The sequence below is a fragment of the Rutidosis leptorrhynchoides genome, chromosome 3, assembly GCF_046630445.1.
Source record: "Rutidosis leptorrhynchoides isolate AG116_Rl617_1_P2 chromosome 3, CSIRO_AGI_Rlap_v1, whole genome shotgun sequence".
Classification (NCBI taxonomy): domain Eukaryota; kingdom Viridiplantae; phylum Streptophyta; class Magnoliopsida; order Asterales; family Asteraceae; genus Rutidosis; species Rutidosis leptorrhynchoides.
The window spans coordinates 19,781,500-19,853,588 of NC_092335.1; the positions used below are offsets into that span (position 1 = coordinate 19,781,500).

General features: G+C 34.8%; 2 protein-coding genes and 3 long non-coding RNA genes across 12 annotated transcripts; 2 read left to right on the top strand and 3 right to left on the bottom strand.

Moving 5' to 3' along the window:
• Positions 1-15,048: 15,048 nt before the first annotated feature.
• On the top strand, positions 15,049-17,846 carry LOC139895801 (uncharacterized). 4 transcript variants are annotated; one of them, XR_011776025.1, is made up of 3 exons: positions 15,049-16,855; positions 17,141-17,215; positions 17,552-17,846. It is a non-coding gene; the product is annotated as an uncharacterized lncRNA (long non-coding RNA). The 4 variants fall into 4 exon arrangements; XR_011776024.1 differs by having other exon boundaries at positions 15,049-16,645; positions 16,737-16,855; positions 17,141-17,846; XR_011776022.1 differs by having other exon boundaries at positions 15,049-15,719; positions 15,962-16,855; positions 17,141-17,846.
• Positions 17,847-19,801: 1,955 nt separating this feature from the next.
• LOC139895802 (uncharacterized) lies at positions 19,802-23,722 on the bottom strand. Of its 3 annotated transcripts, none has more exons than XR_011776028.1 (6): positions 23,475-23,722; positions 22,861-22,988; positions 22,126-22,221; positions 21,833-22,007; positions 21,202-21,401; positions 19,802-20,116 (listed from the first exon to the last, which is right to left on the bottom strand). It is a non-coding gene; the product is annotated as an uncharacterized lncRNA (long non-coding RNA). The 3 variants fall into 3 exon arrangements; XR_011776027.1 differs by having other exon boundaries at positions 22,096-22,221; XR_011776026.1 differs by having other exon boundaries at positions 21,833-22,221.
• Positions 23,723-26,278: 2,556 nt separating this feature from the next.
• Positions 26,279-27,125, top strand: LOC139895803 (small ribosomal subunit protein bTHXc-like). The gene is made up of 3 exons (XM_071878347.1): positions 26,279-26,501; positions 26,613-26,677; positions 26,813-27,125. The coding sequence occupies exons 1-3, from the start codon at positions 26,348-26,350 to the stop codon at positions 26,945-26,947; spliced, it is 354 nt and encodes a 117-aa protein (XP_071734448.1). The 5' UTR covers positions 26,279-26,347; the 3' UTR covers positions 26,948-27,125.
• A 6,659-nt stretch (positions 27,126-33,784) lies between these two features.
• On the bottom strand, positions 33,785-36,144 carry LOC139895804 (uncharacterized). Of its 3 annotated transcripts, none has more exons than XR_011776031.1 (5): positions 35,876-36,144; positions 35,628-35,729; positions 35,133-35,251; positions 34,791-34,838; positions 33,785-33,983 (listed from the first exon to the last, which is right to left on the bottom strand). It is a non-coding gene; the product is annotated as an uncharacterized lncRNA (long non-coding RNA). The 3 variants fall into 3 exon arrangements; XR_011776030.1 differs by having other exon boundaries at positions 35,628-35,751; XR_011776029.1 differs by having other exon boundaries at positions 35,628-35,782.
• A 12,151-nt stretch (positions 36,145-48,295) lies between these two features.
• Positions 48,296-51,892, bottom strand: LOC139895805 (putative receptor-like protein kinase At3g47110). The gene is made up of 3 exons (XM_071878348.1): positions 49,125-51,892; positions 48,684-49,037; positions 48,296-48,589 (listed from the first exon to the last, which is right to left on the bottom strand). The coding sequence occupies exons 1-3, from the start codon at positions 51,820-51,822 to the stop codon at positions 48,537-48,539; spliced, it is 3,105 nt and encodes a 1,034-aa protein (XP_071734449.1). The 5' UTR covers positions 51,823-51,892; the 3' UTR covers positions 48,296-48,536.
• Between the last annotated feature and the right edge of the window lie 20,197 nt (positions 51,893-72,089).

Here is a 72,089-nt window from a genome sequence, read left to right on the forward strand (position 1 = left end):
ATCATTATTACGCTGCTATAGTTTCCTTCTATTTTTGATCGAGAAACACCACCATCGAAAAATAACCACCAAACCATCATTAGTATTAATTCTTTTCTCGCTGTTATGATTATCGAAGAACCCACCTAAAACCGCTAATCCATCATCATCGAGTCACTTGGAGTTTCTTTTGTTGATTGTGTGTTTATATTTATCATCAAACACACTCGACAACTTCTAGTGCCTGTCGACATCATCATATACATATTCACAAGCTTAAAGTTGTCCATTTGATTATTTATAGTATTATAATATGGGACACTAATTGGGACTTGTTGGTTGACACAATGGCCACATATATGACGTGGTGATATTAGAATAAATAATACATGAAGATTGTGATATCTAGTTAATACACATATATTTATTCGGTTGCTTTATTCCTGGACGTTTTCCACAGACACTTCTTTATTTTTGTTGGATTAAGATTAAGAGTTGGGCTTGTATTTTATTTACTTGGGCCGAAAATACATTTTCAGTTGGGCCATATCATTATCAGTTGGGCCTGCTGTGTTCTGGGTGGACGAAAACTACTTAAAAAAAATGATGAGAGCATTTATCACAAAAACAGAAAGGGTTCAGTGGTGTGGGGTGTTAGTGTGTGAGTGGGAGGTTGTGGGTTCGAGTCCCATTTCGGATATTTATTTTTAGAAGCTAATTTTAAGGTATTTTCTATTATCAATATTATTATTATTATTAATATCATTATTATCATTACTAGTATTAATTTTATTATTATTATTACCAAAATTATTATTATCATTATCATTATTAGAAGAATTATTATTTTTTTTAAAAAGAAACATTATCATTTAAATTATCATTTTTATCAAAATTATTATTAAAAATATTATTATTATTAAAATTATCATTTACTATTAAAATTGGTATTATTTTTATATTACAAATAAATGTTATATACTTAAATTAATATTACATAAAATTTTTATTAAACATATTAACATTAATTAAGTAAATATTACATATAACAAAGTAATGATTTTTGATATAATACCAATTACGAACATATATAGATATAACTATATATATATTAATTATTTTACAAAATAAATATATATAGTATTAACTGAAGATAAATTATATAAATAAAGTATATATATATTTTAATTGGAATTTAGTTACATAACTATAACATTTAATATATCAATATTATATAATTAATAAATGGAATTATGTGATTAAGTGTTTTATATATATAAATGATAGGTTCGTGAATCCGAGGCCAACCTTATACTTGATCAATGATGTTATATGTATTTTTACTACAAAATACATTAGGTGAGTATATAGTCCCACTTTTAAACTCTAAATATTTCGGGATGAGAATACATGTATTTTATGTTTTACGTTATGGACACAAGTAACTGAAAAATATATTCTACGTTGAGTTGTACCACTGGCATACTTCCCTGTAGCTTGGTAACTAATATTTACAGCGGTATTGTAAACGCGAATCCTATTGATAGATCTATCGGGCTTGACAACCCCAACCGGACTGGACGACCAGTATTCAACGGTTGCACAGTACTTCGTTTCGTGACTACACTTGGTACAGTGTAGTAAGATTTCATATTAAAGGGAATATGCGACGTGATTAATTGTTAAGTATGGTTACCAAGTGCTCAACCACTTAGAATATTTTTATTAAACTGTTTATATACGAAATCTTGTGGTCTATATATATATTGCTGCCGGCATCAAACCTATATATCTCACCAACTCTATGTTGACATTTTAAAGCATGTTATTCTCAGGTACGAATTAAGTCTTCCGCTGTGCATTTGCTCATGATAAGGACCTTACTTGGAGTCGATCATCGCGATGGAACCAAATGTTGAAGATTTCGTCCAGGGGGATAAGGACGGGTCCTCACAGGTGGTATCAGAGCGTTGGTCTTAGTGAACCAAGCCTTGCATTAGTGTGTCTAACTAGTAGTTGTTAGGATACAGTAGTGAGTCTGGACTTCGACCGTGTCTGCCTGTCAAAAAGTTTTGCTTATCATTCTAGTCGGAAATCATCTGCTTATCATCACTAGGGAATTTTTTTGCTTATCATTCATAAGTCTAGACACGTCTTACTGCATTTACTGCATTGATAGTGTATAGACAAAATTCATATCTTAGCGTATCTGTTACTATAGAATTGCCTGACTCATGTTGTAAATTCCCCCGTAGTCTGCAAAATCTTTAGTACTATATACGTAGATATTCTATGAAGTTAGAATATCATCCTATATTCGAAAATCATTTCACATCGAAGATCCTTTTCATTCACCAAATTGCTCTCTTAACGATGAACCTGAAGCATATACCGGCGAACCTGTTCGAAACACCATTTTCTCTTTCATTCTAGATTATCTTGTTACGAATATATACCATTCCATATTTCGAATCTTATTCATCCGTTTGCTCCAACCGTCAATCAATCCGATGTACTAACAGAAGTTAACGAACTACGCGCTCGTGTGACGATTTTGGAGAACCTGGTGCGAAGGTTACGAACACCAGCAGCAGCACCAGCAGCATAATCAGTACCACCATCATCGACGTCGATAGTACCCTTATCATCTCTAAACCATAACCGCGTCGTAACTCTCAATATCACAATCTGTACCTCGAATATCAACATTACACGCCTCAATATCACCATCTGTACTTCGAGTATGAACTTCGTTCTACACATCGATCTACATCGGCTATCTTCGCTTTACGTATCATTCTACCTCATTTTTCCTCGTTCGACATGGTGAATATGTAATTTCTAAAGTTTTAGAGATTATGTAATCTAGTATTAACGGTAAATCAGATGAGTTTTTGACTCATTAAATCCATGATTACATCCGATGAAAATATATATGCAAGTATATTTTCATAAAGATTGTAATTAAAAATTCTTTTGTACAAACTGTTAATGATGAAAATATTTTAACGGGTGGGTAGTACCCGAGGAATATTTAGAATTCACATTAATAAGTTACACTGTACATTCTTCGAATCGGATTCAACGATCATTTACTATCCTACTTACAACTACCGATATACGTATCCGTTCACCACAGAATAACCATTTCTATTCAAATTTCATATTTGGATTTTGACCTATCAGAATCCAACAAGTGGCATAACGAAGAAAACATTGGACAAAAATAAAAAGTGCTAGAAACAAACGAATTAATTAATTGGAATTGTGATAGGATTTCACGCTAACTGTTCCGGCTAACTGTTCCCAGCTAACTGATTAACATTTAATTTATCGCAATTTACATTCTCGCAATTTTATTTATCGTCATTTAATTTCTGTTATTTATTTTTACGCACTTTAAATGACGGGACACGTATGCAAGGTTTCGACTTATCATATCGACCCATCTATATATATATTTAGGAACAACCGTAGACACTCTATATGTGAAGGTGGGAGTTGGCTATACAGGGTCGGAGTTGATTCCAAAATATATATATACTTTGAGTTGTGATCGACACCGAGACCGGTACACGGGTCACGATACGTATTATTTAATTCGAATATTATATATTAAATTATATATATCATTGAACCATCGGATTATTGGACTGCTAACTTTGGACAATTAAAATGAATTAAATTAAAATATTGATTATAATATATGAAACTAAATAATTCTTCAAGTTTGCCACTTGATTTCATCCTAAACCTCATTTGTATCTTGACAATTCGCGTTCAAATCTTTCATGATTCTTAAAAACACTTTGATCGAGAAGTTGAACTAGCCGCACCTCGTCTACGGAAGAAAGATTTATGCATACAATTATGCACCTGAAAAACTTTCAAAATCGAAGTTATAGTTAAAACATATCCGCGTCAAATTCTTTATCATTCATTAGCAAAAAACAACCATACGATTCCTTTTCAAGAAGCTAATTTTGTCACAGCTCCACTTCGACTCCCCAGAAAGACTACTCTTATTATAATCTCGATATTTATACCTTGTCCCTTCGCCGTTATTACCGGAGAACCTTTTATATTCCACGACATCATCGGCAGGTGTATCAGCAGATCGTCATTCCTTTGACGGAACCCGTGATCAGTATTTTGAAAATCTCGCAGAACTTCTACAGTTATACCTAAAACGTTTATCCCTAAGAATTTCATACTTCGAATGTGAAGTTCCTGAAAAACACCCTGAACTGTGAAGTAGTTCTTGAAATGCTAATGAAGCAGCAAAAATTATAAACGATTTTAACAGTCAAAAGTTTGACGATAAAGTACAGTATATTGGAAAAGCTCAGAAAAATATAAAGGGTTGGAATTGAAAAATGGACGGAGCAAAGTATGAAAGAGGTTGTGAATAAATCACAAAGAATGGAACCTGCCTTTAAAAGATCCAAATGATTCAGTGTCTACCGAGATCGTCAATACACACCTTACTTCTTATTCTAAACCTTCACAGAAAAATCTTCTTCATTCATTGATGATAGAAAATCTAAGATATCATCGTTCCATTTCATTTTAAATATCCTCAATATTTTTGAAGATATTTTCACAATTATTCTTATCTGAGATCATTTATCACTCCGTAACATCTGCATTACAACATAAAAAAAAAAAAAAAAAAACTATGTTAGTTTCTAAATTCTAAAACCTTCGAGTTTAAAATATGAATGTTATGAAGTAGTGTTGGAAACTGATGCATGAATTAGTATAATATAATGAAACTTGATCAACTTCATTATATTACAGTAAGTCATGTTGAGTTTCTAATGGAATGTGATGATTCACAGTACCATCATCATGTGCCATGTTACACGACTCTTTCATTCTACTTAATTTCTACGCATATCACGGAAATATTTCCTTGATATTTCCGTTCTTCCGTAACTCCGATAATCTGCTAATAAATCGTGCGATTATATTTTCTTTCTAATTAGAAGATTTCTATAAATCCCTTAAATTCCGAAAATCAATAGTAACTACGCCATTGGTTAAGACAAATATATTTTCATTCATCTCACTCTTTTGTGATAGCTTCACTCGTACGCTTCAAATAACTCAATTACTTTAGCAATATTACACGATGTTGATAAAACTCTATTTTGTCATCTCGTATTCGTCATAAAAACAATTTTATTGTTAGCCCTGACGACCTCACTCAAATTTCGGGGACGAAATTTCTTTAACGGGTGGGTAATGTAACGACCCGGAAAATTCCGACCAAATTTAAACCTTAATCTCTATATGTTTCCGACACGATAAGCAAAATCTTTAATGTTGAGTCTAGAAAATTTGAAATCTGTATTCGAATAATCAGTTACCCTTTGACCAAGCCTGGCGATTCACGAATAAGTATTTCAAATATATACATATATATATATATATATATATATATATATATATATATATATATATATATATATATATATATATATATATATATATATATATATATATATATATATATATATATATAATTACATATACATTACATATTACAGATAAGATAAGTTATGTCTTTTTTTTAACTGTATCTAATTTTTATTCTTGCCTCCTAAATTGACAAACATACAAATTGATTGTACAATCAAATTGATTTAGTAAATTGTCTGTATATTGAATTTCTTGATCGAGTATCTGCGGTGGAGCCAATTAAGTTAGCAAACAAAACTTACTGTTTCTGTTTTCTTTATCTAACTAACATCTTTGCATTCTATATAAACTTATACATATTTGATAAATGAGAAAAATCACACACACCCACTATACAACTTGATCATCTTCTCCGTCAATAATCACAACCCGACATCAACCACTAAGTAAAATCATCCAACACCGGCAACCATATCACCACACACCCTCTTCAACCATTGAAACCCACTTTATTCTTTCTTGACATCTTCTTCGTGAAACTGTGTTACAATCACCAAAGTTACTCTCACTAAAATTGATCGAAACCCAATCACACCTATGTCTGTTTCTGTCATAGTTCAAAATGAACACCACTTCCAACGCTTTGAACCATCACAACAAACAAGTAACCGATGCATATATCCACTTCTGATTCTTTCTTCTTGTTTCATTCTTCGTGAACTTCAAAACCACCATCGACTACCCCATCATACATATCTCCTCCTTGTTGCTACAACCCGTCACCCGCCACCTCCTTTCATCACCACCCTACAATCACCTCAGCTCGACCTTGTTGCTGCTATATTCGTGTTTTTCTTTTCTCTCTTCCTTTCTTTCTATCTTAAACTTGTACAAGGGAACCAATCGCCACCTTTGCAACCATACTCTCACTTTTCCCATTTCTTCAACTCACCCTACTTGTCTCTTTAATACTGCCAACGAAGCCAAAAGGGTACGAGCCAGTGTGAATGTATTACTAGATACTATCTGTATCTGTCCGAGACCCATATTATCTACTACTACTGCTACGAATGTGTTTCAGTATAAAAAAAAAACTGTTGCAACGGCTACTCATTTCTGTCTTTCGGTTTAACCATAATACACCACACGCAGCATGTTTTTCCTGTCTTCTGTTGCGTTGTAAACCCAGAACCAACAATCATTATTACGCTGCTATAGTTTCCTTCTATTTTTGATCGAGAAACACCACCATCGAAAAATAACCACCAAACCATCATTAGTATTAATTCTTTTCTCGCTGTTATGATTATCGAAGAACCCACCTAAAACCGCTAATCCATCATCATCGAGTCACTTGGAGTTTCTTTTGTTGATTGTGTGTTTATATTTATCATCAAACACACTCGACAACTTCTAGTGCCTGTCGACATCATCATATACATATTCACAAGCTTAAAGTTGTCCATTTGATTATTTATAGTATTATAATATGGGACACTAATTGGGACTTGTTGGTTGACACAATGGCCACATATATGACGTGGTGATATTAGAATAAATAATACATGAATATTGTGATATCTAGTTAATACACATATATTTATTCGGTTGCTTTATTCCTGGACATTTTCCACAGACACTTCTTTATTTTTGTTGGATTAAGATTAAGAGTTGGGCTTGTATTTTATTTACTTGGGCCGAAAATACATTTTCAGTTGGGCCATATCATTATCAGTTGGGCCTGCTGTGTTCTGGGTGGACGAAAACTACTTAAAAAAAAATGATGAGAGCATTTATCACAAAAACAGAAAGGGTTCAGTGGTGTGGGGTGTTAGTGTGTGAGCGGGAGGTTGTGGGTTCGAGTCTCATTTCGGATATTTATTTTTAGAAGCTAATTTTAAGGTATTTTCTATTATCAATATTATTATTATTATTAATATCATTATTATCATTACTAGTATTAATTTTATTATTATTATTACCAAAATTATTATTATCATTATCATTATTAGAAGAATTATTATTTTTTTTAAAAAGAAACATTATCATTTAAATTATCATTTTTATCAAAATTATTATTAAAAATATTATTATTATTAAAATTATCATTTACTATTAAAATTGGTATTATTTTTATATTACAAATAAATGTTATATACTTAAATTAATATTACATAAAATTTTTATTAAACATATTAACATTAATTAAGTAAATATTACATATAACAAAGTAATGATTTTTGATATAATACCAATTACGAACATATATAGATATAACTATATATATATATTAATTATTTTACAAAATAAATATATATAGTATTAACTGAAGATAAATTATATAAATAAAGTATATATATATTTTAATTGGAATTTAGTTACATAACTATAACATTTAATATATCAATATTATATAATTAATAAATGGAATTATGTGATTAAGTGTTTTATATATATAAATGATAGGTTCGTGAATCCGAGGCCAACCTTATACTTGATCAATGATGTTATATGTATTTTTACTACAAAATACATTAGGTGAGTATATAGTCCCACTTTTAAACTCTAAATATTTCGGGATGAGAATACATGTATTTTATGTTTTACGTTATGGACACAAGTAACTGAAAAATATATTCTACGTTGAGTTGTACCACTGGCATACTTCCCTGTAGCTTGGTAACTAATATTTACAGCGGTATTGTAAACGCGAATCCTGTTGATAGATCTATCGGGCTTGACAACCCCAACCGGACTGGACGACCAGTATTCAACGGTTGCACAGTACTTCGTTTCGTGACTACACTTGGTACAGTGTAGTAAGATTTCATATTAAAGGGAATATGCGACGTGATTAATTGTTAAGTATGGTTACCAAGTGCTCAACCACTTAGAATATTTTTATTAAACTGTTTATATACGAAATCTTGTGGTCTATATATATATTGCTGCCGGCATCAAACCTATATATCTCACCAACTCTATGTTGACATTTTAAAGCATGTTATTCTCAGGTACGAATTAAGTCTTCCGCTGTGCATTTGCTCATGATAAGGACCTTACTTGGAGTCGATCATCGCGATGGAACCAAATGTTGAAGATTTCATCCAGGGGGATAAGGACGGGTCCTCACAAATATGCCCCTTTTTATTAAGTCTGGTAATCTAAGAATTAGGGAACAGACACCCTAATTGACGCGAACTCTAAAGATAGATCTATCGGGCCCAACAAGCCCCATCCAAAGTACCGGATGCTTTAGTGCTTCAAAATTTATATCATATCCGAAGGGTGTCCCGGAATGATGGGGATATTCTTATATATGCATCTTGTTAATGTCGGTTACCAGGTGTTCACCATATGAATGATTTTTATCTCTATGTATTGGATGTGTATTGAAATATGAAATCTTGTGGTCTATTGTTACGATTTGATATATATAGGTTAAACCTATAACTCACCAACATTTTTGTTGACGTTTAAAGCATGTTTATTCTCAGGTGAGTACTAAGAACTTCCGCTGTTGCATACTAAAATAAGGACAAGATTTGGAGTCCATGTTTGTATGATATTGTGTAAAAACTGCATTCAAGAAACTGATTTCGATGTAACATATTTGTATTGTAAACCATTATGTAATGGTCGTGTGTAAACAGGATATTTTAGATTATCATTATTTGATAATCTACGTAAAGTTTTTTAAACCTTTATTTATGAAATAAAGGCAATGGTTTGTTTTAAAAATTAATGCAGTCGTTGAAAAACGTCTCATATAGAGGTCAAAAATCTCGCAACGAAATCAATTAATATGGAACGTTTTTAATCAATAAGAACGGCACATTTCAGATCAAGCTCTTTAGCTTTTTGATCTTGTTATATCTTGTAGATTCAAACTTGGATTTGAATCCTTCAAGAACATGGAAGATTCAAGCTTTATAGCTTTAAATCTTTACTTATTTTGTTAGATCTAAATCTTTTAGCTTATAATCTCTTTATTTTGTTGTAAAGATCAAAACTTGTGTTTATGGTCTTCATAAAACTTGAAGATCTAGCTTTATGCTTTCAAGATCTTCAAGAGCATAAAAGATTCAAGCTTTCTAGCTTTGTAATCTCACAACTTTTGTGAAAAGGATCCAAGCTCTCTAGCTTAGAGTTCCATTACTTTGTTTGATCAAATTTATGTCTTGTTTGTTTGATTGAATGAAAGTTTGTAGCTTTTGTTGTAGATAGAATTTGTGTTTGTGTTAAGACTAAGAATATGATGTAACCTTGGTTGATCATCCTTCTAAAACTCTTAAGTGAGTTGAATTCTTACTTAGTCTTGACATTTTGTGTGTTGATGGTTGAATCTTGGTCAAAGTGATGCTAACACATCAATGAGTTGTACACTTGAAGCTACAAGCATCAAGGATGAGAACCGTGATGAGCATCAAGCACCAAGAATCTCACTGGAGCACTTGTTTACTGTTTTTTGGGGTCTGATCAGACTCTTTGGGCTTCTGGAAAATTTATTTTCATATAGTTCATTTCGAGTAGATGACTTTTCGTTTAAGACTCACCTAAATCCGATATACGGGTTAGGATTTATAGCCTTTAGAAAATCATTACGTCTTTGTAACGTCGTGCTGAAAATTCTGACTTACTCTCACTTAAACCATTGCCACGGTCAAACGAAGATGAGTTAGGTTCTGAAAATTGGTCAGCGGTTAAAGGACTCACATACAGAGCCTTGGCCACTGACTACGCGTCTTTTCGATTTGTATAGAGGTCGTAACAGCTGTCCGAAGTCAGCCTATTGTTTCAATCTCTATTCTTGTTAAACTTATTTTAGCTATGATGAATGATGATGATGACGATGATGCACTTTTAAACTTTTGGGGACAACATACTGACTTAGTGACCTTTGACTTAGGTTGACGACCTTTCGGACCGACTTACTACTTGCATACTTTTCGTATCGACTTTTACTGCTTATTCACTGTGAGTTATAGCATCCCTTACTACTTTTACTATTTTTGAGACTGAGAATACATGCGCTTCTTACGTTTTACATACTAGACACGAGTACTTAAACTTTACATATGTGTGGGTAACATAACGGCACAAAGATTCCCCTTAGCTCGGTAACGTTTAATCATTGGTTTCCTAACCGTGAACGCGAATCTTAGATATGGATCCACAGGGTTTGACATCCCCACTCGGGCTAGTCGCGCTAGCATTCAACGGGTGTTTAATACTTTGAGGACAAACGCACTCGCCAAGTGCACTTTTAGGGGGTGATATACTACTTGTCAAGTTTAGTTACCGGGTGCCCACGGTTAAGCATATACTTTTCATACTGATTTAAACTACTGGTTGAAGCACTGAAATCTCGTGGTCTACATTACTTTACTGATTACAAACAAACTATAGCTCACCAACATTCGTGTTGACTTTTTAAGCGTGTATTTCTCAGGTGCTTAGACGTTGTTGCTTCCGCTGTTAGACTTGTTGTCTTGGTGTTATAGACTTGCTGTTACGGACCTGCTATGTTAGATTTTCGCTGCATTACTTAGAGATGTCTCAATCATGGAACTTTTATTTTGCGTTCGTAACTTATATTATTTTCAAACAATGGCTTTGTAACGACCTTTGGGTCACACACTTATGTTAATGCTTTTATTTATAGGAAGCAAATTATCTTTTGTAAAACGCTATCTTTTCATGAATGCAAAACTGGTTTTTAAACAACATATAGTGTTTGACCTTGTAATGATCATGTTGTTGATGATCCGTACATGTTGATTTTGTACGGGGTGTCACATGTGGGCTATGTTGTTCCTTCGATAGTATGTGCTACCGTTCGTTGATGGAATGCTTCGTCTCTATAGTACTGTTATTTTTTTTTGTCTTCATAATTGTGTTGCTGATTATAATGGTGAGAGGCGCGAGAAAAAGAAAAAAAAAAAGATGACACAACAGATGCACCCAATGATGTGGTCTCTGTACACCAAACAGCAAAGGGGGTGTCTCTGCGCAGGTGTAATTTTGAAGCATCGTCATCAACAACTTACAATCATACGTTAGGTATGCTTAACGTATGATTGCAAGTCTTATAAATTTTTTGTCTCTTTTTTCCTGTGGCTGTTAGTTGTTTTTAGATCTTATTTGTGAATTTGTAAATTCCTTTTTGACCAGGCGTCGTTAATTCCGGTCCTGCACTCCAGTTGCTTGCTCCATTACTTCAACATGGAGTTACATCCGTATATAGTTTGTCTGCAGCTTTCGATTCTTCAGGTGATGTATTTCCCTCATTGCACTCATTGGCAATTTTTTTGAGTTTCTTTAGAGGTTCTCTAGCAAGTACTTTTATGCATACTTTGGCAGTGTTGTCGTATATTTGTTATTCTTGCCCTGTTTTTTCCTCTTTTTTGTGTATTTTTAAGCCGTTTTACGACCCTTGGATTTGTTGTCTTAATTGTTTTTTCCTTTTTCAGCTATCAAGTTACAGTTTGAGTATGTTAAGATTATTTTTATTTAAATTCATGTATTGTTACATGCATATTTATCATATAAATTTTGGTAATTGCAAGTTTTTTTAGTGTGCTATGTATCTAACATTTATTTCTTTAAATGCATAATTTAATCAACAGAATATGGCTCAAAATAGTCCCGATACTGACAGCACGCCTAACCCAAGCACATACGAATTTGGATCCTCTTCACAAATGGATGCTTTAAATCAAACAAGAGTGGTTGAAGATGATAACCAATCCGATGATAGTTCAGAGGTGATGATCATCACAGAGTAAGAGTTTAGGGCTGCTGTAGGGGAAGATCAACCGTGGATCAGCAATGAAGTCTATGCTTTCATGACAGTGATGAAAGCTAGGGTCTGGGTAAGTCCCTTTTGTAAGTAACTAGAGGGGGGTGAATAGTTACTTAGTCGATTTTTAAAAAATTTCTTTGGCGTTTTGTTGAACTTGAACTTGATATAGTGTGATTTGAAATGTTTGTTCTCTAACAATGCTAGCAATACAAATATATGTTAAATTTTAAATAAAAGATAAGGGAAGAGAGAACAAACACAACAATTTATAGTGGTTCAGAAAGATGTTAACTAATCTTCCTTAATCCACTCCTCAATTCTACTAATTGAGATTTTTCTTCACTATGATACTCCAAACTCGGTGGAGTGTCCGGATACAAGACTAGTACTTCGATAAGCCGCACCTTGTGAACTCTTACGTCCCTTTGAAGACTTCACAAACACCTATAGCTCTTACCACAAGATCCCAATGAACTTATCCTAGTGAAAACACAACTATCCTCTAGATCCCTTTAAGAAGATAGTTTACAAGTAAACTTACAACTTTAAGCTTACAAGTACTCTTGCTAGAATCACTCTAAAAGATTACAAATTAAGTATAAGAATGATATCAGTAAGTATGAGAAAATATGAGTGCAAGAGGTGAGTCTTCAAATGCTTCAAGGCTTGGCTTTTATAGGAAAGAGAAATCTGCCTGAAAGTCATACGGCTCACTGTACGGTCGACCGTGGTTCGACCGTGTACCTCTGACATCTGATTCTTATGGCCGTTTTTGTCCTTTGAAAATTGTCATTTTCCCTTGTTGAATAGCTGCAACTAAAGGCCAATTACTTCTGAAATTATCCTCATTACCTTTTATGTTTTGGACATAAGCTTGGAAGTTGACATGTCCATTAAAGAAGAAAGTTTTTAATCTTTGACCATTTGTCATTGATTACCAAAAGAGGTAATTGCAGATTTTTTTCTCTCAACAAACCATTATCTTCCAAAATCTTCATCAACCTTTCTTAATCACTTGTCATTTCGCTTATGAGAGTTTCTTGTCTTTTAGAACATTGTTACAACTTAAATGAACTAGTTTGAGTCTAGTTTGAACATAATGATTCTTGTTACATCTTGACTAGACTTGAGCTAATTACATTTTCATACAAATAATGATACATAAAATCAATGGGAGAGCAACTTTTTAATTGGGACTTTAATGACCATTATTAGTATGTTTAAATGACACTATGATAAAGAGATATGACACTTGAGTGTTTTAGCCTAAATCAAACTTAAAGTGTCATTAAGATGTCATTAGGTGTGATTAGTAAAAATTAACATCTTTTGGTTCAAAACTCTTTTGAGATCAAAAAGGGCAACTATTATAAGTATGTTAAAAAAGGTTTTGTAAATTATAGATGCCGGGAACTAGTCAAACTTTATCTGGTCAAGATTGGTAACAGAGAAAACTGAGGTCGGGCTGCGGTCGTCCGTGAGGTCAGCCGTGGGTTTGCAGTTTTAGAAAAGCTTGAACTCGTTGGTGCAGGTCACACACGTTTGATGTCACGGTCGACCGTGGTGCAGCCGTGTAGCATTTTTCCTAAGATGATTTCTTAAGTATTGGTCTTTTGCTAGAGATAGTTTAGGCTCATGAACTCATGTCGTCCTACATATGATTTAACTACTTAGTTCTTGTGTGTCGTCATCAAAACAAAGTGATTAACTTTTGAATATTATGCTTTGAATCTTAACCAACACCTTTTATTTTCAAACAATGTTTATTTGAATCAGTGTAATTTAATCATTCTTAAATTCCATACATGAGTGCACTAGACAATGTTGCGTATATTTTACATGCTATTCACAACTATTGATGCATTGCGTAACAATTATAATATAATGTGATGCAGCATCTACCACAAGAGTTTGTGACACTGCCAGAGCTGAGGAGCGGTCAGACGTACGAATGCGTTGACATTGAGGACATAATTTATAAATGGAAGTTGTTGGAGGAAACATCAAAAAAAAAAAAAAAACAAAACAAAAAAAAACCTAAACCTATCGGTTTCATCTAGGTGGCTCAAGTTTGTGAACGACAATGGGTATGTTCCTGGAGACAAAGTGTGGATTGTGTTTAACCGTGAGAGGCGCAGGTTTGAAGTCGCATGGGATGATTACCAGATTGTATAGGAAGAATGTTGTAAGGTATTTTGGATTTGACTCTTTTGTTGTAATTATGGATGCGTTTGGATCGTTTTTTGAAGATTCGTCATGGCGTAAATGGAAGCTTGTAATGGTTAGCTACTGTAAATGGAAGCATGTAATGGTTAGCTAACCTTTTGTGATGTAACTTAACTCTTAACTTTAATACATGTAGTTAAAATTTCGGATATGTACGTCAATGAATGACTAGCGTTTGCGTAGGTTATAATTGTTTTTCATTGTAGTTTGTATGCCCCAAAAATAGCAGGTCAAATGTGTCGTGTGAATTGCTAGATAGCGTTAAAATCGCATAAACCTTAGAGCAGCAATGCGCGAACCCTCAATTCTTGTTTACTATCAAAATGCACCATAAAGTTATCACATTCTAACTTCTTGAGGTTTTAAAATCACATATTTTTTTTCATCTTGATTGTCTACTACTGTATGAAAGTTTGTGAGTGTCATTTATAAATCAACTACTTAAAGACCTGCGATTTCGCGAATTTTATAAAATGATAGAATTTAATAGAGTATTTGTTAAATTGATTAAAAAAAAAACAATATCAAATAAACCACAAACGGTTTTGATCTATTTTATCCTTATATACTAAAACACCTCCAAGTTTTTTATGGTTTCCTTTATTGAAAAAAACCAAAACGGCATCTAACCTATTTATTACCGTCTTCTATCTCCCACCATCCTTCCCCAGATTTTACCCTACATTAAAAACCCTCCCTCTCTTCCAAACAAATCCCGTCCTACCCACCAGCAACAACGATGGCCACCACCTCCGCTCCCACCAACACCGGCCACCGCTACCGCCACCGCCACCAACGCCTCCATCGCCACCACCTCCACCGACGCCATCACCTCCGCTACCACACCTCCGCTGCCACGCTGCCACAAAGCCCATTGCAACCCCAAATCACCGGAATCAATTTCGTTTTCCATAATTGTCGGAATCAATTAGGTTCTACGTCAATTGTCGGCTCCATCCATTGCTTTTGCTGGTCGGAATTCAGGTAATTGCATCATTCGTTTTGGATTTTCAGATTATCTTGGGGAAAAAAACGAAGTTTGATAAAAATTAGGCTTTAGTCCTATAAAATCAAACTGTGGTCATTACCATGGTGCTTGCTATGAACTCCGTTGTAGCTATCTCCATCGTGCTTAAATTTTCAAGGGTTGTTTTCCCATTTTTTTTTGCTAATGGTGGTGAGGAACTTTTCCCCTTCCTTATATACTAATAAACACCCAAAGTGTGTCATTTTTGGGCGATGAAAACCAAATTGTAGCCATCATCATGGTAGCTGTCATTTGCTGGTATTATCTCTGTACTTTTTAAAACCTATTACATTATTAGATCAATTTTACACAATTGCATGTTTGATTATTTTATTTCTTACATTGCTTGAAATAGTCTTCTTTTTATTCACAGTAAAAATGTCTTTAGTTGATATTTTTTGTTGTTTGCTTTTCACAGTCACTTTACATTATAGTAAGATATTTATAGAATCTGTATTTTGTATCTTTATTAATTTTCATACGTGTTTCGCATTACGCAGGTGTATTGCATGATTGCACTTGTGTGTGCAATCACTATAGTGCGGTTGCAATTTTAGTTAGGGTGTATTTGGACGAAAGTAGCTGTAGCTGGAGTTTATAGCTGGAGCTGGAGCTTATGAGTAGGAGCTGGAGCTGGAGCTTATTTTTGAAGCAGGTAGCTGGAGCTTATTATTTTTTATAAATGTTTGGTAAACTAGCTGGAGCTTATTTTTCAGTTCATAAGCTCTACTTTTTTTCATAAGCTACTACAAGTAGCTTATTTTTTCAGAGCTTATGATTTTCATAAGCTCTACTTTTTTTGTCTTCCAAACAAAGCTTATGATTTTGAGCTTATTAAAATCATAAGCTCAAGCTCCCATAAGCTTCAATAAGCTCCAATAAGCTACGCGCCAAACACACCCTTAGAGTTGTGCTTTATGCTACGTTGTGAAATTGTAAAACATACCCTTCTGTTTCACGGTAATGTATAGATTCGTAACTTTTGTCTATTGACATTTGATTAAAATATATATGTGTACTGAATCTATTGAACCCGGTTATTAGAATTAGATGATTGATTGATTGTTTGATATTTTCATATTGTACGGATGTCATACGGTCACCATTTTCTTTGTTTAGTATTTTGATATTGTAGGCTGAGGAGGGTGAAGTAGATGATGAATTCGACAACCTTTTCACACTAGGTAAGAAGAACACTATGGAAAATTATGCAACCTTAAAGTTGATACTTTCGGTAGTTAATGATTCTACTTATATTTTTGTTCTCATTTTCAGTTAAAATTTGTTCTGTCTCAATTGTCACTAAAGCAACAATAGTTGCTTTACAATGGAAATGATATGAGGAATACTCAAACACTGAATGCCTGAATGGTCTTGGTGTTAGCAATAGATAGGTAGATATGTAAAAGGACACATCTGAATATTTGTACTCCAGTTGTGAAACCAACACATTAGTTGTGGAACATTTACTTTTTTTACATTTAAATGTATACGTTTATGTATACATTGCAGAATTCATGGTCAGTTTAAACTTTAAAGATTATTAGATATTTATTTTTTCAATATGTAGCCATTGCTTAGTGATATGCTTTGTATGGCAATGTTGACCCATCTATAATCTATTTATTTATTTGTTCTTAGAAATGTTGCAATAACCTGTGTTTTTTCTGATTTAGCAGAATAATAAGTCTCTTTTTTTGTGGATGGTGTTCAAAGAAACGATGAAAGGGATTTCGGTTATAGTCTCGGGTTTGGTGAGTTTTTTTCCCCATCGCAAAAATTTTAATGATTTGCAGTTATTTTTTATTATTGCCTTTATTGGATGTTGATAATTGTAGTTTGTTTTCTCGCTAACTTGGACTTTTAATTGTGGTTTATGCATATTCAAGCCGCTTTCAAGACATATTAGATTCTTATGTATACGTATACGTATAATTATCGCAAATCAAACAGTTTATTTCAAAAGAAAGGCACAACAAAAACCACCACCCCCACCACCACCAAAAACTCCAACATCGCCAAGTCAGTTAATAACACTTTAACATAACAACATAAGAAAAAACTGTTTCATACCCACTTTATTTTTGCAGACAAAAGACAAGACGAAGGCAACCACAGCGCTCCTACGCCCATTCCCCCAACTCCGATCAAAGAACTAGAAGCAGCAGCTAACCTCGCCACAAAGAAAACACTATTCCCTACATCAGATAATAAAGGGACTAAGCAAGACATCAACTGGCCACAATCAAGCTGTAAATCTGTAGGACAATGCCATTTTGTTTATGTATATAGTCAACACTGCGTAACTCTCAAATAGTATTAGACCTGTAAACAAACAACTATCACGCATGTACTATTAGCTATGTAATGTAATGTCAACATACACAACCATTTTGCATAGACATTCAGGTCACACATACCGCTAACCTATTTCCAGCGGAACAGTATATTCCAAAGACAAAACAACTACCGCAGCAACGCGCGGTCCGTTTCATCACTAGTTCAATAACATAAATAGACTTCATAATACTTTACACATATCTAACCATCAAAGGGTTGTAATAAAAAATGCTTATGAGTAAAAGTACGTACGAAGCTGAAATTAAACGATTTTTTTTATTATGGATGGAAATACTAAATAGATACATATATAACTATTTCATTAACATGAACGTCACAAGAATTGACCCATTATATAGACTCACGAATTCGCAGAGATTTTTGAGAGATGAATCACCATTGACTTGTATGAATCACTATATCTTGTATAATATCTGTTAGGTTTATAATAAATTGATTGAGTTGTAATATTAGTGTTACCTGACTTATAATCAATGTAGGTTTTGAACCTAAAAAACAATACATATAAAATAAAATTGAAAGTCTAACACTGTAAAAAAGGCAAACATCCATTTCGCCAGAAAAGAACCGCGAATTCGCGGGATTGGTTAAAAAACATTGTTGTCATAAAGTAAAACATAAGGTTTCATGTACTCGTATTTTTTCTTTGATTTTAGAGTATATGATATGCAATAGACATGAAAAAGAATATGATACACTTCAAACATACCTTTTTGGGTGTTATGTGACGGCTTGCATGCCAGGTACCTGTATATAGTAAGTGGCAACAAATACTTTCACCAACAACAAATACTTTTAACAACATAATGTACTACTACGAAATATATACAATAATATTAATGGGTCGTGAGTTGCACCGGTATTTTGTTAACAATTGGTAATAGGTTCAACACAAATTACTTGACATTAAAGTTGTAGTAAGGGTAAACACAACCAATACTTTTAAAAATTGCTTGTAGATGGTAAATATATGTATTACAACATCTTCTGCCTTTTGACATCTGCCTTTTGTTTCTGATGTTGAATACATTAATAATCGGCTACTATTGTTGGTATATTTGCTTCTTCATATTGTAGAGAAATAGCATGTAAATGACTAAAATCACAAAAGACCAAAAAATAATGTAATAATAGACACTATATAACATAATTAATACCTATAAGTGGAGAACTCGTCTTTCAATAGGAATTGGAATGAAAACGTGCTCTGATATTCACTCCGTTGTATACATTTTTTCTCCTTACTGTGGAAATGTTTTAAAAAAAAAACTATGAGTAACTTAATGACTTAAAAGATCATCAACAATGTTTTTTTCAACTTTTTTATGACTATTCTGGTAATATGATAAAAGACATTATAACAATGGAGATAACTAACTCTGAAAAAAAAAAAAAAAAAAAAAAAAAAAAAAAAAAAAAAAAAAAAAAATTAATAACAGGAGTTTGGCTGAGTTATAAGAATAACATTATTCAAATGAATAAACTTACCCACATAATCCTCTAAACACAAATTAATAAACATTCTCAATAAATACTTATTTTCTTTTCTTAAAAGAGTTTCCTCACATACTTGCTGATCTGATGGTCGAACATAATTTGTTTGAATCTAGTAACATAATTTGTTTGAATCTAAATACTGTACTGACATTAATGAGATATATATAAAGATGTGCATACCATGCTGGTGTCCTTTGCTTTTCTCCTATTATGCTAGGAAGGGTACCCGAGTAGCAGTTGTAATTAAATATGGAGTACTTATAAGTGGTGAGAATTCGATATTCCCTTATCTCCACCCTCGAAACACTACATCGTCTTCTAATTCTATTTTTAGCCGATCAAGCCAGTCCAATATTGCCCCTTGATCAGTTCCCTAGCTAAATTTATTTCCATGTATAAAGATCTCCAAACTAAAATTATTCCCAATTTCACAAAACAAAAAATATTAGAAGAAAGCTAACATAGATGACAAAATGGGCGGGTCGAGTAAATATGTTGTATTAGGATTATTTAAAATATTCTATCTTTAACATGTTTATAACTAATTCACATGACAAACAAGACTAATAATTTTTTTATCATTCCAATGGTAATTTATGAATTTCATGATAAGGAATTACAAAATACACTTTGTGCAACTTGTGATAAGTTGACATGTTTCCCCGCTCTATTATACGAATATATACATGTCCAAGGGGTGATTCGCTTGATTGCTTTCTTTGATTTAATTTTCAGATTCTTTTTCACCTTAAACTGTAATGGAGACTTGTTGGCTTCTTGAGATGATGTCCATGATCCTACAGATACACATACACAATGCTGAGCGTACATCAACGAATCACAACAAAGAATGTAACCAAGTCAAACCAACTCAACTCATAAATAATTATAGTGAAAATACATCATAATATACATAATATACACATTACATATTCAATTAGTAAAACCAATGTACAAATTACATATCACATATGATAATATTAGGTAATCCTAACCTAAACTCTAAACACTATAATCTAAACCATAAAATCAAATCTAAATGCTACACCTTAAAACATAAACTCTTCTAAATCCATTGATTTAAAAACTAAATCTAAACTCTAACCCTAAACCCTAAGCCCTAAAATCTACAACCCTAAACCTTAACCTAAACCCTAAATCTAAACCCAAAACCTAAACTCCAAACCCTAAAATCTAAACCGTAAATCAAGACCCTAAACTCTAAACCTAAACTCTAAACCCTACATCCTAAATCTAAACCCTAAACCCTAACATAACCCCTAAAAACTCTAAACCCTAAAATATAAACCCTATAATCTAAACCCTAAACCTAAACTCTAAACCCTAAAATCTAAACCTTAAACCTTAAATCAAAACCCTAAACCCTAACCTAAACCCTAAACGCTAAATCTAAACCCTAAACTTAAACTCTAAACCCTAACCCTAACCCTAAACCCTAAACCCTAAACCCTAAACCCTAAATCTAAACCCAAAACCCTACATATGGTAATAAATTACTTTCAATGATAACACAAATAAATAATATAACATTTCAAATGTTTAAAAATATAAATAAAAAAATCATCCATATTGACACATATAATAAGAATCTTAACGTAATATACTACCCACTTGACTAATTATAAAAGCCGCCCATATTGACACCTATAATGAGAATTTTAACGTAATCCTTGAATGCATGTAAAATCTCCGGAACCAAATTAATACCTACATGTAAAAGCATGTCTATTTACATTTTACAGTATGATGTTATCAAAGTAAAGGTTACACATCTTACCCATTTCTATATTACGTTTGGGCTGGAATGGCCACTAACAAATACGATCAAGTACAAAATACTATAAAAACGAATATCACTTACCGTTGGTCGAGTGGGAACTGAGCATGCTCTATTATTGTGTCATGATAAAGCATGAATGTGCATCTTGCTGCGAATGTTCCATATTATTTTGAATTCAAAGGACACTTCTTCCCATCACATCCCCACCATTCCAGCCTATAGATGGGGATTTTAGTTCACAAATACATAACCTCACAGCTTAATAAATCATAATTTCATACCTGTAAAACAAACAAAATAACAACCCATGTTAGCAAAATTATGATGACTACAAAGGGAAACCAGAATCACAGAATCGCAACCCCTGTTAGCAAAACTATGGTTCCGGTCACAAAAGGAAACCATGATGACTAAAACGGCCAGTTATGGTAATTAACAAACAAACATATATTTTATCAATTTGATCAGAAAGGTGCAACTATTGATACTAAACTTTCCGGAACTTGGAGAAATGCATTTGATCATGTTTACTCAGTGCAAGTGTAATAAAATTGTAAAGATTAGCCACATAACACACAATAAAACACACCGTACACACCTTTTAATTGTAGTATTTATATTCAACCAAGTTATTACATATGTATTCATAAAATACAAAAATCATTATTTTGTAACACATATTCTCCTGAACCTAAGTTTGGCTGTTTCGTACCTTTAAGAAGATAATCAGTTACCCAATGAATCGCTGTTTTCGCAATTCATAACTCTCTTTTCATCATCGCACCAAATTCAAACATAGTCAACGACAACATTGTAGTAGTAAACGTCATAATAAACCCAAATTCAAAATTATCACGGGTATCATAATACCCATAAACTAAATCCACCTGCACAAATAACTTACTTCGATATAACCATGGCTCAATTAAGAGTTTTTTTTTTAATTTATAAAATAAAGAAAAAGAAATGTATAACCAAATAGAAGGGGATGGCTGAGATAGAAACTTTCTATGCAAGCTCACATGTTGTACTTTGCAAACGTTGAACAAAATGTCAATACTTCCGGATGTTGTTTAATGGACAAGCTCCGTCATGATGACACTGAAACAACAAATAACGACATGTAAATATGACGTTATGACCTTTAACAACAGTTCATAATCAGAGATAAAACATTTTACAACTACATATCTATTATCTATCTATCTATTAAATGATCAAAACACATATATTTCTTTTAAAAGCTATAATTTTAATAACACCATGAAACTCCAATACATCATTTGGTACACAAAGGGTGAACCATACTCCTATATGACTATTACACCATCATGACCCAACCAAATGGACACACTAACTGGACACACTAACTATGAATATATTATATACTCATGAACACACCTTAGACCAACAACTATCATTTTAAAGCAAATGGGCTTGTAAAAATGTTCATGTACGCACATTTGGCCATCAACTCATGGATTAAATCTCTATAGTACACCCATTGACCCCAAAACGATTAAAACACATATAGTTCATCCAATATGTTAGATTAAACGATTAAAACTGGAATACCATCGAATTATCGTAAAAATTAACTTGAAAGATATTGACCCATAAGCAACTAATAATTATCAGAGGGCCATTAAAACGTCAGCAAGTATAGTTTATCCATTAAAACTTATGATGTTTTAAGCAACTGTTGATTGTTAATTTTATAGGTTCATATCGGATGCTTACACGATAACACAACATTGCCAATCATCATCCTTATTCTATCAGAATTTTGGACGAAACCTTTAAGGTTGATTTTGTTTCTCATGTCGTTCAGATTCCTTGAATATATGTAATGGTTGGGGATCCGGTATCTGTAAACAAATGGACATATGAGTGTTCTCATAATACAAATAGAAAGACTAAAATTCGATTTCATGTTACTTCATAGAAAAAGGAATAAAATGAATAACTAACTTTAAGACCCATAATCATTAATCATACTCAATATAGAAATTTCATACGCCCCTGCTTTAACAACCATAAAACAAACTACTCCGTATAATGCATTTTGAAACTATAAAGTACACCATTCACAAAGTAGGGTATGAAGTACATGGTCAATTGGATGAACAGGGAAAAATTTTTTTAGCACATATACTGGTATAATACAAAAATACTCACATAAGTGCTAATCATATATCCAATACTTTAGCACATATAGTGATATGCAAAATTGATAGATGCAAAAATCTAAACTTAAATCATTGTTCTTGAACAAAAATCGAAACAGTGCTAAAATTGATTGCTACTATGATTTGATTTTTCTACATCAAAACCAAATTGAAATCGAATCTCACCTTGATAACGTTCCGTCAAATCGAAATCGAAAATTTGATTGCTACAAAGTATAACTTTTAGTATTGGAAATGAACACCATAGATCGAATTAGTATTACATCGTAATACGATTAACTCTTAACTGATTCACGTGGGTGTTGGGATCGTTTTGCGATTAACTCCGGCAAAATCACAATCTAATCGATCTAGTTGATTGCGGCTTTTGAAGATTAGGGTTTTTGGTATTCAAAATTGAGAGCCTGCGTTTTTTTCCCCTGTATACGTTAGAATGATATTATACACGTTAGAATGATATTATTTTCACAGACCTCTAATTTAGATTTATCATCCTTTTTTTTTTTTTTTTTTTTTTTTTTTTTATGTATTAAGGGGTATTATTGAACTTTTAAGTACTAATCATTGATTTATTACCTAGGGTAATATTTTTAGGGGATGATCAATGATCGTTAGATTAAGGGGTATTGTAATGTAATTTTTCAATCTAACGGTGATTAAAGAGATTTAAAAAATATTTATTAACTAATCAAAACCCTCTTTTAATGTAGTAGGATATGATAGGATGTATACATACATAATATACATGTTTATATCTATGTTAATATCTATGTTCTATGTATACATACATAATATACATGTTTATAATTATATCACTAAATCACATATACTACTGGTCACCATTATTATATTGAAACAAATTTTTTTTATTTAATAAACGTTAAGTTTAAAGGATAAGTAAGAAATTGCTTCCGTTTTTTTTATTTTGGAAATGATATTTCATGTGAATCTTTGAGAAATAATCTTGTCCCTAAAAAAGTCGAAGTCTTTGTTTGAAGAGCTTTATTGAAGAGAATTCCGGTCCGTGTTGAATTAGATAAAAGGGGTATTGACCTTCATAGTGTTCGTTGTCCGGTTTGTAATGATGATGTGAAGTCGGTGGATCATTTTCTATATAGGTGCAAATTCACAGTTGATATATGGACTGGTATCTTTAAGTGGTGGAATTTTGAAAACCTCTCAAATTTAAACGGAAGCAATTATCTCCGAGGTATATCTTCGCGTTCCATGTCTTCTTTCGGAAAGTATCTTTGGCAAGCCGTGGAGTGGGCTTGTGTTTATCTTTTGTGGAAGAATCGTAATGCTACGGTGTTCAATAACAAAAGAAGCATTGCTCCGGTACTTCTGAATGATATTCAAGTCAAATCATTTGAGTGGATTTCGGTTCGTCTAAAAGGAAAAGATACAAGTATCGATTGGTTGAATTGGCTTTCGAATCCCCATGTTTTTCTTCATAGATAATTAATTAGTTTCTTTGTTGGGTTGCAATCTTTGCTTCCCCCCCCCCCCCCCCCCCCCCCCCCTCTTTGTGGCTGTTTTTTAGTTTTTCCTCGGTCCGCCTCGTTTGGCCGAGTGCTTCATGGTGTTCTCTTTGTGTTTCGTTTTTTTAATACCATCTTGCTTTTTAAAAAACAAATTTTTTATATTGTTCTCGGTCAATAAACAGATATCCATTTGTGATCACTTAAATTAATGACATTGAATTGGAGTAACAAACTTCCATAGTCTGTGGGTCCATTTATGTGAATATGAGTATGTCCAACCTAATGTGCAGACAACAAAAAGTTATATTGTCCCACATCGTTTGATAAGTTGAAAATATATAGTATAAAACTAGTAGCCGCTAAATATAAAGAAAATCAACTAAAGATGGGCCTCTTTAGCTAGGCCTGATTTGTTTTGCATATTCCTAAAAACTAGGCTTACTAAATTTTAAATTGTTGGGCCCCTAAAGTTGTTGGGCCACATGTTCATGTTGCACCCCTTACAGAACTATAAATTCAATACTCTACATACACAACTATGATTTTTTTTTATTTTTTTTTACTCTTACAACGTAATAAAAGATTTTGCTATACCTATAAGTCTATAACACACATTAAAATACATTTAATTTTTTGAAATTAATAATAACAGTTTCTGGATTAGTGTTAGTGTTGTATATTATTAATACATAGTTTTTTTTATACATACAAAAAAATATAGCAACAACAAATGTGGAATATGAGAGAGATATGGCAAATACAAAAAAATAAATGACGATTAAGTCATGGCCTCAGTGGATTTGTAATTTTTAGTATTTTTCGATTTTTCCTTCAGTAAATTTTTTTTGCCCAAAAACTTCTATATTTTGCCCAAAAAAATAGTTGTTACGTTTTTTAAAAGAATTTCGGCCCAGTGAAAAAAAAATTGTGTTTCCGCCACTGACAGTTAACATGGGATCATGGGTATAAAACTGACCTATGACTTTGTTTTGATGAGAGAAAATAGGATCAATCCGTAACTTCCTCTTCAATTCCTTGTTTCTCGGAGTGGGTTGAGATCATACCGGATCACAAAATTACAATATGACTCCAACCTCCTCGTATATGGTGATTTTGAGTGACTGATAATTACTCGTTCAATCCTTAACCTTCTAATTACTACTCCGTCCCCAGCCGATGCACCACCACATTATGTCATTTCACGAAGAATCTTAACTGGTAGCGGCGCTTGTGTTTCACTTCATTGTGCACAACACGTGATGGGTATTTTCATCCTTTTTTATTCCTTATTTTTTTTTTTCGTCTTCATCCTAACTTCATATTCTTCGTTCTTTTTCCATTTTCTTCATTTTCAAGTGTTAGTCGTAGGGACCTCTCGTGAAACAAGTGTGGCCTCTTGTTAAAAAGTTTAGGGGGACCCCTGATGAAATAGGGGTTAATCACAGGACCTCTCATGCAATTTTTTCACTTAAAAATATGAAGTGGGGAACAAAGCGAAGTCTTATCTACAAAACGACCGGAGAAAACCTCAGTCAGTGACTGCTACTTCCGACGATGGCGTCAATGGCGCTCGCCGTTACATCAATTCCGATGAATTCAAATTCACTCTCTTTCTCTCATTCACCCTCCGTTACCTCTGTTCCTATTTCTTTCTCCACTACTTCAATTTCTCTTACTTTCTCTGATAGCACCTCACTTTCACCACTCGGTACGTTAATAAACCCTAGCTTTATATAATCGTTATGCTTTAATGCAAATTTGAACTTCAATTAAATATTTTTCTGCGTAACAGTAAAAATGTTTTTGTTTTGTGATTTAGTTTATTGTGGAAGAGGTGATAAGAAGACTGCTAAAGGAAAGCGATTCAATCACTCGTTTGGAAATGTAAGTTCATTCTACTGGTTTTGTTTTTACTTATTAGACTTGAAATTTATGCTGTATTAAAGTTGAAAATCACCTTTGTATGTATCAAATTCAGGATTATTATGTTTCATAATTATGGTGTATGTATGTATTCAGGCGAGACCAAGGAACAAGAAGAAGGGGAGAGGACCACCGAGAGTGCCTGTTCCACCTGCACCGCCCCGTAAGGACAAATTTGACGATGGTGAAGTTGTTAAGATTGAGATAGATGAGTCACTCTTTTCAAACTGATAAACATTTAGTTGTATGACTTGATTTCACTTTTTGTGTTGTATGTTTTAATACTTGTTTCTAGGTGAATCATCACATTCTGCTATTTATTCACCAGCAAAGTTTGTGTATTTGAAATGATATTTAAATCCACATTAGCCTATGCTCTATTTATATTTAGTTGTACGAGTTGATTTCACTTTTCGTGTTGTATGTATATTTTAATACATGTTTATAGTTGAATTATCACATTCTGCTATTTATTAACCAGCAAAGTTTTTATGTTTGAGTGTATATTTAAATCCGCATTAGCCTATGCTCTGTTTATATGGTACGATACTTACCTGGACGTACGGAAACCACTGCATTTTAGAGGAATAATTAACATAAATCATATTGAAAAGACTGATATTGTATGGCAACTGGTAAGAAGTCATGAGACATAATAGCGCTGTATAATATGATGCAGTTGTGTATACAAAGTGTTGGAGACTACTAGTATCGAAGTGTATGTATGCAGTTGTAAGATGCCAAGTTAGAATCGAAGTATGACAAAGTGTTGGAGACTACTAGTATCGAATGTTAACCCTAGGCTGTCATATTAACCATTAACATGATGTAGAATGGGAAAATGGAAAATGCACATTTACTATCTCATACTGTACATTTTATATGATTAATGGCTGCTTCCATTTGCTTAGAGGTGTTGAATGTCACAATTACTCAAAAGCGATATCTTGAAGATGTATTTTCATTCAAGTGATGTATAACTGCGTTCGAGTAGTATCCATCACAAGTTTTCAACTGATAAATTGGGAAGTCTAAGAGTAAAAGCTAAAGAAACTAGTAAATTTCTAGTGATAATTGATAAATAGTCAAATAAGTAATCATTCTATATGTTTTATATATCGGAAAGACATAATTACGCTCCTCGTCCCTGTGGTATACCTCAAAAATCACTCCTCGTCCTTTTCTCAATTTTTTTGCATTACTCGTCCCTATTGTATTAACATACTACATTCCTCGTCCTTCCGTCCAACTTCTGTCAATTTTAGTCGTTAAGTGCAGTCATGTGCCAGGCACGTGAGGGTACTTTCGTCACTTTACCCCTAGTCAAACCCCTAAAGCTTATAAAGTCTGTATATGAACTTATTTTCATACCTCTCCCAAATCCCAAATTCATTCAACCACACCCACCAGCCACCAATAACCGACCACCTATCACCGCCATGTCAACCACCAGCTTCATCTCCGGTCAGCTCCGCCGGCGATTCCGCATCTACGACTAACACCACCATCAGATCTGAGTAAATGATGCGTATTTTGGTGATGACGAAGGCGGAGAAAAAGACGGGAAACCGGAAGCTGCTGCTGCTACAACCGGAATCTGCTGCAAACAGTCGCAGAACGTTGGCCTGATGGATATTTCAGTTTCAACCGAAATCAATTTCCAGATTCTATACCCGTTTGAGATTTCTGGGTTCAAGTACCAACCGATTAAACTCCAAATCTAAAGCATGATTACTCGACGCAAAAGTGTTATGAAAATTAAAAAGTGTAAATGCAACATCATATTTTGTAATCTTCAGTTGAATTTCTCGATTACTCATGAATGAATATTTTAGGTGGGTTTTGAAGATAAGAGGTTTGGTTTTTGAGTTGTTGTGAAGCAAAAACCATTTAATTTGGGCATTTATACAACTATTAGCTACTAGATACTGATCGCCATTAGTACACAACCACCAATTTGTTTTTGATTTTTATTTTTAAACATTAGGGTTAAAGATGTATTTTTAATTTAGTTAGATTTAATTTGAATTTGATTTTTATTTTCAGATTTGATTTGTTAAAATATGGATTAGATTTAGTTAGGGTTAGTTTGGATTTCATTTAGTTAGGTTAGAAGGGAATGAGAGTGAAAATGGAGAAGAAATGGGTAAAATGACGAAAATACCCTCACGTGTCTGAAACATGACTGAACAAACGACTGAAATTGACAGAAAATGAACAGAAGGACGAGGAACGTAGAAGGTTAATATATTAGGGACGAGGAATGCATAAAAATTGAGAAAAGGACGATGAGTGATTTTTGAAGTACTACAGGGACGAGGAGAGTAATTATGTCTATCGGAAATGATGTATTGATGTTGCTGCATGATGCAAGTCTGCAATAGTTCAATTCCCAAAAATTTTGTAGGTTAGAACGTAATTGTAAACATAAAAGTAAACTAGTAGAATATTACACTAATCTAACAATTGGTTTTCATTCTAACAGGTCTAATTACCTATTTAGCTCAAAGGTTCATGATTGTTGGATATCCTTTGAATATCTGACTGAACCTAAACACTCAGATGAATTTCAATTTTCATGTTGTATTTCGCATTAGCTAAATTTCACAATTGTGTTCAGTTATTTTATAAATTCATAGATCACAATACCATAGTTTACAGGCAAAATTGTTACACCTAAGCAATACATACAGATCATCGTTTGCTATCGTAATCAACGATCTCTTTATCAGTAACAGATCTCGAAAGCTGAACAATCGACCTACCAATCGAATTGATCCAATCTTCTTTTTCTTTATCAGAATCCGCGATGAAATACATGGTATCGGATGTAACGACCCGTCCTAATCCATCTGGACGAAGTCATCAACATTTGGTTCCATTGCGAGGTGATGTCCTAAATATGCCATGAATGATTCCACGTAATGTCTTTAAGATGAGCAAATGCACAGCGGAAGATTTCTTTCATACCTGAGAATAAACATGCTTAAAAGTGTCAACCAAAAGGTTGGTGAGTTCATAGGTTTACCATAACAATCATTTCAATATCTTAATAGACCACAAGATTTCATATACACAAACGTTTTAATAAAAATATTCTAACTGGTTGAGCACTTGGTAACCATACTTAACATTTAATCAACGTCGCATATTCCCTTTATTATGAAATCTCACTACACTGTACCAAGAGTAGTCACCGAAACGAAGTACTGTGCAACCGTTGAATACTGGTCGTCCAGTCCGGTTGGGGTTGTCAGGCCCGATAGATCTATCAACAGGATTCGCGTTTACAATACCACATGTAAATAGTAGTTACCAAGCTATTAGGGAAGATATGCAGGGTGGTACAACTCAACGTAGAATATATTTTAAGTACTTGTGTCTATTTTGTAAATCATTTATAAAACCTGCATGTATTCTCATCCCAAAAATATTAGATTTTAAAAGTGGGACTATAACTCACTTTCACAGATTTTTACTTCGTCGGGAAGTAAGACTTGGCCACTGGTTGATTCACGAACCTATAACAATATATACATATATATCAAAGTATGTTCAAAATATATTTACAACACTTTTAATATATTTTGATGTTTTAAGTTTATTAAGTCAGCTGTCCTCGTTAGTAACCTACAACTAGTTATCCACAGTTAGATGTACAGAAATAAATCGATAAATATTATCTTGAATCAATCCACGACCCAGTGTATACGTATCTCAGTATTGATCACAACTCAAACTATATATATTTTGGAATCAACCTCAACCCTGTATAGCTAACTCCAACATTCACATATAGAGTGTCTATGGTTGTTCCGAAATATATATAGATGTGTCGACATGATAGGTCGAAACATTGTATACGTGTCTATGGTATCTCAAGATTACATAATATATAATACAAGTTGATTAAGTTATGGTTGGAATAGATTTGTTACCAATTTTCACGTAGCTAAAATGAGAAAAATTATCCAATCTTGTTTTACCCATAACTTCTTCATTTTAAATCCGTTTTGAGTGAATCAAATTGCTATAGTTTCATATTGAACTCTATTTTATGAATCTAAACAAAAAAAATATAGGTTTCTAGTCGGAAAAATAAGTTACAAGTCGTTTTTGTAAAGGTAGTCATTTCAGTCGAAAGAACGACGTCTAGATGACCATTTTAGAAAACATACTTCCACTTTGAGTTTAACCATAATTTTTGGATATAGTTTCATGTTCATAATAAAAATCATTTTCTCAGAATAACAACTTTTAAATCAAAGTTTATCATAGTTTTTAATTAACTAACCCAAAACAGCCCGCGGTGTTACTACGACGGCGTAAATCCGGTTTTACGGTGTTTTTCGTGTTTCCAGGTTTTAAATCATTAAGTTAGCATATCATATAGATATAGAACATGTGTTTAGTTGATTTTAAAAGTCAAGTTAGAAGGATTAACTTTTGTTTGCGAACAAGTTTAGAATTAACTAAACTATGTTCTAGTGATTACAAGTTTAAACCTTCGAATAAGATAGCTTTATATGTATGAATCGAATGATGTTATGAACATCATTACTACCTTAAGTTCCTTGGATGAACCTACTGGAAAAGAGAAAAATGGATCTAGCTTCAATGGATCCTTGGATGGCTCAAAGTTCTTGAAGCAAAATCATGACACGAAAACAAGTTCAAGTAAGATCATCACTTGAAATAAGATTGTTATAGTTATAGAAATTGAACCAAAGTTTGAATATGATTATTACCTTGTATTAGAATGATAACCTACTGTAAGAAACAAAGATTTCTTGAGGTTGGATGATCACCTTACAAGATTGGAAGTGAGCTAGCAAACTTGAAAGTATTCTTGATTTTATGAAACTAGAACTTTTGGAATTTATGAAGAACACTTAGAACTTGAAGATAGAACTTGAGAGAGTTCAATTAGATGAAGAAAATTGAAGAATGAAAGTGTTTGTAGGTGTTTTTGGTCGTTGGTGTATGGATTAGATATAAAGGATATGTAATTTTGTTTTCATGTAAATAAGTCATGAATGATTACTCATATTTTTGTAATCTTATGAGATATTTCATGCTAGTTGCCAAATGATGGTTCCCACATGTGTTAGGTGACTCACATGGGCTGCTAAGAGCTGATCATTGGAGTGTATATACCAATAGTACATACATCTAAAAGCTGTGTATTGTACGAGTACGAATACGGGTGCATACGAGTAGAATTGTTGATGAAACTGAACGAGAATGTAATTGTAAGCATTTTTGTTAAGTAGAAGTATTTTGATAAGTGTATTGAAGTCTTTCAAAAGTGTATAAATACATATTAAAACACTACATGTATATACATTTTAACTGAGTCGTTAAGTCATCGTTAGTCGTTACATGTAAGTGTTGTTTTGAAACCTTTAGGTTAACGATCTTGTTAAATGTTGTTAACCCAATGTTTATAATAACAAAAGAGATTTTAAATTATTATATTATCATGATATTATGATGTACGAATATCTCTTAATATGATATATATACATTAAATGTCGTTACAACGATAAACGTTACATATATGTCTCGTTTCAAAATCATTAAGTTAGTAGTCTTGTTTTTACATATGTAGTTCATTGTTAATATAATTAATGATATGTTTACTTATCATAATATCATGTTAACTATATATATAACCATATATATGTCATCATATAGTTTTTTACAAGTTTTAACGTTCGTGAATCACCGGTCAACTTGGGTGGTCAATTGTCTATATGAAACCTATTTCAATTAATCAAGTCTTAACAAGTTTGATTGCTTAACATGTTGGAAACATTTAATCATGTAAATATCAATCTCAATTAGTATATATAAACATGGAAAAGTTCGGGTCACTACAGTGGATCGGGTCGAGAGTTCGAAAGCAAACTCCTTGTTAATCGCATCTTCAGCTCCTTTAACAGTAAGACAATCAGCCACTGGGATGACTCCACGTGGTCGGGAACCGCGCGTGACGATTGACTCTTTGAACCAAAAGAGTTTTCCTTGTTTTAGAATGAACCAACGGCGACGCCAGGTTTTGATGTACTCGCCTTGCTTAGTGAGCCAACCGGTGCGCTCGGGGTTTGACCAGTACTCGATGCCGTCGTAGTCGTCGGGGTTCGGCGGTAATTCGCCCATTACGGATCTCCATAGGCTGATCATTTGGTGGTGGTGGTGGTGGTGGTGGCGGAGATTCAATTTGGGGATGTTTGTGCGGTGATGAAATAGAGCTACGGCCTATGTGTGTTTGTGACGGAGATTGTTACGATTATTGTTTTTCTTTTTTAAGAAAATAAAAAATAAAAGTTGGAAATAAAAGAGATCTTTCATATCGATATCCAGATATTTTTTATAAATGGATAGATTTTTTTTTTTTTAACCAAGAACAAAATATTAGTGAAGAAATACTTTGTTTAAAGATAATTTTTAAATCACGGGTAATGATACAATGTCAAATTTTATGATTAAATTTAATTTTAAATTTAGCATCGAATACAATTTTTAAGCACTTATATAAGAGGATTAAGGGTTAGAGACACCAAACTCGGTGTCTAATTTCAGTGTCTTTCATCACACTGAAATTTAACACTGAAATAAAAACATGAGAAATCGTTCGGTGTCTAATTTTAGTATTTAATTCATTTTTAATTTTTATTACTTAATCTGTTTTTTTATACTTTTATTTATTATTTAATTTATTTAAGTAACAAAATATATAATGCTAGTTAAAAGACCCGTGAATTCACGGGTTTGTTAAAAAAACTAATAAAGATGTAACTCAAGTCTAAGTTGGCATCAAAGAAAGCCTTTATGGTAATTGATACATGCATTATCTAAAGGCACAAATAGCGAAACATGGGCAATTGAACACCAAATGGGTCATAATGATGTCTTTAGCAAAATGAGTCTGTTTCATAAAATATATCCAATTAAGTGATTCAAAACTCAATTGCTGATGATTAATGTTCATATTCATACGTATAGCACATTAAGGATATTCTATTCGTTGTAAAGCCCTAAACAATATCACAAAGTGACTATGCATTTGCAAAGGAAATACCAACAAAAGTATCTCCAGGGTCATCTTTTATTTGACAATGTAACAAAATCTATTGCAAGTCCAAATTAGAAAAAGTTTTATCAACGGTAAGGTATGTTCACTAACTTATCAAATTGAAATGCTAACACTAACTGCTATAGCTACACATATCTTCCATCTAATCCATCTGAATCCTTGCAGTCCCTTGCATATCATTAGATTCAATACACAATAATGTTAGAGCATAAAATTGTAAAATGTGTACTTAAAGTGTGACTAAATAATATTGACGGAGCATATTAGATCAACTGAAGTGCAATTTTAACCCATTTACTTATAAATGAGTCATGGACCAAAGTATATCACAATCTCTAAGCCTTCTTGAAATCTAATAATCTACTCAAATGATTCAACCTACAATAGATAAGAAAACTACCTTACCTTTTACCATATGAAAATAAGTCTAGCGGTAGCATCGTTGCCATTATTATCAAAACTTCGAACAAACTTACAAAGAAGATAACCGATTTTAACTCTAGTCCATACATGCATAATAATACAATCAAATTAAACCAAGAAATGACCAGAATTGCAATTTGGACACTTTTAATAACATATGTAAAAGATAAAAGATGCAAATGATGAGTTTAATATTGATATTTAACCCTGCAAAACTTATTAAACTCATCTAACAATGAAAGTTACAAAATTTTGGCTCGAAATTATTGCACATTAGATGGAAGGAAAGTGAATATCTATTAAAAGTAAGGGTAGGAACTACATTAGTTTAATAAAATATAATATTAAAAAAAGATACAAATAAAAAGTTCTATTTCAACAAATTGTCCATTTAAATAAGCATAGAGTGACGAAATTAGAGTGCGCTTTTATATCTTCAATGCATATCTTTTAAGCATCACATATTGTTATTAACAAAACAAACAAAAGATAAGCATATGAATGAGCAAGAATCACATATTACATAAATGAGCAAGCAAGAGAAGTTCATACCATATGAATGCATTTCTCTCATACATGCTTTTCATACAAGCTATGTACCTGCATTCCGTAAACCACCATATATAAGATAAACAAAAAATATCATTCACTTCAAGAATCAATTGCTATATATCAAACAACTATAAACAAAATCATTATCTAAACCAAGACTATACATCAAAATCTTTAAGCAAAAAAAAGATGGATATAACATAAGCTTGAAGCTAAATTCGTCTACATCATCAACATAACAAAATCTTAAAGTAAATCATCAAAAGATTCTGGGAATATTATCATCATCCTTATTTAAATAATATTGAAGAATGAAGTTAATTGCTTGTTCATAAACCATACCATGTAAATCTTCTTGTGTGCATTTCATCGAACACGTTTCATGCTCTTGCATAATCACCATCTAACTTCCCAAACCTGCATCTAATCTCCATCAAACTTGCCAAACATGCATCCACATCCTAACTCTCAGACATTAAACAATTTAGTGTTAAATAAATTGAAAGAAACAAAATACTCGAGAATAAAGCCAAACACAACTTTATTAATCGCTTTCAAATCATTCATTTTATACATACTTGAAAATTTCTTGCCAGCGAAACATGAAGATTATTTATCTGATTTAAAATTCTAAAAATGAGAATTGACAACAACAACAATCTAAGAGCACCAACACAGATTTGTAAAACCCATTTCGAATATATAAAAAACATCAACATATAAGCAAAATCAATAATAAATTCACAAACAATCAGTCATTACAGATTTAAACTTAATCCAAAAATTTAAACAAACAATAATCAAAATATAAGTAAAAGAATGCAAGGTTAGACATACCTTAGACCAAAACACAAAATTCTTGAAACTTTATGCCGGTCCGCATGAATTAAAAACTGGCGCTTGCTTGAAAGTTAGGTAAATACCTTGAATAATATACCTCTAGCAAAATCAAGTAAAAATCCTAAAAGCCAAATCAAATATGATATCTATAACTGAAAATCAAGAAATACAAAATCCAAGTTAAGATTAAAATGTACAGTCCTAATTACCTGTTGAATTTGAAAACAATATCGATATCGATTTACCTTGAAAATTTAATTTTAAGTGTTGAAGGAAAAGATAGCAGCATCGGAAACGGCAGTGGTAGCAGCAACGACAGCGACGACGGTGGTCACAGCAACGGCAACGGTGGTGGTTGATGAAGGATGGAGATGGGTCGTGGTGGTTTTTTGATGTTGGAAATTTTTAGGGAAGCAAGGATTTTGAAGGTAAGAGCGCTCCCAACGGTGGTGTCTCCACCTCCGCCCAGCAAGAAGCTGATGGTACCAAACCGCCCAGACGACCGCCCAGACGACCGCCCAGCCCTCCGCCTCTCTTCTCGTCCATTTCAATCAGATTGCTGGATGGATCTTGAGGGTTTTTTATTTTTATTTTTTTATTTTTTTTATTTTATGAAATGGAGGATGAAGCTAAATGGAGGATTGAAGCTTTGAAAAAAAATGGAGGATGAGGCTGTTGAAAGAAAATGAAGATAAGGTTGTGATATTTTTAATTTTTTTTAATTTTAAGTGTAGGTCCCACAAAATTTATGGTCAAGTATGATTCATACTCATTCACGGAACATATTTATTTTATTTTATATTTGTAAGTAATTAATAGTTTTTAAGTTTAAAGGAAATTATATTTGATTATGATATAAATAGTAAATAATAAATTATATTTAATAATAAAGTATTTTTAATATAATAAGTTTTATGTTTAATTTAAATTATTTGATTTTTAGAAAAAAATAAAAAGTAATAAAAAATATGGAAGAAATGTGTAACTGTTGGGGGTGTTTAGTCATGGGTTTAGTCCTGAAAAGGAAGTGCTGATGTGACGCTGAGGTGGCGTCTAGTCTTCGAGAACTAAGGCGAAACCATTGAGAACACTCTAAGTATATGAGAGAAACCCTAGAAGAAGAAGTTATGAGTCTCAAAAAGTTGGTCTGTATTTTAATTAATCACGCTTGTTTTTTTTTTTTTTTTTTTTTTTGATTATTAATTATTTTATTGTAAATAATTAATAATGTTTAAATTTAATTGTAGAATAATTATGTTTATGACATCACTTAGGACCCTCACAATTTTTCTATTTCTTTTTTGAATTTTTTTAATAAAGGAAAAAACTTATTTATGATGTTATCATTTTAGAATTTTAATAGAATTTATTATAGATAAATCAAAATATTTTTATTATGCTTTTTTAAAAAAAAAATTGGCCCAAGTTTTTTAAAAAAAATTCAACCCTTTTTGCCATTTAATCTTTTAACAAAAAAATATATAAATTATACTTGGCCCAAAATAATAAATGATATTTAGTCCATAATAACAAATCATATTTAGCTCAACTTTTTATTTATAAACCCTAAAATACTAAACTTCGCTTACAACAGTCTTCTTCATCTTCACCTTCATTAACCTCCAACAACCACAAACAAAAACGATTAAATGATGAAAAAAAATAAGAAAAAGGAATTAAAAAAGGAAGAAAATGGCAACATCGGTTACTCGACGGTGAGCTCCAACGACGGTTTAATGCCGAGAAGGAGTCGATCGGTCCACCGTCCCAAGCGTCAGATTGGGACGACGGTGAAAAACAGGGACGACTCCCTGTGCTCTAAGTTTTAAAGTATGAGGAGTAATCGGAATTAACTTTCTACTTTTTATTTAGCATTACAAGTTACAATTAGACTAGCTTATAACCTGTGTTTTCGCGGGACATAAACATGAGTTATTATTAATTTGAATATATTTTTAGAAGAAATGTATATGATGATGTCGTAAGTATGTTAAAATAGTCTTTTATTTATGTTTCAATGATCGCGATTCATAACACTTGTGTAAATTATAAGTTGTTATTAAGTGTGTATGAATATTGCACCGACGGGGTACAAATCTCTTATGTCAACAACCCGACTAACAAAATTTTTTTATCCGTCGGGACCCATATACCCGTTAACATTTTAATTTTTATCGCTTATACCTGTAATCCGCGGATACTAACGACCAGCGAATCATAAAAACATACAATCCAACTAATAAATAAAATTATGATAACATCAAAAACTAAAAAACATATGCATATGGTGTTGTTGTTGTAGTGGTGGTGGTGGTTGTTGTTGTTGTTGCTGCTGTTGTTGTTGTTGTTGTTGTTGTTGTTGTTGTTGTTGCTGCTATTGCTGTTGCTGTTGTTGCTAAAGTTGGTGGTGTTGTTGTTGGTGGTGGTGTTGTTCGTGGTGGTGGTGTTGGTGGTGTTGCTGCTAGTGTTGTTGTTGTTTCTATTGCTGGTGGTGCTGTTGTTGGTGCTGCTTTTGTTGTTGTTGTGGTCGTTGTGGTTGTTGTGGCCGTGGTCGTCGCCGTCGTCGTCGCCGCCGTCATTGACTAGAAAAAATCCGACACACTGTATGATTAATGAAGGCCTTAGCCTTCATAAATTTGTTTCCATGACCTTGGTGGACCATGTAGTAGTCATGTGATCGATAGTGATGCAATTACTTTGCAAAGTACAGAATTAAATGCAAAGAAGGTGGAGGAATGCTTGGCTTCAACTTTCAAGATTGGACTGTCTTGCTCTGCGAATTCTCCAACACAACGGATGAAGATTCATGATGTTGTCCGTACTGCACCAAATTAAGGATGCCCTTCGAAATATTCAAGGTACCATGTCATATCTTTTTTAATCATATGTTTTTTTGTTTGTTTTCTACATCACTTGTTTGATTGCATGAATCATTGGATCATTATTAGCTTACCAGTAAGATGGTTCCCGGAGCAATGTACTTTTTATGTTCTTCAAATGAAGCTTGTATGTTGTTGAGAATAATGAATAAAGGAGTGGTGTCGTATATTATGTCAAGTACGGAGTAATAAGCAACTGTTTTTTTTTTTTTTTTTTTTTTTTTTTTTTTTTTTTTTTGTGTGTGTGTGTGTAAATGTTACCAGTATTTAATTTCATATTTAACGACACATCTGAGTGAGTTTGATGGTGTCATAAGTTAGTACTCCCTCCGTCCCATATTAACAGTCAAGTATTCCATTTTGGGATGTCTCAAATTAATAGTCTACATCCATAAATAGAAAAGAATAAAAAACTTAAATTCTATTATGCCCTTAATATATGTGGATATGATCAAATGAGAAAGAAAATGTAAGGGTAAAACTGGAAAGTAAACAAAAAGTATAGTACTTATATGATATTTCCTTAAACGGTGTGTTTTTGGTATGTGAACTATTAATATTGGACGGAGGGATTAATAATTGTATTGTTGAAAAAACTTTTGGTTTCGCTACATGTTAAGTTGTAAGAGTTATAATCAACTCTAATCAACACATAAAGCATAAATCAACAAACCAGTTTTTCCAATGAAGAGTTAACTCGAATGAAATGTATCATAGGCTCAACAAGTAAAAATCATACAAGATGTTAACATTATCAACTGTTTAAAATCTTACTAGATGGTAACCTAATCAATTGTTAGCAATAGTAACTGCAGTCATATGGGGATCATAAACAAAGATTAGAAGTTAGTCTTAATATTTATATAATCATAATCATTGTATAATTGTATAAGTTTTTAATTGTAAGGATTTGTGTACGTCTTTCATTTGCCAAAGACCAAGGACCGTATGGGCATAATTGTAATTCAAATATAGTTGGACTAATCAAAACTATCGGCCCATAGAAATTATTGGCCCAAAATGTCTCGTTTCCGATTACTCCCTTCCATCTCTATCTTTTTTTTTTTTTTTTTTTTTTTTTTTGAACAGCGATTGTACCTCCATCTCTATTCTCAGAATTTTCTACCCAAAACTCCGTAAACAGCAGGTACAATTTATCAATATATAATTGTTAGATAAAGCTTATGAATTAGGTCTAATTATTTGTTTAACTTATTTTTCTGACATTGATCTAACCTATATTAAGGGACACTTACAGTTGAAGTTTTTGGGTAGCAATTGTTGTACTTTATACGCCATTCAAAGATTGAATTTTGAATTTAGATTGTTATATGTGCTACTCTAATGTTAATAATAATGGTGCAATCAATTCGATATTACCTAACATTTGATTGATTTGAAGATATGAAATCTATTTGCGTATCACACTGTAAGTTTGTAGAAACAGTATTTGTTTTTCAAAATAGGAATTTCTTGTATTAGGTTTATTATCTGTGTCCCTAAATTAAAAATTCAGTCATTGTAGAAAACCTACTAGATACACAGTTATCTGCAGTTCTAACAGTTTGACCCAGAAGAAATACATCAAAGTCTGGCAAGTTCCCTTTCGAGTTGATTTTTGGCTTTAAGCCTTCTCTTTCCCATCTCAGGTCTTTGTGGTTTTTCTGTTGTGCAACTGTTCTCAATAATTCCGATAATTATTTTCTTGGTCAGAAAAATGTTCTTTGGTTGGCTTTTCTACAGGTAAGAAAGCTTATAAGTATATGTAATAGATAATCAAACTGTTTTTTAATCAAGAGATGTGAAATTTTATGACAACATTTTTCCTTTTTACCTAAAAATTGGTGTTGTTGGTAGTAATGAAACTAGTGATCATCACTTGAATATGTTTGATGAATGTCAAATTACACACGCAATTTGACATTCATCAAACATATTCAAGTGATGAAAGGAATTGAAGGTAAACACCGAGGATGATAAACAATGCTTAGGTGCTTAATAAATCTCGTTCTTAAAAAAGGTTGAGAGTTTTTTCAATCTATATAAACAATGCTTTTATGAGTGGTGACTTGGTTGAACATGTATACATGTCTTTACCATTCGGTTATTATTTACATCAATTCCACTGATTACAAGTCACTTTATGGATTATTTACAAGTCACTCGCACAATATTATCTAGAGTTTGTAAGTTGACCAAGTCACTTTATGGATTAAAACAAGCTCATAGACAATAGAATGTTAATTTAACTGCTCAAAGTGAAATCTTTTGGTGTCCTGTGTCTGCTCAGTCTGATGTATTTGTTGCTTTACTTGTCTATGTAGATGATACTGTAGTCACTAGAAATGATGTGAATGAAGTAGAAAAGTTTAAAACTTTCTAAAAACTAAGGCCCCGTTTGGCTCACGGAATCCAATGAAATTCGGGCGAAATTGGAATTGAATTTAGACACGACCCGTGTCTAAATTCAATTCCAATTTTGCCAGAACCCATTCAATTCCGTGAGCCAAACAGGGCATAAGTTCTTGATTAAGGATTTGGGTATTTTGAAGTACTTCATCAGTATTGAGGTAGTTAAAACTAGTGATGGGTGTGTTTGTCCCAAAGAAAGGTTTATATGGAGTTGTTTAGTGATTTTGGTATGTTTGGGAGCAGTGGCGGATCTAGGATTCAGTAGTGTCACTAGTTAAAATCTCAAAAACATTTGCACTATTCAGTGGTATCACATAAAAAAAAAATTACACTATCAAGTGGTATCACTATTTAAAAGTCCAAAAAAATTTCTATTGCATCGCATATTTCAGTGGTAGTCCGTGCTACCATTGGAGTTAAAGTAGGTCCGCCCTTGTACATCAATACATCACTAATCACTAAATGTGTATTAAAGTGTTTGACATTGGAACATTGGTTTCAGGTGACTGGAACTCGGATTTGATATTGTGATTAAAAAGTGTTTGGTATTACAACTTAAGAAGATTACGTGATTACTCTGTATTACGCTAGCAAAATGTAAATAATAGTGTTTGAGAAAGAAAAAAAGTGATTATCTTCGCTTTCCTATAAATAAAACGCATTTTCAAAAAGTAGGTTGAGCCATGCCTTTTTAAAACGTTGTTTTAAAACGCATTTTGATAAAGTGATTATATGTGTTGGTGCACATTATCTTTCGTGACCTGCAACGCAGCAACGTAGGCCTCTTTGGCAGTAAGTAACGGAGCCTGTCTTAACTCATTTAAGGTCAAGTGCATCAAAAACTGAATTAATTTTTGCTCATAACGAATGTTCTTATGAGCATTTCATGGAATTGGGTCATTTCTATCCACAAGTTCTCAAAAGACTTGTTGGATTGTTTATTTTCATTTTCTTTGAGATGAAGGGTAAAAGTTTGCAATAAGTGGTAACTAATGCATCCCACAATGCACGTTGTACTTGTGAGAAAAGTGAAGTGAAGAGAGTAGAAAAAAAACATGGGGGTGAGGAAAGAGAGTAGAGAGAGAGAGGGCACGTCTAGATTCAGGGAACGATACAATGGTAACTATGGGAGCAAACACAACGAGAGATCGAGCCGAAACCATCTTACGTCATACATGTTTTTCAACTTCGGGGACGAATGGAAAATCGTTGATTTCTGGAAATTGTTCAAGCAGTATGGGTCTGTTAGAGACGTTTACGTCACCGGAAACCGCCTTCGAAACGGAAAACGTTTTGCTTTTGTCCGGTTTGGAGACGTTATCGACGATTTGAAACTCTTGAAATCTCTTGAGAGTATCAAATTCAATGGGGCTGACATACGTATCTTCAAAGCTACAACCAGAAAACCTAAGAGTGAGAACCATAACCTACCAAAGATGAGGAACCCTAGGCCGACCGGTATCTACGTTAACCGATACCATGACGGCAGGAGGTTCTGTGATGTGGTGGGTAATCGATCGGAGGATTTAAGAGAAAAGTTGAACCACTTGAGAAGGGTTCCTAAAGCTCCACATGTTGAAAAGGGTTATTATGAACAGAAGGAAAAAGACAAATGCATTGAGGTGGAGGAGAATGTCAACAACCAGGAGCTGCTTAATCGTGCGATCGTATGTGATGTAAAGTCTAAAGATATCTTGAAGAATCTCTGTAAGTTATGCAAGGCAGAAGGTTTTTTGAACATTGATATCAAATCTTTGGGGGGTTTGAGTGTCATGCTAATATTCAAGTCTATTGAAGAAGCTGATAAGGTCATAATCGATGAAGATCATCCTCTAAAACGCTGGATTCATAAAGTTATAAGGTGGGATTTCTTCTCCTGGCCGGAATGTCGTATGGTATGGTTAAAGATTGCGGGTGTTCCAATCCCATGCTGGTCAGATAAAACTTTCTCATCAATTGCGGAATGGTGGGGAACGGTTTTCTCTCTAGATAACTGCAACTTACTCGGAAATCAAAACCTTACATTCGGTAGGGTGTTGGTTAAGTTACAGAGTCCAGAAATCGTTAATGACTCAATCAAACTCAAGTTCCGTTCGAAGTTTTACTTCATTACTATTGAAGAGGAAAAGAAAACCAGTCCAAAGGTTAACAAGAGGTGGGATGATAATTCAAGCAGTAGTTCCGGGTCCAGTTCTGAATCCATTGATTTGGATGAATTCTCAGGTTCGTTTGATGAATTCTGTAATTCGGAAGATGGGGTAGATGACATATCTGATTTTGAATCGAACAGTTTTGTAGATTTCCTCTCCGGCGAGATACCACCGGAAAAAACTTGCGATGTACCGCCGGCAGATGAAAAGGTGAAAGAAGATCAGGGGTTCAATTTTCTTGGACTCGGTGAGTTGTTTGAAGATATCGAGGAGGTTGTTCCAGAGACTTTTGAGAATATTAATAACTCTAACCCTATTTCCAATGATAATAATAATGACAAAAGGGAGACGCGTGAAAAGAAATTGTCTGCCAATAACTCGTATGAAAGAGAAACGGGTAATGTTGGGGCCCATAACTCTCCTGGGCCTGGTTCTAGATCTTGTGACAGCCCAAAATTTGATCCTCACTTTCCTAATGGGCCGCAAGCACATAAGCCCTCCAATTCTCATGATTCTGCAACTGATTTGGGCTGTTCTAATTGTGATCTCAACACAAACGAGATCCCAAAGGCAGGCTATAAGTCATCAAATCAATCTTCGTCCGCTGGAACAAAAATAACTGAGGTATCCTGTTGTAATAATTGTTACTGGAAATGGATGGGTAACCTTAGGGCATCTTCTAGAATAAAACACCTAAAATCAATAGGCAAGAACGGTTCCAAGAATGAAAAGGATGCTCATAAGAGGTGTAGATCTTGTGGATTCAAATCCAAACCTAAAGTAAAACCACGCAGGAAGACCAGTCCAATCGGTGGAAGCAAATCGAACAGTGGGATGGGTGATTCTCAGACGGTGAGGCAATATGGGGAACGGATTGGCTTAAAGTGGCCTCGCCACATTCCACTGTAAGCTGTATCTTACCTTATTCGTTTGCTAATTTTTTAATGAAGATTCTCTCCTTAAATATTCGAGGTTTCGCGGTCGATGGGAAATTTGGGTGGGTAAAAAACATGTGTTCGAAAGAAAGGCCTGATATTGCCATGTTCCAGGAAACAAAGAGTCGTCATATTAGTGATCAATGGATTTTCTCATTATGGGGTAACAATCAGTGCGGGTTCATTCAAAAGGAAGCTTTGGGATATTCGGGGGGTATGTTAACTATTTGGGACAAAAGTCGTTTTGATGTTATTGATGTTGTGGGTAATGATTTCTTTTTAGCTATTCATGGTACATGGATCGGTTCGGGGCATGAGTCTATTATCGTTAATATATATGGTCCGCATGATGACACCAATAAAAAATTGATGTGGAGCTCTTTAGAATCTCTTATGAGGAATGTGGGTTCGGATTTGGCATGGCTTCTTTGTGGTGATTTTAATGAGGTGCGAGAGGCTTCGGATAGATTGAATTGTCAATTCAGGCAAGGTCGTGCAAGTAGATTCAATGATTTTATTAGATCTAATAATTTGATTGAAGTGCCGATTAGTGGGAGGAAATTTACGCGCATAAGTGGTGATGGGAAAAAATTTAGCAAGTTGGATCGTTTTCTTGTAACGGATAAGTTCATACAACTATGGGATGATCTTTCAATTGTGGCGTTGGAAAGAAACTTATCGGATCATTGTCCGCTTCTAATACGGGACAAAATCATTGACTATGGACCGAAACCTTTCAAGGTTTTTGATGAATGGTTTAAAGATGAAGGTATTAGTGATGTGATCAAGGAGGCTTGGGGTGAATCGGTTACTAGTCGGAAGAAAGACTGCATCTTTAGAGATAAGCTAAAAAATGTTAAAAAGGCCTTGAGATCGTGGAGCTCTAATAATTATGGAAAACTTGATGCAGAAATAAATGAACTAAAAAGGGAAGCAACTGAATGGGAAATTAAGGCAGAATCGAATACCCTCACTGACACGGAACGAGAAGCGTGGCTAGAATGTAGAAGGAGATGGCTAGACAAAGAACATACAAAAGCCAATATGCTTAAACAGAAGGCCCGTATTCGGTGGTCTCTTGAGGGTGACGAAAATTCTAAATTCTTTCATGCATTAATCCGAAGAAAATACAATAAGTGTAATATTCGCGGACTTAACATTAATGGGTCGTGGAACGAAAACCCATTAGATGTCAAACGGGCTGTAGCAGATCATTATGATAAGCTATTTAAGAAAAATAATTCAGTCAGGCCGTTTTTTGGGAACTGGAACATATCCGAAGACTTGCGCTTTGGTTTGCTAACAGAAACAGAATCAGCCGAGCTTGAAGTAGTATTCAGCGAATCGGAAATATGGCGGGCGATCAGTGATTGCGGTAGTTCGAAGGCGCCCGGTCCTGATGGGTTTAATCTGAACTTCTACAAAAAATTTTGGGAGATTATCAAGTTGGAATTAATCGAAGCAGTTAACTTTTTCTGGGCTACAGGTGAACTTTCGGGCGGGTGTAATGCTTCATTCATCACTCTAGTACCAAAGAAATCTGATCCACTTTGTTTAAACGACTACCGACCGATAAGCTTAATCGGTAGCTTCTACAAAATTATTGCCAAAATGCTCTCTAATAGAATTCGGAAGGTAGTTCCTAAGTTAATTGGTTCGGAGCAAAGCGCGTTCATTAAAGGAAGAAACATAATTGATGGTGCTCTTATTGCGAATGAATCGGTGAGTTACTTAAAGAATAAAAAAATTAAAAGCCTTATTTTTAAAGTCGATTTTGAGAAAGCATTCGATTGCTTGAGTTGGGATTTCTTAATGGAGATAATGAGTCTCATGGGTTTTGGGGCTAAATGGAGGAAATGGATCCTTTCATGTCTTAGTTCGGCATCTATCTCGGCTCTTGTCAACGGGTCACCTACAAACGAATTCAAGCTTGAAAGAGGGGTTAGGCAAGGCGACCCGTTGTCTCCTTTTCTCTTCATCATCGCGGCCGAAGGATTAAATTTACTCACTAAATCGGCGGTTAGAAACAATCTATTTGAAGGGGTTGAGATTGGTCATGACAAAGTTCCTATTTCACATCTACAATACGCGGACGACACGATTTTCTTTGGTTCTTGGAGCCTTGAAAATCTTTTCAACTTATCGAATCTCCTTAAGTGTTTTGAGCTAACTTCGGGACTTAAGATTAATTATAACAAAAGTAACCTTTTTGGGATTGGTGTTGGAAAAAGTGATGTGGATAACATGGCTAGTCTTCTCGGGTGCAATTCGGGGTGTCTTCCTTTTACTTATCTTGGGTTACCCGTCGGTGCTAAAATGAATAAATTCGATAATTGGAAAGTCGTGATTGAAAAATTCGAAAAACGTCTCTCGGATTGGAAGGCTCGTATGGTGTCTTTTGGTGGACGCTTGACTCTCGTCCAATCGGTTCTTAATAGTTTACCATTGTATTACTTCTCGATCTTTCGTGCCCCGCCGAGTGTGATAAAAAAACTAGAGAGTGTAAGACGCAACTTTTTTTGGGGCGGGTCGGGCGGTGAGTCAAAAATCGCGTGGGTCAAATGGGATGAAGTTATCCTCCCTTACGAGGAAGGAGGACTTAATCTTGGTTCTTTAAAACTTAAAAATCTTGCTTTGATTTGCAAGTGGTGGTGGAGGTTTAAATCCGAATCCACCTCCTTGTGGGTTAAGGTTATCTCAAGCATTTACGGGTCTTCGGGTCATCTTGGGTTGGGTGGTGAAATATATACATGTTCAACTAATTCTATATGGTGTGATATTGTAAAAGCAGGAGGTAGTTTGGATGAGTTTGGTATCAATTTCAGGAAATCTTTTTCGAAGAAAATTGGTGATGGTGCGAGCACTTCGTTCTGGGAAGACATTTGGCTTGGCGATTTATCATTAAAAGAGCGTTTCAGCAGGTTAGCAAGATTGGAGACAGTCCCGTCGGCTACTGTTAAGGATCGTGTGCAATGGAATGGTTCAGAATGCATCGGAAATTGGGCCTGGTCGAGGGTCCCTTCACGTCGTGTGGGTTCTGATTTGGAGCAGCTTGATAAAATGGTTCGTGAGTTGAACTTTACAGACAACAATGTTGGTGATCGCTGGGTTTGGAATTTATGTTCATCAGGTATGTTTTCTACCAAAGTGCTTGGTGATATATTGATCTCCAAACTCGCGGCCCAATCCAATACCATCATTGAAACGTTGAGAAATAATTTGGTGCCAAAAAAGGTTGAAGTCTTTGTGTGGAGAGCAAAAAGAAAACGTATCCCGGTTTTGTTCGAGCTTGATAAACGTGGAATTGATCTCCATTCGGTCCGTTGCCCATTGTGTGACGATGATATCGAAAGTGTCGATCATTCACTCATTTTTTGTCGCCATGCACTTGAGGTTTGGTCTAAAGTGTACAATTGGTGGGGTTTTAGTGGTGTCTCAAATCTAAGCATTGGTGAGATTTTTTGCGGTAATCATACACAAAACATGTCGGCTTTTGGTGCGAAGTTATGGCAAGCGGTGAAATGGACGTGCGAGTATCTCATTTGGAAAAATCGTAATCAAAAAGTGTTCAAAAACAAGAGTTGGAATCCACCGGCCGCACTAAACGAAATACAAGTGAAGAGTTACGAATGGGTCGCGAATAGATGCAAGTCGAGAGTCATTGATTGGCATAATTGGCTAACTAATCCTCAAGTTTTCTTACACTAGCAAGCTAGGCTATAGTTACCATCTTAGCAACTTTGTTTAGTTTGTTATGTCTTGTGCGAATGTGCGATGTAATATTTTGAACTCTTGTAATCGTTTCCAGTTTAATACATATTGCTTTTCAAAAAAAAAAAAAAAACGCATCCCACAATGCTTTTGAAGTGGGAAATTAGATTAAATAACTTGCATTACTAGGCACTATACGGACCAAGAAAAAACAACTAGATCCTCATGTTCTCGTTAATTATATTGTACATCACTATCACCGATATAAGAAGGATTAGTGCTAGATGTTTAAATAGGCTCTTGGATTTACCTCCAATAGCCACCTTGATCAAACCGTTTTTGACTAGTTAAACTCAAGTTTACTTTCAACTATCCGAGAGTTTGACTATGGTTAAATACAAAGGTTGGTTTTTAAAAACTGTGCTAGTTGGGCAAAAAAATCAATTTGGTTATGGCTGTGTGTGTTGAGTAGGGTTGCCGCCTCCTGATATGGTAGCCACTCAACTTGGTAAATAAGTGAAGCAAAATGCTTTGATCTTACATCAGCAAGTCGCTAATATTCTATATCGATTTGAATAAATTGAATATTATATTAATCATACATATACTTGTATACTGAATTGGTACATTTGCTTTACATGAGTGTGCTATTTATACTTTAATTTAACGTTGACCCTATCTTTGGTAAGGAGTCTCTACACTAAAAATGACAAGTATCGGTTTTGAATCCCAAGCCATTGAGGTGTTAGTCATTGAGGTATTAGCTGGCAGTGTTCTTCCTTATTTGGAATGATGTAGATAATCTCATAGTGATCCAAACTAGTCGTCTTCTTTATTGCTTCTGACATGTTTGTCTTGTTGGTCTTTAATTTCTAACATAATAAACCAATGTTGATGCAATCAAACAAGCGGTGCAGCAAAAAAAAAACACGCTGATTAAAGAGAGAGGGCAAGGTGTCAAGGTACCTTGAATATTTTGAAGGGCATCCTTTATAAGGTGCAATTCACGGACAACATTTTCAATCTTCAACCGTTGTGTTGGGGAATCTGCAGAGCAAGACAGTCCAATCTTGAGAGTTAAAGCCAAACATTCATCAACTTTCTTTGCATGTGCTTCTGTTCTTTGCATAGTAATTGCGTCATTGTCGATCACATCGGCTAATGTGTGGTCCACCAAGGCCGTGGAAACAAATTTATGAAGGCTAAGGCCTTCATTAAACATATTGTGAGTAGGATTTTTTCCCGTCATCACCTCCAACAGAAGTATTCCAAAACTATAGACATCTCCACTAGTTGTCATCACACTCCCAAAACCATACTCTGCAACTTAAAAGCATTAGTGCATTACTTAAGAAATATGTAGTAATGCATATTATATAAGAGCATATAAGAGTACAAGAACTTTACCTGGGGGTGCATAACCAATTGTTCCTTTCAACCCATATGAGATGTTTAGGTCTGAACTTGTTCCAAGAAATCGAGCTAAACCAAAGTCTCCAACATGGGCCACCATATCATCATCCAACAGAATGTTACTAGGCTTTAAGTCACAATGAACAATGGTTGTTATGCAACAATTGTGAAGATAATCAAGTGCAAATGCAACGTCGATGAGAATATTTATTTTTTGAATAAGGTTTAGTCCCGGTGCATGTGCACTTGAATGCAACCAATCGTGTAAGCTTCCATTGGGCATGAACTCATAGACCAAAGCTTTGAAATCATTGCCTTGAAAGTCAACACTTGAACACGAAGTTATTATCTTCAATAGATTCCTATGTCGAATCGTCTGCCATACTTCACATTCTCTTACAAAGTTTTTGTGAGCTCCACGAATTTGAAGATGCAAGACTTTCACCGCAACAAAACTATCATCATGTTTAAGAATTCCTTTATAAACAAAGCTGGACCCACCCTTACCTATTAAGTTGGCTTCAGAGAAGTCATCGGTAGCCTTGAGAAGTTGATCGTAGGAAACTTTCAAAAACCGTTCATTTGTTAATGATTGAGACGATTGGCCATTTCTTTTCTTTTTAAACTTTCTTTTCTTTTTAAACAAAACACACACAACACATGATACAACCAAAAGTGTGGAAGCAATCAATAAGACTATTACAAACACCGGAAACCTCCATTTATATTTCTTACTCTCCTTATCCTTGCATTTGGGTAACCCAAGTTCTACCAAGCCACCACAAAGCTTCCCATTGCCCGTGATATAGAATTCACTTGCATTGGCAAATACTCCTTTCATTGGTACTTCACCCTCAAAATTGTTAGATGACAGGTTCAATGCGTGTAACGAAAACCCTTCCAAGAATTGAGGAATTTGGCCTGATAAATTATTATGAGAAAGATCGAGTTCCACCAATCCCCTCATGGAACTTAATGATGGGGGTAACATACCTTGAAATAAGTTGTCATTGATGTATAAGTATGAAAGACTAGTGCAACCACCAAGACTACTAGGAATGTTACCTGACAGATTATTATGAGCTAAATCAAGATAAGTCAACATATTAAGGTCTCCGACCTCTGACGGAAGTGAGCCAAATAGGTTGTTTTGAGAAAGATCTAATTCTAAGGTCAGAGATGAAAGTTGAAGAAGTTGTTTAGGTATGTTGCCACTTAGTCTATTGTTATGAAGGTCTAACAGCTCCAGACGATGGCAATTACCTAGGCTTGATGGAATAATCCCCTCCAGTTTGTTAAAATTTAAAACAAGTCTATTGATCCGTGACAAATTCCCAATGGCATCAGGAATTTCCCCTGAAAATTGGTTTTCATATAACATGGCTAATTGTAACTTTTGAAGATTTCCAATGGTAGAGGGGATTTTTCCTGACAATCTATTAGAAACTAAAACTAACCGAGTCAATCCAACTAGATTACCTATACTTGAGGGGAGGTTTCCATATAATCTATTCATTCCTAAATTTAGCTCAGATAATTGATCTGAAAGATTACCAACCGACCTTGGGAGCTCTCCTTCAAAATTGCAATTGTACATAAACAACTTCTCTAATTTGCTGCAATTGTTTAAAGAATCGATAAACTTCATTTCATTCGTTTCTGCACCTCCAAAAAGATTATTACCTAAGGCTATACTAAAAATATCTGTTAGTTTTGAAAAGTCGATTGTCAACTTCCCACTAAAACTATTGTCATTCATATCAAAGAATATTAACTGTGAACAATTAGATATGGAGGAAGGAAGAAGCCCGGTCAGTTGGTTATTTCTTAATTGAAGTCTGGTCAGATGAGGTAACATTCCACCGAAGGCTAGAGGAAGACTACCAGTGAGCTGATTCTCAGCCAAAGATAATCCAATCAGGAGTGAAAGGTTATAAATGGAAGGAGGGATGGTACCAGTTAAGTTACAACCACCTACGTAAAGTTCTTTTAAACTTTTCAAATGGCCAAAGTTGTCTGGAATGCTCCCACCAAACGGATTTTGTATAAGGGAGATCATTTCCAATGATGTAATATTCCCCAAGAAAGATGGAATTCCACCTGTTAGACGATTATCAGACAGAGCTAAAGTAGTTAGTTTCGTCAAGAGACTGATCTCCTTGGGTATGCTTCCAACTAGCTTATTACCATATAGCCTGAGAGTTTTGAGGTTAGAACAACCTGACAAGTTAGTTGGAATGGTTCCGTTAAACTTGTTTTCATCAAGATTAATTATTTGCAATTTGAACAGACGGCCGAGTTCATGGGGTATGGTTTTGTGAAAGCTGTTGTTCACGAGCCAAAGCTCACGAAGGAAGCTGAGGTTTCCTACATGAGGAGACAATGATCCTTCTAGGCCTTGCGAACTCAACCGTAAAGCAGTTACTCTTTTGTGGCGCTTCCCACATGTAACACCACTCCATTCACAGAAGTGCAAGGAAGTGTTCCATGAGGTCAGAACTCCATAAGGATCGTGGGTGATGAGTGACTTGAACGATAACAACGCCACGTGATCTGTCTCATTTCCATAATCATAGGATGGTGATGAGATGGTGGAATTAGTAGTAGTCATCATTAAATATATAAGAAGACAAGAAAATAGGAAAGCAGTGAGAGAGGAAAATGATGAGCAAATTGGTTCCCTTGACTTCATTTTTGGAACTAAGTAAGCATAAGTTTACACTGCTCGTTGTTGGTTTTTGTGGATTTTCAATTTAGTTAGGGATTTGAAGTAGAAGTGTTGTTATAAATGTTTCAAGAATGATCTTTTACATGTAACTTTTTATTTGATCAATTACGCTGTTGGTGTTAAGTGGTAGAGAGTGACATGCTTTAAATGATTACCCCATCAGTAGTTGAATGGTCTATTTTATTAATTGACTTGATGTATCACCTTATATCTTATAACCAATAAAAATAAATGCTTTGTAGTATCGATATTTAATATGGAGTAATAGACTAATAGGTAAAGTAGTAGTCATATATTATCCTTACACCACCAGTTTTAGACGTATATCACTAAATGCGCATTAAAATATTGTACCATACAATACAATGTTTTAAACCAAATTTGATGATGTGCGGCTGGTAATGTTAGGATCATCACCCATATATTAATTATTATACAAGAAATTATTTGGATGACAAGTAACAGTAAAATACCTACATCTACAGATCTAGATGCAACAAGTTGGAGAGATTCGCATGTTGATGAGGAATAAACCCATCGAGATTAGCAGCAACAGATGCATCCAAATGTCATGTGTTGATAAGGATACACAAAAGATGATGTACATGATTGAACTTAAAATCAATGATTAGATCATGGTATTACATGTAATTAAAGTACTGGTGGTGGCCTCCTGTTTAAGAAAAATAATGGTAATTAGTGACTAGCACATTAAAATCAGTGTTTTTTAGCTAAGAGTAGTCGTATCTAATTAGAAAGTCTTTTAATTAAGTTGACAAGCAAATGGAAAGGTCACAAAGTTATTTTCAATTGAAAATTAAGAGGCGTATGCATAAATTGACTCAAGCATTGGACACAAAAAGATATTTTAGGCCTTGTTAAAGTCAAGTTTATAAGTTTTCCATCGATTTTTAAGATTCAGATATATTATCCAATAAAGGATCCTTGACACGTACAATACCATAAACAACTATGGTTGCTTCCAAAGGAGTATTCAATGATGTATGTCTAGAACTTAGAACTGATGGTTGGATAAGATATGACTACTTTACCTATTTACTCCGTATTAAATATCAATCTACATAGCATTTTTTTTTTTTGTTTTAAAATGGTAGGTACGTATCAAGTCATCAATTAATAAAATAGACCATTTAACTCTTGATGGGGTAATCATTTAAAGCATGTCGCTCTACCACTTAAAACTAACAGCGTAATTCCAGTTTTCGTGAAAATTTGTTTAGTTAGTTAATCTAATTCTAGTTTTTTGCCAAAAAAACTAACACCGTAATTGATCAAATAAAAAGTTACATGTAAAAGATCTTTCTTGAAACATATATAACAACACTTCTACTTCAAATCCCTAACTAAACTGAAAAATCCACAAAAACCCAAATGGACAATTGGTAGTGTACATTTAAGTGACTACTATTAATAAAGTTGATCACTTATAAAGTTTTTCCATATTTGACTTGTCTCTTATCTACCTACTTGATCATTGATTATGTCATTCTAAATCGTCCCACCAAGGTGGAAACTAAAGAATTTCTAAAATTATTTTTATATAAATCAATAATTAATAATAAATAATAAAAATGGACAATATGGACAAGACACCAAAAGTTAAACAAGACTTTTGCTAAAGATAACTAGAAAAGATAACTATGTATTAAAATGATAGGTGAGGACTGCCCTATAGTCGAGTTCGGCTCGTAAAAAGCTCGGTTTGAGCCGATCCTAAACAAGCTCAAGTTCGAGCCTAAGTTATGAATCGTTTAATAAACGAGCTCGAGCTCGAGGCTCGAATGTTGAACCCGTATAAGCTCGCGAGCATAAACGAGCTCTAATATTTATAATATATAATTTTTGTATCTTTATAGTATATTAAATAATATGTAATATTTAATATTGATATTAGTTAGAAACGTTTACAAGAAATTGTGAAGTTTGATTTAAAGACCAATGTGAAAAGCCATTTAACACCTACTTTGTTTCCCAAGGTTGTAGATAGACTTTTCCGTTTTCCATTTGAAATTCGTCACCATCCCACCATCAACCTACCTAATGAAAGCTACTTCGCAATTATAACAATAATATTAATTGTAGATGAACTATGGACCTTAGATCAAACGTATTAACCTAGATTAACGGCGGAAACGATAACTAGGGTGAGTCGAATACTTAATTAACTATCGGGATCAATCTAACCAACAAATAGTTGATATAATCGATGCCTAGAGCCTTGTATTCGGTTGGGGATTGGTCTGGGACGATAATCACAGAATGATACGACGGCTAAAGGGTTTATGGTGTGTAACCTTACAATGAACCACAAAACCCGTATATATATATATATATATATATATATATATATATATATATATATATATATATATATATATATATATATATATATATATATATATATATATATATCTTCAGTGACCATCGGCCGGTGGTCTGAGACCTACGGCCGATGGTGAGAGTCCCTCGACCGATGGTCCCTACCATCGGTCGATGGTCTGAGCAGCCAACCAACTGCTCTTAACCATTTCACGACATTATACTAAGCAATTCAAATACAAAGTATTAATGACGATGTTCATACATGACTGAAATACGAAATACAAAACTAATAGAACTTATTACATAATAGAACTCGGGATTATGCACCAACAAACTCCCCCTAAGACCTAGTTCTATTTCAAAAATCTTCAGTCATCATTTACTTCATTCGTACGGATCGATCACCATGTTGTTCAAGTAGCACAGCTTAGCTACTTTCACATACTGTTCAGCCTGTACCCTGTTCTCACGACGATAGAGCATACGGTTGTAATACAATGTGAAAATATCAGCCTCGGTACAGTTTCTTAACCAAATCAGATCCAACACACGAATGCAATCAATATCATCTTCTTTCAGCTTATCCAAAACAATCACAGCTTCTTCAGAACGATCGTCATAAAACCACCATCTGAATCTCTGACTCCAATTCTGCGGCAACTTCCTTAAAGGTACCTTCTTCATAGTCTTTGCTCGCTTATACTTTACAATCCTTCGAGATTCACCAGTTCTAGGATTAACTTTGAAACTAATCCTAGGAAATTGTGGCCTAAAACCTTCCCAATTCTTTGAATTAAAAGCAATTCGAATCTTCTTCACCAGCAACAAAGATCGATCACCAAATCCACAATATAACATTCTTAACCTGGAAATCTGCATTAGCTCAAAATACGGCAGTGATTTGAATTCGTGACCATGTTTAATATAATCAACACCAAACTCTCTCTTAATCGCAAACATGTTGAATTCTTCAATGTACGCCCAAGCAAGAATCCTTCCTTTCGCACTCTTTCTCAAATTAATCATCTTCAAATACTTTGGCTCAAGCTTCGGTTTCTCACAGTACTTTCTGATTCTCAATATATCACGCCAATCAGCTTCTAACTTCTCGACAACTTCATCATTATACTTAACCGACAAGAAACCTTCAGGCAAAACCTCTGTCCTTTCCTTCTCTTTACACATTCTATTCAAAATCTCATCATCAGTTCTAAACAACTCCTCAAAACCCGGAAGATCTTCATTCTTATCATTTTGATATATAGGAAAATCTTCATGAGTAACATCCTCAACTAAATCATCAACATCCCGATCATCAAGATCTTCAGAAATCTCAGGCCCAAAAGAATCGTCCTCTGATGGAGGATCATCGGACTGTGCGTCAGCAACTTTAGCTTCTTCTTGCTCTAGACGCACCATTTCGTCCAGCTCAGCTCTAGTGAAGTTGTGAGGGATCTCTACCTCTTCTAAATCATCATAAACAACAGAATGCTTGAGCTCATCCTGTTTAGAAAAGAAATCAATAAAACTATAATCAATTTTAAGAGGAATTACTGACAGTGCTGTAGCTTTGGAGGAACCAGGTGCCTCCACCATTTGATTATCAGTCTCTCCCTCAGGTAATTCAATCAAATCAAACTTTTCTTCCCAAGCTGTAACCTTTGCTAGAGCAGATTTAGCCAACTTCCTAGCTTGAGAAGCCTCTCTTTTCGCATCAGTCAATAACAACGACTGATCACCAACCTTCTTCTGAAGCAATTCAACTTGAATACTTAACCGAGTAACGTCCTCGGACTTCACACGATTCTCTTCCTTCAAATTCTCAACCTTCTCATCCATTTCCTTTCTCAACCTCAAGTTGTCAGCCATCGCTTGAACATATAAATCATTCAAATTCTGAAGAGTAGATGAGCTAACACCTCCTTCTGCCCCTGTACGTGGTGGAGCACTAGGAATTGGAGTAGAAACCGTCTCTTGAGAAACCTGTTGAACCACGGGTGGTGACTGTTGCGTTGACAGACGTTGTTGTTGTGAAGTTTGTTGTCCTTGAGTCTGAATGGGCGGTGTTCCTTGGGTAGCACCAGTAGCAGATCTACCAGCATCTTTATAAACCAACTTGAACCTTCTTTTCAATTTTAGCTTAGTTGAAACCTGAGAACTCTCATCTTCAACCATTCTTCTTTTTGATCCCCTTGAAGCTTCTTCACCAACATCAGGATTAATATCACCAATCTCATCAACTAAACCTTCTGCACCTGAACCACCTGCAGCTTGAGTATTCACAGGTTGATCAACTTCTTCATCACTGTTAGCTACCTCAAAATTAGGCTCTCGATCAGATAAACTGTTTTCGTTTCTCCACTTCTTTCCTGGCAGACACCGATAATCCTCTCGAGCAAGATGACACACCAGCTTGCTATCACTAGCACTTTTCTTCTGATTCAATCGGTTGAACGTAAGATCTGTCATATGTTTCAAATCAATGGCATTTTTCCTCAATCTTGGCAAATCAACAGTTTGCTAGTTGATCATAATTTGTAAGAACCTTGGATAGATCAAATATAACTTGCTCGTCACATTCTCCACCAGTAGATCAAAGATGACCCCGGTGAAATTAAAATCAGCTTTTAAGACTAAAGCAGCAAACATTCCTTGATAGATTTCACTCAGTTCATCAAACCCTCCTTGCAACGGACTTAAACACCTCAGCACAACAAGTGACAAATATCTATACGGTGGTGTGAATCCACTCCTTTTAATCGTTGCTCTCGTAATATCACCAGAATACTTGCATCTCAACACACATCCAGTAATCTTTGTCTTTGACAACTTCTTCGGCATATTCTCATCATCCTCAAACAAGAAAGTGTTTCGAATTGTATCTTCAGTAATCTGAATCTCATGACCACAAACAGTACTTATAATTACCTTCCTGTCATCTACAGTCTCAACTCTTGCACGTTCCCAGAACTCTCTCTGATGTGAGTAATATGTTGTACAGGGCATAGAGATAGCTGCAAATACTCTTGAACGTTTCAGAAACTCAATTACCCCCTTGTATTTACCAGCATTAGGACCTTTCTCATTTAGACATGCAGTGAGATTAGAGCCACTGTTAGCTTTCAATCCTGGAAGATCAATAGAAAACGGACCTCCCGATGACTCAGTATCGGATTCATGTGCAATGTTTTCTGGATCAGCTTGAACACCTGACATTATGAAAATAACTGCAAACACAATTCAAATCAGCATCATAAAGACAATATCACAGTATGATCATCACAGAAGATATTACAGTATAAAGACTAATAGATCAGGATCTCAGTTACACGATTACATGTTCGAAGTAGAATTAATACAGACATAGAATAGTGTATTAATGCTAACAAGCTAGCATTATCAAATTACATAACAAGCTGAAAATAAACAAACACATAAACATAAATTCAGAATCATTCATCCCATAATGGAATCCTCTGGCACTAGCTTTTCCTCATGTTGAATTACACCAAGTTTCTCAAACAAGCTATATAGTAAAGCTGAATATGGAAATGGTTCTTCCATCTCAAGAAAATCTTTCATCACATGAATGAGAAAATGGCCCATATTCACTTGAATACCTTCTAGCAAGCAATACAAAAGCATAGCTTCAGTACCAGACAACAAATTATCTCATTCTTTCCTAAAGGTCACATTCCTTTTGATGATTCTAAAGTGTATCTCATGTTGTTGTGATACCTCGTCATCACTAATTTCAACCCTACCAGCATTAACTACTTTCCCTGGATTGCATAACCTTGCAACTATGTCAGATAGTCTGAATCTGTTGGGAATCTTTCGTATATCTTTGCTAGGATACAAAATTTTAACCCCAATGTGCGGGACATTCAATAGGTTTGAAAATTCCTCCATAGTCCACTTAAACTGATGGTCAAATAGGCCTGAGTGCACAAAATTCTTCTTACCATCTTCTAAGGCAACATTGGCATAAAATTCCCACGGTAATTCAGGACAGAAGTAATCCCCAATGTCTAAGAATGCTTGACATCCAATTTGTTCCCAAAGACTATAGGTCTGTCGAGTAGCAATGACCTTTTGTTCCACTAAGATGGGTCGTCCACTAGCTAGAATTCTCCTACGGTCAATGTTAAACATCCATTGCCCAACAAAGGATCCACCTGACATCCTAATACAGACTACAAGTACTAGCATTAGATAAGCACAACAGAAATTACCAGAGACCAAAAGAATTCATTCAAATATAATATAAAAATCGACCATCGGTTCAATCAAGTGACCATCGGTCGAGGGACTGGACCATCGGTCCGATCGTCTAGACCTACAGCAGTTGGTCTAAAGCACATCTACAAACTGATCAATTTAGGACCTACAGCCGAGTGAAGTGTCATCCGGCCGAGTGTGATTCACCATCGGTCGATGGTCAGAGACCATCAGCCGGAGGTAGTTCATCTGATCTGTTTGATTAAAAACCCCAAATCGATCAATCTGTGGTTTCTGGCTTGGATTATGGTCACAATAGTAGCTAAAGAGGCCGATAAACATATATAAATCATCAATTTCAACAGATAGTTAACAACAATCACTCGATTGGCATGTTAAACTTTGAACACAAATTATACGATTCTGAACAAATGGAAACGAATTGGATTACCTCGATTATGGCGCTGGAATCACGATAAAAAGATGTACAATTCACACGGACCAAAACTCCTTTCACTTAACTTGAAAAACTAGGGTAAAATCAATCAAACTTGCACAAAGTGACGACACGTTTGACTCTGGGTCCTTTTATACCCTATCAGAGACCATCGGCCGATGGTCTAATCCTTCGGCCCGAGGGTCTTGACACTCGGTCGAGTGTCTTTGTCCATCGGCTGGATGTAATTACAGTCGGCCGGTGGTCTGGGTTTTTGAAAAACTCTAAAACTTAACCTTTTTCATATTCAAACTATACTTCTTTTATCACATTTACTCCCCCTGGGACTGATCTCCACAGTATAAGTCAAACACGCTTTGTTCCTTTAACCTCCAAACACTTTAATCAAATTTAACGAAAAACATAGGATCCTTTCACAGTAGACCTTTTCGAGAACTGAGTTGTTTGGCTTAAACCATAAACAGAAATGCTCATGCAACTAATCTTATGAATGCAAACAATTTCAGATATGCATGCACATGCAAACACAAAGCAAATAACTGTACAAGACCCAGTGTGTCATGATTAGCAATATTATAACAGACGTAATCAGTAACATTTAACCTTTTATATCTGTAGTGAATTAACTTCTAACATCAGTTTCATTAAACATTACCATTAACAAATGCATGATGTTATCGACATAAGAACAAGAAAAACTGCTTATCATGAATCACACTTCAACGAGTATAGCACATCTTTTTGTGAGTTGATATATCAAATTGATTAAATCTTTTGATTCGGGGATCAGAACTGAACTATATTGATAAGTTATTCATAGTTCATTCATTAACTTATTTGATAAAGCACATACAGAAGTTCATTCTAATATATCAGTAAACATTTATCAACTTTCACCCTAGACTTCGATGATCACGTCATATTAATTACCTTAACACTTTTCAATATTAGACTTTGATCACGAAGTCAGTCCTCATTTGAGATCGCACGATATTTCAGGTAGAACAATTGAGCACAACATGCTGACGCTGTCCTCTTATCACATCAATGTACTTTCAATTTGATTGAACAGAACCATCTCACGATGTTTCTAGCAACCCTGTCAGCCATGAGCTTCTACCTTAAACTTATACTTTTCGTTTCAGATAACCTTGTGAATCTCAAATTTATTGCATACTTTGAAAAGACGCATACCGGCCGCTATAAACCCCATACTTAAATGGAAATCGTATGATGTATAATGTTGGATGGATGGTAGTGATATATATATTTGAGTGATAGAATGCTAAGAAATCCTCCAGAAGATATTCCCTCTATCCAGGTCAATAGGCATAATCCCATACCACAGACAAAAGATGTGAAATTCACTAATTGAGATGTGAACTGAATGATTTAAGTTCTCTATATCTGATGATCTGATAAATTCTCCCCCTCGGATGTAGATAACTAAAGTGTTTATAATAAGTATCCGATTGGAATATATGTTGTCGCAGACATAGAAAACCGAGGAATCTCTGAAGCTTTGTTCAATTCTTGAACCATGATTCTCTTGCAGCTAGGTGGCGCATCAAATTATTTACAACTTTAAATGAACAAACATAAACAAACCATAACTTGCAATTTTTTTATTTTTTTATTTTTTTTTGAATTTTTCTGATGTTGCCTTTTCTCCATAAATAAAACAAACAAAATAAATAAGTGAATACAACTATACATGATGATGATGCACCGCTGTCTTTGACTTTATAGTAACTGCACGGAAAACCAATCTTCTGATATTGAAATCTAGAACCCGATGACATTGCAATATACAAATCATTCTGTGTCTGTGATACAAGACTGCACTTCTCAACCCTTCAAGAGAAAACATCCCCCTTTGGGTATCCGATATGTACGTTGTTGGATTTCGGTCCAAGTAATAAAGGTAAATAGAAACAAGTATGCATCCTAGACAAAGTATGCTCACCTTGGGGACTCACAAAATTATCCTTTTGCTACCGAGTATAAATCGTAGTAGGGGAGACCTCAACCATCTGTTGAGTTTCTGAACAACCATTTCTCAGTACATATTCAGTGATAAGTAGGTGACTACCCTCAACCGCTGTAAACCTTTCCATGATTTCCTTATCATGATATTTATGCTTTGTTCGTGTGATCATCTCTATCTAGAATTAGGCCAATAAAGTCTACTAACACATTATTAATCATTCTATATTACTTTTATTTCATAACTTACATGTCAGTTCAGTATTGCAATCACTTCCCACAAACATAACAAGCAACTCATTTTCAGGTTTTTCAATTTTTTATGGATTTTCCATTTTTTCAATTTTTATTTGTTTTTCTGGTTTTTTTTTATATGGCTTTTTGATTTTCTCTGTACAAAAGCATAAATTTATCTAAAAACATAAGCAAATATGCAGAAATATCAGGAAAAACTAATCTATCATGCAAATGAAAAGTAAACATGCAAATGATCTACAAACTACCATGCAAAACTATACATACTCTACAAGCAGTTTCTTAACAATTCACAACTCAGTCTCAGGTTTAGGTTCCTCTGTGTCAGGAACCTCAGTTTTAGGAACCACATCTTTAAACAACTTAATACCTATCTCTTTTACCAGAAATTCAAAGCGTGGTTTGTCAAAAGCTTTTGTGAAGAGATCAGCCCTTTGGAATGTAGTGTCTATTTGCACTACATCTATCAACTTTTTCTCATAGCAATCTCTAATAAAATGGTATTTAATCCCTATATGTTTCGTTTTAGAATGATTAACGGGATTTTTAGTGACAGCTATGGCAGCAGTATTATCAACATAAATAGGAGTGTTAGAGATTTGCAAACCGTAGTCACGTAGTTGCTGTTGAATCCAGATAACCTGTGATGTACAGCTGGCCGCGACAATATATTCAGCTTCATAAGTGGACTGAGCCACTGATATCTGCTTCTTACACTGCCAAGTAACTAATTTGCTACCAAGAAATTGACACCCTCCTGATGTTGATTTGAAATCTTTCTTACAACCTCCATAATATGAATCACTGTATGCTGTGAGATCAAAACCATCCTCACACGGATACCATAACCCTAAGCTGGGAGTATCTTTCAGATACCTCAGAATCTTCTTAACCACGAACATATGATGAACATTAGGATTCGCCTGATAACGAGCACACAGGCAAACTGAAAACATAATATCTGGTCGAGAAGCTGTAAGGTACATTAGAGAACCTATGATTGCCCTATATAAAGTAGGATCCACTGGAGCACCCTCACAATCGGGTGAGATCCCATGATTAACCGACAATGGAGTCTTAGCTGGTCTCTCTGTATCTGCCTGAAAGCGCTTTAGGATATCAGCAACATACTTAGTCTGATGCAAGAAGATGCCTGTATCCATTCGAGCTACCTGCAAACCTAAGAAAAACTTTATAGTTCCCATGGAACTCATTTTAAACTTCCGTTGCATAACCTTCTCAAATTCAACAACCATACTCTGATCTGTAGACCCGAAGATAATATCATCAACATAGACCTGCACTAACATAAGGTGTTGTCCCTTCTTTTTGATGAAAAGTGTCTGATCAATGACACCTCTCCGAAAACCATTCTCTATCATGTAATTGGACAACGTAGCATACCATGCTCTAGGAGCTTGGTGAAGACCATACAGTGCCTTTTCTAGTCGATAAACCTTTTCTGGAAAATGCGGATCTTCAAAACCAGGTGGTTGTTCAACAAACACTCTTTCATTGATCTCGCCGTACAAAAATGCACTTTTAACATCCATCTGAAAAACTTTAAACCCCATGAACGATGCAAAAGCCAAGAAAATCCTGATTGCTTCCAGTCGTGCAACCGGAGCAAAAACCTCATCATAGTCAATTTCAGGGATTTGTTGATATCCCTTTACCACCAATCTAGCTTTGTTTCTGATAACGATACCCTGTTCATCCTTCTTGTTCTTCAAAACTCATCGAAGACCATAGGGTACACAACCATGCGGTGGATTGACTAGCTTCCAAACCTTTAAGTGTTTGAATTGTAACAGCTCCTCTTGCATTGCACTAACCCACTCGTTAAACTTCAATGCCTCATAAGCATCTTTAGGTTCAATTTGACACACATAACATGAGTGAGCATGCACAAATATTCTTCCTGTCTTATTTAACGTTGAATAAAAAGCTGTTGCCACATTCGCACTCTCTGTCTGAACATCTTCCGCTACTGTTGAACTTACACTAGTCACGGGAACCTCTGATGTAGTCGGAACTTCAGATGTAGAGGATGCATTAGACTTCCCTAGAGGAATACTAATGTGAGGAATGCCTCTCGAATCCACATAATAATCATCAAGTCGTTTAGGTGGCAGAATCACACGATTGGATCTACGTACACCTCCTACTTCAGTTGGCAGTTCAGTCACTGTTACAGTTGGTGGTTGATTATATAGAGGATTAAGATGTTCCTCAGTCAGTTGTGTTCGACTAACTTCCTCGTCATCTTCAAGCTCACTATCTTCATCTGTATATACTACCCCGTCCTCCTTTGAATCAAAATCACCTCTAACACCCTGCGGACCTGGTTGCAAGCTAGAAACTGGATTCTGAACCTGCACTGGAGTAGGGATAACATTTTCAGAAGTGTTTTGAGAATCAAACAATATCTGAGTTAGAACTTCTTCATCTGTAGCGTCTGGCGGAAGATTGAAGGAATCAAATAACTTATCATATTCAAACTGCCATGCGAATCCTTTACTGACACGAGGTGGAACATTACGTTGAATATCAACCTCATAACATTCTTCCACACACTTGGACTCAGTATTATACACCCGTTTGTTCAGATTCCCATATCCCAAGAAGATACCAGAGATCACCTTTGAATTAAATTTTCCTCCAGCGTCTCGTACCAGAATAGTACAAGGTGCACCAAAGGGTTCAAAATGTTTAATGTTTGGATTTCTCTTATGTAACAGTTCATAACATGTTTTACCATGTCTCTTCACCACTAGAACTCTGTTCATCACGTAGCATGCAGTACTCATGGCTTCACCCCAGAAAACAATTGGAAGACATGAATCTGCTAGCATTGTTCTTGCGGTCTCAATTAGAGTCCTGTTCTTTCTTTCAGCAACACCGTTTGATTGAAGTGTATAAGCAGGACTGAACTGTTGTTGTATCCCCTTCTCATTACAGAACAACAGCATCTGATTGTTCTTAAATTCCGTACCATTATCAGTACGAATCTTTCTAACCTTCAACTTATACAAACTTTCGAGCTTCAGAATCAAAACTTTAATATGATCGATAGTATCTGACTTGTGTTTCAACATTACGACCCACGAAAACCGGGAATACTCATCTGTAACCACCAAGCAGTAAGACTCTCTGGTGAGAGTTTTACAGTTAACTGGACCAAAGAGATCCATGTGTAACAGTTCCAAAGGAATATTAACAGAATGATGGTTTTTGGTAGTATGTGACTTTCTGGTCTGCTTCCCATGTTTACACGGAATACATACTTCAGGAATATGAAAACTCTTAACATTCACACCATCAACTAATCCATTGTGGACTAGATTATTCATCTTCCTTAGACTCAGATGACCCATACGCTTGTGCCAAATAATCGACTCCTGTTCAGTAGCTTTAGAAACAAAGGCCTGATGGCCTGAAGCTGCTTTAACATGAGCCTTACGCATATCAAGGATATAGAGATCCTTGAACCTTGGAGCCATCATCAGAATCATGTCTTCCAGAATTACAAACTCTTTTCTCAAAATATAACAAAACATATCATCAAAAGCAATTGAATACTTTTTGTCAGCAACTTGTGAAACTGAAAGTAGATTGTTCGACATCTGCTCTACATAATTAACTTTATCAAAGCTGACGTTCTCATTAGAAATAACACCCTGAGCAGTAATAAATCCTCCTTCACTACCTGCAAAAGAAACTGGTCCTCCATCTACTGTTTTCACATTAGACAGCAAAGACAACTTCCCTGTCATGTGCCTGGACGCCCCACTATCAACAATCCAAGTACTGTAGCGTGGATTGTAGGCGACCTGCACATTAAAGTAAGAGGATTAGTTAGAAAGCGCCACCCATGCCCTAATGGCAGTGGGTTTCCCATCAACACCAACAACTGGCAACTCCACCCATTGTCCTTTAGATCCAGAAGGACCTTCAGGATGTTGAACACTCTTGATGTGTCAAGACATAACCTTTAAAATGTAGACAATATGCTTAATAATTAACACATAATACAGGCAACTAAAACCCGATCATGTAGTAACTAGCAAGTAAATTGACCAGTTCGATCCACAGGGAGAAGTTTGTTTAAATGATTTTACCACGATTAATTATTCTAAAAAGGGGGTTTATATTTGAAGTTGTGTTTTTGTTTAACGAAACAGTAAATAAATATAATGAATGACAATAATGAGAATGCGGTGTTTACTTCTATGCTTGATAGATGACAGGGATTGTTCTTTTATAATTAAAACTGTTATGCGATAGTTACAAAAGAGTAGTTTATATCAATTTCACAATATCTATAAACTTAAGAACTATGTTTAATCAACAGGATTCTTTCTTGGTTAAATTCACATAAAACCTAGTTTACTAAGATCACTCTAAGTAAACTACATGATTGTAAAACCTAAATATCATCCAATTACCATCCTATATTCACATATAGGTGTCTAGATCACTAGGTGTTGAAGTACAAATTATAGCCTTTGATAAATTCACATAAATCAAGTCATAACTCGTATAATTGAACTAGAATATAAAGATAGTTACAACAATGGATCTCTTGAAAGAACATGGTGATTTAGATTGATTAACTAACTAGATTCAACCCGGTTAAACTCACGTGAAACCTTAATTACAACAATCACTTGAGGTAATTTCATAACTATGTTGCTTTGGAACTTATTCAATTACCGAATTAAACACATAACAAAATCACTTAAGTGTATGTATCTAATCGTCTAGATTACTAGATGTATTGAAGTATAGATTGTTTTCCTAGTTAACTCACATTAATAGGTTGCAATCTATATAATTGAAGTAATGATCTAAACATACATAACAATGGTTCTTACGGTTGAACTAGATAATTAAATCAATCAAACATATGTATAACTAGCATAACATCAAAGTATAGAACAATCCCAAGCCATAAATCTTACATTGAAGCAAACACACAAGACTTTTAGCCTAACATAATCATAGTAGAACTAATGAAACAGTAAATACAAGTTGAATTCATGTTAAAAAGATATAGAACAATAGTACCAATTGCGATAAACGATCCTAGCTTAATATTGATGTTGAAAGAGTGGAGATTAACTTGCAGCCTTCCTTGGACCTTGAAAATCGTCTTAAAACTGGGGGAGAACGTAGTAGTGAAGAGTCCTTCAGTAAGTAACCATTTGCTTCATTAAATAGCCTCAAAAGTTAGGTATTTTGGCCAGAAAGTGACCAGATGCGCCACATCTCTTTGGGATGCGCCGCATCTCTTTACGTTTAGTAGATTCCAGCTCGATTCTGCAATCAGGACTGTCGGAAGGGGGTCAGATGCGCCGCATCTGGTACAGATGCGCCGCATCTGGTACAGATGCGCCGCATCCATCTCAGATGCGCCGCATCTGTTGCTATTTTGGCCCAGAAGTCTTCATGCTCCGCATCTGAAACTGTCGGGAGTTATTTGGTGTAAAGATGCGCCGCATCTAAGAGAGATGCGCCGCATTTGGACCTGTTTCAGTGGTTTCGGGCTATTTTACGCATTCGATCTTCGTTTTAACTCTGTTTTCGCTGTTGGTCTTCATTTATTCATTCACAATGGACTTTTTACAAATGTACATGAATTACAATACATACGTATAACAATTACATACAAATGGAACAACAATGGATCGAAATAACGACAATAAACATGTATAATTTTGGCGTTATCAAAATCCCCACACTTAAACCTTGCTTGTCCTCAAGCAAGACTTACAAGAAATCGAAATTTACTATAGCAAACACACTTATTTAAATGAGAACACAAAAAAAATGGGACTCACACTCTCTCGATATAATACACAAGACACACAAGTTTTTTTTGTAACACAATAACTCACGCTATATGGAAATCACACTAGGGTCACAATATATACACACTCACACTTATTTCACACACGAATTAAACTCACGCGTTTTGAGTACACACACCTTTGGAGTACACACGCGAAATGAAATCACGCCAAAGTCGAAAGGTGGATTTTAAAGTCCACATTTCTTGAAAATTTGGATCCTTAGGGAAATTAGGACCTTTGCTAAAAACCTTTTATGTTTTGAAAATTATTCATGTAAGTTTTTACACTAATCAAGTTTTCCGGTTTTAACCTCAAAGTCCGGTTGAGGGTAACTGAAAACCGAAGCCTCAGTCGGCGCTTAGCAAGCTACTCGCCCCCATGATTGAAGTAACATGGAACTTGAAACCGGATGTCCTAAAAATGGTTTTACACAATATAGTTCATAAAATAGCATAAGTTTTAGAAGAAACTATATCATGTCCAAATATCATCGGTGAACCATGAGTTTGCACACCTCAATTTGTTATGGCATATGTATGTTAACCGCGGTCAACATAGATGCGGTTGATCTTTACGGAGATCATCCATCTGGGGATTAGATTAATTAGTCTTAAAAGCTAATTTGCACTGTGCCCCCCATTGTACGAGACAGATCTATCTCATGGTTAGGATAAGTCTGACCACCAAAAACCCTGTTTGATGCTGAGGTGAGGTGGATTTCCAGCCGATGATAGAGATGACTTTTCAAGATTTTTCGTCAACCTACAGCTGTTCTGGACTACGACTTCTAACATAAGTTAGCAAGTGTGTCATATTGGAAGACTTGACTTCCATCACAATCATTACATGGATGAGCATTGGATTAGATTGTTAGAACAACAAATTACTTGATGACTTTCATTTCATCTAGAATGTGGTATAGCATGATGATTATATCTTTTATATGACAAACTCAATCATTTGGTTGTTTCTTAATTTGTTTTGTGATAATAATTTCGGTGTATACACCTAGTTTTAAAATCTACAAATTTTAAACAAAATTTGAATTTATGAAGATAAAAGTTTAAAATTTTTCATCATTTTAGCCTTTTTAACTAAAATTAAAAACCCGAAAAAATTTATAACTTCCTCCCCACACTTGAGTTCATGTATCGTCCTCGTTACATGAAATCAGAAAAATTTAAATTCAAGAGGGTCAAAGAGTGTAAGAGAGTTTATTACTTTCAAGGTTTAAAACCGAAGTTCATGGGATGATGGCGCTGAACTGAATGCCAGCATAAGAACATCATCCGCTTCTTGCAACCACAAAACAATCACCAATCAAGTATGTGCTGAACTTACTGCCAGTCTTTGTAAAAATGCATCATATAGCACAATGCTCACCTGTAGCAATTCAAACAAAGGTACCATACGATTCACACAAATAAATGGGGGTGTACTCCATGTACTAAAAACCCCATTTACAATTATCTAAATTATTCAAATCACAATTATCCAAAATATTATCTAGTTATTACACACCAAACTTGAAAAGAAAATGTTTTTGAAATAAACCAACATCAACCAAACCTGTCACACATCAGGAAAAATTACGTCATCCTCAGAAAAATCCCCAAAATGAGTTACTTGGGCCAGCTCCACCTTCGCTTTGATTTCCCGTGTCGTCGTCCTGAAATATTGAGGGGTTGTACCCCTGATAAGTTCCTTGAGCAGGGACGACCGCAGTGTCTTCAGTAGGCGGGTTAGGAGGAGGAGGATAAGGCGCAGGATATGGATCACCCATTCAAACCCAAGGATCGTATGCAGGCCAAGGAGAGGGGGTATAGTTAGCGGGATCTGCAGCGTATGACACTGCCTGTTCATGTATCCAATTAAGCTGATTTTGCTGCCCTGCTTGAGTATACCATGTTCTATCATTCGCAACATCAATATAATGTTGCATCTCCCTGTTACCTGCATCGTAGTGATCAATTACCCTTTGGGTGTTTTGATCACTATGGAGTCGCATATCTGAAAACTGGCGCGCCATGTAAGCCTCCCAGTCATTTCCCGGACCCGAACTACTTCCAACATTCAGCTGTGGATCTGGTTGCTGTTGGGGTTGTTCTGGTTGCCTGTTCACGGGATCCTCATACCTAGTTAGAAGGCCGTTCGACCCTCTCATCAAAATGTTCACCCTTGTATAACTCACTCTATCAAAGGCAATCATATGTTTCTCCTCTAACCCACTTGTGTTGATTCGAAAATGTTCGGCAATCCTGGTTACAAAATGGCCGCCCATGATTGGTGTAATCTTTTTCCTTTCTTTGAGGAGGAAAGTGAGAATCATTCGTGGGATATGAACATGGGAGTGATCCATTATTGCATGAATGTACCATATATCCAAGTTGGTGACTTTTTCACTACTGTCTTTTCGACAGTTTATGGTACTTGAAATGAATCGTTGGACGCGTTGGTGCTCGTAGGTACGTAGCTTGCTACAAGTCTGCTTGCTTGCACTATATGCGGTATTGCTCATGTCCACCCATGCTTCTGAATGATTAAAAGAAGAAACATAGTATATACACTGATTAATGTAATTTTGCATCAGTTGATGTGGCAACCCTTCGTAAATATCCAACGCCTTCACAAATTGCAGCAGCGTTAATGTCCTGTCTTGCCCTCCAAAACGAAATCTCATAAATGTACCCAATGTTGGTGACGTGTAATCAACCCTAAGTGAACCAACGAATTCTTTGACTAAAAGTGGATACACTTTTTCTTGCATTCTAAACAGGTTTTCCCAAGCATATATTCGATGGCCGTGATACGTAACTTGGAAAAGGTTGCGAAAATTTTGATATTCGCTGGCTTCCTCTAATGGTGTCTAATCGATATATTTTCCCGGATATACATCTTTGTGAAGAAGTGCCTTCATCCGTTCATGGTATTCCGGATGCCTCAAAACTGCATTGATCCATGGATCCGGAGTGGTTAATCCACGGACATTTAACTGCCGGTTATCAATATCCATTTCTTCCTCTTCAGCAGCATATTCTTCTTCACTTGTATCCTCATCTACAATTGCTGGGGCTTTTTGCTTCTTTGATTTAGGGTTTGATGATGATGCTCTAGTCTACAAAAACACAACAAAACCAAACAAACAAAAATAACAAACCAAGTTGATTAGCGTTAAAGAATTTCAAAACATCTTTCATATTGTACCTAGCAAAAACCATGTGGATATGTTTAGTTCCAATTAAATCTCAATGTTTATGTTAACCAATATCTTAACATGGTATGAACTATTTTCACTCTTAGCAAACATGAACTAGTATGCCAATTGATTCAAATCACTTTACAAGTATAATCATACATAGCATGCTTCATTTCACCAAATACTTGCAATGTCATAACATATGGAACCATAGGCATTCATCAAAAAGCATGTTAAACAATATGCAATCAATCGTTTTCATACATTTAGAACATTAAATTCATCTCAAGTCAACAACTTCATCAAAATGGTTAATCATATAATCCTTAACTTATATAATAATGACTTTCAAATCAAAATAACACCAAGTTAAGGTTCACATGTGTTTACCATAAGTAATGATTTGCATAACTTCAACTTAGAACACTTACTAGTTAACAAAAGTCAAAATCCCTAATTCAAGAACCCTAAAATTCAATAATTTGTGTGTTCGTGTAATTCAACAAAGGTTCATGTGATTTTGTTAATGTATACTAGTAATCAAACTTCAAAATATCTCAATTGAATAATTTAATGGCCAAAAGTCCCAAACCCCTAAATTCATGAAGAACCCTAATTTCCAAAGTAAAGATTTAAGCAAATAATCATGAAATTAGAGCATGAATAAGGATTAGTAGCAACAATTTAAGCATATAATGACCAAAACATGAACATTCAAACATCCTCACACTAAGAACAAGCTAAATCTGATTTTTAGAGTGAAGAACACAAGAATCATGAAGTGTTTAGGATTAATCTTACATTTCTCATGTTGATATTCAGATTTGATGCTCAAAGATGGGATTAATCGGTTCAATTTGTGAGTAGAGATTGAAATTTTGAGAGAGAATGAGATGGAATTCGGAGTAGTAGGTGAAAAAATGAGAAAAAATGATAAACTCCCGTATTTGTGCAAAAAAAAATGGGCAGAATCCAACATACAGACACAGATGCGGCGCATCTGTAGCAGATGCGGCGCATCTGGCTCAGATGCGGCGCATCTGAAGCAGATGCGGCGCATCAGATGGTCCAAATGCGGCGCATGACCCTTTCTCGGCGCATTCAAAGTTCACGGGATTTTTCTTGTCTGCAGATGCGGCGCATCCATCACAGATGCGGCACATTTGCACCTGTTGCACCAGCTTTTGACGTTTTTTCGCGTTTTAAACATTTCGGAAGGTCCCTAAACAACTTGGTTCGTATAATAACTTAGAAATCACTCAAAACACTCAAATATATTAAAATACGTACACGAGTGGGACTATATACATGTTGTGAAGTTTAACGAGTCGTTCACGCGACTCCGTCCCAAGCTAATTAGCGTTGGGGAATAGGGTGATGTCATCTCGAACCGTGGTGTCCACTCCATCGAAATAGAGTTTCAAGCGATGACCATTCACCTTGAAGGTATTTCCATTTCCAAACAACTCAACATATCCTGATGGGAATGCTTGTTTCACCAAATAAGGTCCCGTCCATCGGGACTTCAACTTTCCGGGAGAAAATTTAAACCGTGAGTTAAAAACCAAAACCTTATCACCGGTTTTAAATTCTTTCACTTCTTTCAATCGGGCATCATGCCACCTTTTCATTTTCTCCTTATACGAGCTCGAATTCTCGTACGCTTCTAACCTCAACTCTTCCAATTCATGCAATTGCATGAATCGGTTTTCACCAGCCTTTTCCATGTCTAAATTAAAAAGTTTTAATGCCCAGTATGCTCTATGTTCCACTTCAACCGGAAGATGGCATGCTTTACCGTATACAAGTTTAAATGGTGTGGTACCGATTGGTGTTTTAAAAGCAGTCCTAAAGGCCCACAACGCATCATCCAACTTGCGTTGCCAAATCTTAGGGTTGTTATCAACCGTCTTCTCAA

Bases quoted from the DNA above. Each gene is read 5' to 3' on its own strand.
- LOC139895803 (XM_071878347.1), top strand. From the start codon at position 26,348: ATGGCGTCAATGGCGCTCGCCGTTACATCAATTCCGATGAATTCAAAT. The intron at 26,502-26,612 runs GTACGTTAATAA...TTTGTGATTTAG, and splicing joins CACCTCACTTTCACCACTCG to TTTATTGTGGAAGAGGTGAT. The intron at 26,678-26,812 runs GTAAGTTCATTC...GTATGTATTCAG, and splicing joins TCAATCACTCGTTTGGAAAT to GCGAGACCAAGGAACAAGAA.
- LOC139895805 (XM_071878348.1), bottom strand. From the start codon at position 51,822: ATGAAGTCAAGGGAACCAATTTGCTCATCATTTTCCTCTCTCACTGCT. The intron at 49,038-49,124 runs GTAAAGTTCTTG...TTTAAGTTGCAG, and splicing joins AATTGGTTATGCACCCCCAG to AGTATGGTTTTGGGAGTGTG. The intron at 48,590-48,683 runs GTACCTTGACAC...TTATTATGTTAG, and splicing joins TGCCCTTCAAAATATTCAAG to AAATTAAAGACCAACAAGAC.